The sequence below is a fragment of the Bidens hawaiensis genome, unplaced genomic scaffold (genome assembly GCF_021521415.1).
Source record: "Bidens hawaiensis isolate Kalapana, Puna unplaced genomic scaffold, B.hawaiensis_p1.1 tig00029807_1, whole genome shotgun sequence".
In the NCBI taxonomy this organism is placed as follows: domain Eukaryota; kingdom Viridiplantae; phylum Streptophyta; class Magnoliopsida; order Asterales; family Asteraceae; genus Bidens; species Bidens hawaiensis.
Window position 1 is genome coordinate 1203 of NW_027494945.1, and position 72089 is coordinate 73291.

Genomic DNA, 72089 nt, shown 5'->3' on the forward strand with positions numbered 1-72089 from the left:
GATTATTAATTGTATTGACTGGACCAGTTTTGAATTTCAAAAAATCGTCTCACACGGGCTCGGGTTTTCGGAGTTGCACTCGTGTCCGCGGGACATGCGGGCACGCACGAGTTCGATGAATTTCTAGTCCAGAAACCCAAATTTGCACCCCCCCCTGCGCGCACGTAGAACTTGTGGTAAAACATGTCACAAAGAATTCAAATGGGTGTAAGGGCTCCACCTTATAAACCATTCATTATTTTGTTCCCAAACCGATGTGGGACAAACCTTTACCACTTCCTTCATTCACACTTAAAACTTCCAACAATGTCTTCAGATTTAACCTTCACAGTTTCACTAGCAAGGATATCCTCAATTCCAACTTGTTATAATCTTCTGTTTTGTTTTATTTTATCTCTTTTTGTTCAAGCCTTGGACTTTCTTTGTTTGTTGTTATACAAGACCTGATTGTTAAGACCCTGAACTTCTGCTTTATTTTAATATTTCTAGATAGAGACAAGTGTCCAAAATGTCAATAAGCGTACTGTGATCAAATAAGAAATGTTTAAGTCAAGTTGAGGTGACATGTGAAAGCAAAATAAGCCCGAGGTATGATGGAGTCTGTAATCTGTCGGATTAACCACACGAGCACTGTGCCTGATTCATACCTTTACATATTACGTTGACATCAAAATATTTGTTAAGTTTAAAGTGGACAAAACATATCTACAATCGACTTTGGGTTCTTGGCATAATTCTTGGCATAATAATATCCAAATAGAAATGTGATCTAGGACGTTATCGATCAATGTGATTCCGTTTTGTGATCTTTATAAAAAAAAATTATATATTAAAGTCATTAGAAAATTTTGTAAATATTATTGTTATATAATATTAATTTCATCTTTACTCCTATATTTTATTTCTTATTTTCTTCTATTTTATATTATGTTTCAACTTCAATATCATGCATATATATTCGTAATATTATAATATTGAATATTCCCAAAAGATTTTAAGTTTTTATTATGTTTGTACACATTTGGTTAAATCTTTGTTTAATTCAAAATCACGTGTTTCGTTGTCAAGGTCGTTCATACAAAGTTCGTTGGAAACGTGTGACTTAAACAGATCATTTACAAGCTGAGGGACTGAAATTGGTATTTTATGAAAAGTCAAGATAAAATAAAAAATCAGAGTTATTTAGCAAATACTTCAAACAAATGGCGTGTTTTGAAAAAGAAAATTCTTCTTTGACTCTCAAGAGGGTCTGTGAACAAATCTTATTCACTCTAAGTTTTGTGCAGCTGTACATGAACATGTAAATCAATATTAAGTCTCATGCTGGCTGCAAAGAAGGACTAAGCAAAGAAATCGGTCGGCCCAAGAAAGAAACCGGTCAGCCAAAGAAAGTCAACAAAAGAAAATTAGATATCGAGCCTCTCGCATGTGGTGTCTCTAAAATTTGCCGTTGCCGATCCTTCCCATAAAATAAGATTGAAGTTCAAGTCATCAAGAATGAAAATAAAAAAATTGTCCAAGATCCAATCTCGTTCAAGCTCTTGGATTAAGACAAGTACTAAATTTCAAGAAGAAATACGTAGCAAAGAAATTGATGAAGGTTCATCGATATACTTAATCATAGAGGGAGATTGTAGGGCTAATATTCTATATTGTTATTAGGATTATGTATGTCTTTCTATTTGCTATTAGTCGGTGTATTACGTACCACAAACGAAAATACTAGAGAACAACAACAACAATAATTAATAATAACAATGATAACTAATAACCATACCTTCACAAAAATTGTGAATACTATCTTGGAACGTTTTTTTCTGACATATTCAAATACTTGTTTCATAAATCTTGTGCAGTTTCATACGCTAGTTGATGGATTGCGAAAGTACATTTTTGAGTAGGACTAAATACTAGCTTATGTCTAGTGTCTTCCTTTAGTTGGAAATATTGAAACTCACGCTCTAAACCACCGACGATTCGTAAAAATAATCGGCGGCTCATACAAAAATGACGTTGGAATGTAACATAATCATGGGAAGATTTTCCCATAAAATAATCTTGCACCAATCGGTTATGAGCCTTTACATGATCTCATTCTAGTGGTGGTCATTGTCTAAGTTGCTCCTCTATGTTATGTTTGGCCGAGCTCAACTAAAAGTTTTATCCCCACTCAAACAATTTCAATTATCATCACTTCATCCACCTCTCAAGAAGATAAGTCATTGAGTAGTTAAAAGAAGTATGAAATAAATAGAGAGTGAATTATGAGAGAGTATGGTTAAAATTAATACATGAAGGTTTATATATATTATAAATTTTCTCTTTAATTTAATAGAGTCAAGTTATTTTACAAAGGGTAACAAAAATGAAAAGGATGAGAAGCCATAAATAACTGACATGTGTCAAGTGAGGACCAAAAGAAAAAGAGTATAAAGGTAATTGTACACATTTTTTCTCTCCACATGCAATGTATATGTTAATACCTCCATCATTTTAGAACGTTTATAACTTTTTCGTATGATATTTTTTTTAAAAAAAATCATCATAATAACAAGCGTTTTTTTATCTTTAATATGAGTATGATTTTTGTTATATAAAATTTAAAACAAAAATCACGTCATTGTGTCTTTTCGCACACCATTGTGCCTTTTCGCACACAATTGTGTCTTTTTTCATCATTATGTCTTTTCGCACACCATTGTGTCTTTTTTCGTCATTGTGTCTTTTCGCATACCACTGTGTTTTTTTGCTTATCATTGTGTTTTTTTTCGTAATTGTGTCTTTTCGCTTATCGATGTGTCTTTTTTCGTCATTGTGTTTTTTCGTCATTGTGTCTTTTAACTCATCATTATGTTTTTTTAAATACTAATAACACCGTTGTGTAATAATAATATGTAAAAGTAATGATAAAATAACAATAAATTATCTAATACATAAAACACAATGATTAATACATGTTACACAATAACTTGAAACGTAAAACACAATGGTGAATACGTATAACACAATGACCTAAAACGTAAGACACAATGGTGAATACGTATAACACAATGACCTAAAACGTAAGACACAATGGTGAATATATATAACACAATGACTTGAAACGTAAGACACAATGGAAACAACATATTACACAATGACTTGGACATAATATACAATGAACGCAATACTATTTTTCTCAAATTAAATGAATTTGTCATATGTCAATCCGAATAAAGACAATGAACGTATTACACAATGACTAAAAGTTAACGACGAACAAAACTACACAATGACGTATCTTTGTTTTAATTTTTGTCTTTAATATGAGTACCAATTGAAAAATATAATAATCAAAATCTATAATACAATTCATATGAAAACTCAATTAAAAGACACAATGAACAACAAAAATACACAATTAATAAAACCCATTAATTTTTTTTATTTTTATATAACAATATGATACTCATATTAAAGATAAAAAAAACGCTTCTTATTATGGTGATTTTTTTTTTAAAAATTATGTTGTATTAAAAAGTAATAAACATTTTAAAATGATGAGAGAATTGACATGTGCCTTGCATGTGGAGAAAGAAAGTCAACAAATGTGAGTTATTACCTTCATGCCATTTTCATCAATTTTTATTTATTAAATTAATATCAGCCATTCAAATATAAGATCAATGAACTGAATTATTTATCATTTTTGTTGTCCTTTGTATTTTAAGGTTACCCTAATTTAATATACAGGCAAAACCTTTTTCATCTAATGAATTTGCATTCAGGATGATGCACATGGAATCTCCAACGTTCATTAATGATTAATTATCCGAATTAGGAAAAATAAAAAAGTTCTTAAAATTAGTAAGGTTAACGGAATCAAAGCCGCGACCTCCAATTTACAAAGATTAGAACTTACCAACTAAACTAGCGCATGTTTTTGTATTTACGATGGTTCCTTCCTAATTTATAAGGTGGTTCACTCTAATAATTTCTATATATCGATACACTATTATTTCGAAACTCGGATACACTTGTATACCAGATTCGCCCCTGCGAGTGTTGTTAGTGATTTCCGCTAACTAATAACACGGATTGATCCGCGTAAGGTTGTTAGATCCATCTAAAGCGGACCTACACATTTAAAACTCATAACTACTTAAAGATTTGCAAGTTTAGTAAACGCTCCTACTACGCAAGTATTAAACCCGAGCCATACACCAGAACGTGGAACAAGTTAGATGAATACAAGTATGTAAAACCGAAACGTTATCAAATACCGCTTTATAAAGTGAAGCAAGACACCAAGTCAAATGAAGATAGGAGGTTACACTTGATTGAAAATTGATTGAAAAGTACCTTGAAGGTTTTGTACGACATTGTCATAATATACAAACCCCGTGAACTTGAATTCATGATTGTCACACCCCGACTAAAGGCGGCGGAATATGCCGGGGTGCAACGTGATTGGACAAATACATAAGACACTATTTAAAGTGACAATATTTATTCAACTCATTTTAGTTCAACAAATCAATAAACAACACATCTCATTCACACAACCAAGTTAAATACAAGTAGCAAATATATCGTTCGTTTTACTAATATCCTAATAGTCTTGGTAACGTTTTCGTCAAGTCCTCAAGTCAACAATAGTCAAACCTGTAACATTTCATAAAATAAAGTTTGTCAACACAAAGGTTGGTGAGCAATTCATAAGTTTGAGCAACAATAGTATATAGTATGAAAAGCCACAAAACTAGTATACAAAACAATAAATAAGAGCTATAAACCTGGATAAAATAGTTATCGCTAAACAAGTTAGCGACACCTAGCTATTGGCAATTAGTCTAGGATTTTATTGACAATTGCTAGTAAGCTTACATTAGCACCACCTAGCTACAAGGGGTGCCAAGTAGTCTAGGATTTTACAATTATCGTTAATTGCATTACGTTAACGACACCTTGCCATTGCCAAATGGTATAGGATTTATAGTTCCACCATCCAAAAGCTGTAAACACATAGGCAAATAAGCATAGAACACCAAATCGAGCAATTATTCAAGTCAAGTATACAATCACGTTTGTGGGTTTAAGACTCAAGTAAATAAAGCATTTAGTTTGATAAGTATGAAATGTCACCCCAAAACGAAAGATGGAAAAAGGGGTATGAAAGTACTCACCTTGCAATAATAAAGTTAACGAGAAATTTAAGGATGCGGTTAAGCGAGCTGACTGGTCAGAAAATAAATAAACCTGAAACTTTGAGGGAATAATATACAATTAAAAGCGAGAACGTAGCCGCTGGAGTCAGGTCTAACAGATGTCTAGAATTTGAGTTATGAAATAAACAATGTTTAAGCGAGCTGGTACTGTTTAGAATCCGAACTGCGAGTCTGAAGCGGGCTCTGACCACTACACTCAAAATATTATGACGAACAGAAAAGTCTTATGGTCCGAAAGCTAGTTCTAACCAGAAGATAGAGTATTCGAATTATTCCAAAATTGACTAAAATGCCCCTTAACGGGCCGGGATCGATTTGACCACCGAAAGCTCCAAATTTACAGATTTTGATTTAAGGATTACGTTTATCATGCGAAAATGTACATCTTTTATAAAAAAAACTTTACCCAGAAGATGGTGTCGGGTTTAAATAAGTTAGAGTTCGTTATTTATATATTTTCGATATATACATACATACATATATATATAGATATATATACATACATAAACACGAAAACCTTGAAACGAGATCGACATAAAAGTGTCGGTTTTTATAAGTTTATTAGAAACTATTTTTAATATTTATTATGATTTTTAGTTAATTAAAACGTATTTATTAAACATTGTATAAATATATATTTATACATATATATACATACATATACATATATATATATATATATATATAGATAAAATTAGTTTAACGAGTCGAGCCAAGAAAACAGGTTATAATGATGTTCGGTTTTAATACGAAAAAGTTTATTTGAATTTAATATAAATTTCTATATGTTTTATAAACTTTAAAATACTTAAAAAAAATAGTCGGATAGCTCGAAACCATAACAAACGAACTCCGATTAAGGCAAATAAGATATCCCCGCATTCGTCTCATTGAACTCCACTATTTATACCTGTTTTCGTCACTGGAAATCACCTTCACCATCGCCGGAAAACCAAACAATCAGCTGGAGATACGAACCGTCAGCCGGAATACGAACCCTTTCTTGTTTTGCTCATAACTTGGCCATACGAGATCGAAATCAAGAAAATAACATATCCACGCGACCGCGTCGCTGAGAGCTACCGCCCTGAACCAGCGCCGCCGTCTGCTGCCACCGGAACTGTTGCCAGTGATGCAAACAGTGGCCGGATTTTTTGTCGAAAATTAAAGGGGGAGTAGCGATCGGTTGATGGAGAGGGAGAGCACGGCTCGGTTTTTCCGGTCGCCAGAAAAACGAGTGAAAGGGTGTGGTGGTGTCGGGTTGAGGGGGGCTGAGATGGTGGTGATGCAGTGCGAGGTGGTGGCCGGAGGTGTTTGGCGTCGCCGGATTCTCGCCGGAATCGAAAGAGAGGAAGAGGGTGCTGGCTGGTGTGATGGCTGCGGTGGAGGTGTCGGCTGGTGTTGGCTGGAGATGGTGGCCGGAGATTCGCCGGAAAACGGCGGCCGACATGGTGGCGGCTGTGATGATAAATATGTTAGGTTTAGGTTATTTTAAGTTTTATATATATATATATACATATTTACAGAAACACCCCCCTAAGTTTCAATCAATGTTTAAAACGAGTTTAAAGGTTCTAAAAGCTTATAATAACTTAACGAAAATTAGTTTGAACCACTTGTGTTGTTCTTAACGAATCTATAATATGACAAACATCGATTTATTGGTGATCGAGATATATAATAATATTATAATAAATAAATGAAGAAACAAAAAAAAAAGATGTTGAGTCGGGTTTGTATAATAAAGGTTTACAACACGAATACAAATCGAGATCCAAATTTTGACGAATGTCACAATGATTATCCACAGATATCATCTAAATGCACTTTTCCAGGACATTTAATTTGCTTTTTGAGGCATTTATCTCTTTCAATTGATTTAACGGGATAACCACCTGTAATAAACAAATTGTGTTAAAATTGACATGTTTAACCTGTTTAATTAAATGAGACGTGTTCGGGTAGACATGTTTAAGCCGTTGAATCAATCATGTCAACCTGTTTACAACTCTTTGACTCTATCATGTTTAACCCGTTGAATCAATCATGTTTAACCTGTTGAATTAATTAATTGAATTGGTTGAAATGGTCGTGCTTGTGTTACATGAACCTAAAAATTTGAAACTAACCTAAAACTTGTGTCAAAACACATAAACCCAAGCATGACACAAACATTCACAAGTTGACACAAACATGAGCCGTGTAAAAATAACAATTACGTTTGAGTTATAAAAATAACAAGCTCAGAGCCTGGGAGAAGTTTTTGGATTGTCCCCCGACAGAAGGCGGTTATTGAATGCTTACAAGGTCCTCATGCCCAAGATTTTCTGACCGTTATCCCGATTGATGGATTGGGCCAAAGCATGTCTGCGGTCGAGTATATGGCCATTCTTAAGTACCGTTTGATGGTCCCAATGTACCCAGAAGACGAAACATGTCCGATCTGCCGTAAGGCTTGCCTGGATAAATTCAAAGAGCATGCGGTTCATTGCAAGGAGATGCCTGGGTTCAAATACCGACATGATTGGGTGCGGGGCGTTCTTTGGGACATCTTAAGGCGAGCTGGGATATCAGCTAAAAAGGAAGCCCCCGTAAACTTCCTTACAGACCCCACGGAAGGGAGATCCACTCTACGACCGGCAGATTTGCTCGTCTTTGGTTGGGCCGGGGGAAAACACACTTGTGTTGACCTCACAGGGGTATCTCTTTTAGCTGGTTTGAGGGATAATGGGTTTGTAGCTGGGCAAGCAATGAAAAGGGCTGAAACGAAGAAGGTGGAGAAACATGCTAAAGCCTGCGAAGAGAACCAACATGTTTTTGTCCCTCTTGCTTTTGATACCTTTGGCTCATTGGCACCGGAAGCTATCCGTTTCCTAACCAGGGTCCAACGGGTTGTGCATGGCAATGTGTCGACTCCAAAGGGGCAGGGGTATGTCTTTAGCAGGTTAGGGTTTGTAATTCAGAAAGGGGTGGCGGCGCAGCTTGTTGCCCGCCTACCTGCTATGTTGATGTAATATCTATGTTTCTATATAATGAGAAAATAATAATTGGCTGATTTTGGCAAAAAAAAGAAAAACATAACCACTTTTAGTTATTACATAAAAAAACACATTTAAAAAAAGTAAAATTAGACGGATCAATCCAAACCCAACCTGTTTATCTAAATGTATTTGCTAGAGCTAACTATTTCCAACACGACTCGACACAAAGTTAAGGGTTTTCATTAAACGGACTCAAGCCGACACTATTGTCTAAACGGGTTTGACACACCTAATCCCTTTATGACACAATTAACTTTATTTTTCTTCTAGACAACTAGATTTTTTGTACTTTATGGGGTTTGAACCCATGATCTCCTATTTCTTAGGTTAACCATATTACCATCCCATCATAGTGGGAATGACACAAGATTAACTTGTTTAACTTTTTGTATTAGATGCGTGTCATGTTTTCATATTGTGTCATAAATTCACAATTTCACATCCTCAAAAGGGCTGGAACTAAAATAAAACATATAAGGTACCAAAAAGCAAGTGTGAAATGACAGATAACCTTATCATAACTCCAATGCGTCTCTTCACCAACTTTGTATGAATGTGGATTGTCACTACAAAATGCAAGTTTTGCAGTTGAGAGGTAGAGAATTCCCATAACAGGACCCGCAGAAGTGGAAAGGCAACACGCATAATACGTCACTAGCTTCTCATCAGGAACCGCCTTGAATGTCATTTCAAAGATATTGTCATAACCGCCTTCAGTTAGAGCTTTAATTCCGTTAGAAATTCTCCGAACAGCAACAGTAGTGATACTCGGTCCAGTTTTCACTGAATCAAATTAAAATGTCAACTAATATATAAGAATCCAGTATATGGCGTGTGAATTTAATCCATAGAAATATTTTCAAGCATCTTTATTAACATTTATAGGTACAAGGTTAGTGGTCAATAAATATTTTTATGGAATAGAAAAATATACCAGAGTTGACTTCAGGTGAGATCAAGGGCCATTTAATCATTCTACCAATTGACAATAAGCCTGCAGCTGGCGTTTCAGGGCTGTCAAACTTTTTTTGTAATGTCAGAGAAAGCTCAAGTGCGACCACAATCTCAACCATTTTAGGACGGTTCTCTGACTCACTACTCAGACAACGATACGCAATCTGCACAAATTCCTTCAAACACTTTGGAGAGATCTGACTCTTGATCTTAAGATCAATGATGTCATGCACTTTCTTTTTCTTAACAGATTCAACAACCCACTTTACCAAACTGATCTCATGAGTATCGTCATGACGGTTATCCAGTACTGCTACCCTCCCGCACAACAACTCGAATAATACCACTCCGAAGGCAAACACGTCTGATTTTCTTGTCAATCGTCCCGTAAAAGTATACTCTGGATCAAGATAGCCAAACGTACCCCTCACGCGGGTTTCGACAAAGGCACCTGATGTGTCTGTCGGGCCAAATTTGGCTAATCTGAAATCTGAAATCTTAGCAACATAGTCTTCATCCAACAAAATATTTGTGCTTTTAACGTCACGATGTATTACCCCATACTTGGTGCCTGTTCCGGTATGAAGGTACTCCAACCCTCTTGCTGCACCTATGCTTATTTTTAGTCGTTGGACCCAACTCAGATTAGTACCCTTTCTGTGCAAATGATCATCAAGGGTTCCGTTTGACATAAACTCGTAGACTAGGATCATCTCTGAGTTGTCGTTACAATAACCGATCAAAGAAACAAGATTACAGTGCCTCAACTTGGTAAGCATCTCGATTTCAGCCAAAAACTCAGTTGCACCTTGGCTGGAATCGAAATTCAATCGCTTGATGGCAACAATAGAAGTTTCTGCTTTTTCAATAGTGACGGTAGCTTTATACACCTTACCAAAACCCCCCTTTCCTACAACCAGTGCGTCATTGAAATTCCGGGTGGCTGATTGAATCTCATCAACCGAGAATAGGCGGCATGATTGGGCCCAAGGGATTGATGAGATAGGAGTTTCCATTCCACAAACACAATGGTTGCTATATTTTTGAGAGTTTTTTCTGTCACTATGAAATTGAAACCATTAAATTAAAAAACTACCTAGCTAGGTTCTGACTTTGCAATAACTACCCAAACATATAACATACACAGTCTGTTTAACATTATTACCAACATTTAACCTATGTATTGTTTAATTCAACAATATTACCTGTTAGCAAAACCAAGGTTATAATATTCAAGGAACCAAGCTGCTTTTTAATTCCCAGCTCATAAAAAGTTATGATTAACAATAAATACCGGCAAATATCCCATAAGTAACTGAATCCTTTGTATTGGTTAACCCGATCTATACTTGTTGAAATAACAAACAAAACACTATAACCAGATTTGCAAAAATCTATTACTCAAGTAACTGCTGCAAATTGAAAGCAACAAATTAATTCTAACATAATAAACTTGAGAAAATGAAATATATAACTCAAGAATCACCTGATCGATGGAGGAAGCAGCAACTTTTTTGGAACAGGGGATATTTTTTTGTTTCAGATTTTATCGTTAAGAGAATCGTCGTCCCACGTTCACATAGAAATCTAAACATGCAAGCAGGGGAGGCTCGGAGGGTGTGCGAGCCGCACCATCGTCCGGGGCACATAAGTTTCGGACTTTCGGGGGCACAAACTTTTTTATACATGTTACATATATATGTTTTTTAGTGTTAAAAATAAGGTTATTTGCAATGGTTTACAAGATAATTACATGCTTAGAATGATTTATGCTTATAATAAATCGGTCGATAAAAGTTTTATCCATGTACATCAGCGAATAAAAAAGTTTCGTTAAGGCCTACGGGCCTTTTTATTTTGACACGACCGAGGTATTTAAATTTTCAGAGACGGCCCTGCATGCAAGAATAGAATTAATATCTGGTTTGACTTTGACCAATTAGAAGGAACCCAGTTCTTTCCAGCCAGTCACTATCACTATCAGGGTGTAAAGGACGTTATTTAAATTCATTGGCCTTTTACGGATATCAATTCAAAATTTGAATAAACATTTGGTAAATAGGGTCTCAATTATTTGAATTGGACTTTAATAGCCCAAATTCAAATCCAACTGATCGAATTCTTATCGAATTAAGTTTTTGGGTTGGTCTAGTGAGTTTTGAATACAATTGCGAATTGAATCTAGGTATTCGAAAAAACCTAATTCAATTTATATATTATATAACATGCTTATTACATAATTAGGCTTCAAAATAATATGTTTTGTTAAGTTCTTTATGGGCTAAAAAATATAACTCCACTTGAAACCTAAATTAATTTCATTTAACGGCAAACTCTTACACATTTTTAAACTCACTCCTAAAATTACATCATTCCCGTCAAACTAGAATATGAACCCGCACCATTTGAAAGGAACAACACCTTAGTACCATTGGGTTACAGGGCCTTTGTTACTTAAATCAATATATCAATCGGTTGTTTACCACTTTATATTAATGTTTAACAAATTGATCGGTTTAACATAGCCTCTAAATTGCTGATCTTATCATTATTACTAGGCGAGAGGTGACTTCTTCTTTTAATCACTTGTCGTTTTACGTTTAATTGATCAATCCTCTGTTTTCATTACAAGACCTTATATTTTCATCACTTATCGGTACCACCTGTATTATTATATTATTATGTATGATTTAGATATTCCTTTATATAGGGTTTCTTGATAATTTTGAACTTTCAAAATTATTTCATTTTTTGTAATTGAGTAGATTCTAATTTGAATAAGCTTATTCAAATCGATTAATTTAAATTTTATACAAATGATATCAAATTCGAAGTCAGCTTCAAAGTTCTCAAAATAAAATAATTTTAATAATAAGTTGTATCCTAAATAAATATAAAGTAGTAAAATAAAAAACTAAAAACATTACTTACTATTCACACACCACCGCGTGATGTATTATACATAGTTATAAGACCTCCATGTTACGTTAAAAAACTTATACATGCTTGTATGAAAATAAAATATGGTTTTACACAAACTCGTATGATATGTGAAAAAGATTATACGAAACAATTTTAAGATGCTTTACAAAATTCGTACCTCCCGGATGATCTAATGTGACCCTTATAACCTAATACTTCTAGTATAACTTTACTAAAGTTGAATGATACGACAATGAACTGTAACGTTCATACTACTTGTGTAATATCTCGAAAGAAATCCGTATGATAAGTGGGAGCGGTGTACCGTGTATGTATTCTAAAACAATGTATAGTATTTCTTTACACATGTGATACGAAAATGGCCATTGGAAAATATATTTTTCAATTTTCATCACCAAACAAAGATCAAAATTCCATATAGATGTTAACTTAATAAAAAATAATGTAATTTTAAACCGAATACCATATTAATTTTTATTTTTATTTAGCAACAAAAGTACATATTAAAAACAGTTCTAATTACAATAAAGAGGCAGGTAAGCGGCCAACAAGCTGCGCCGCCACCCCCTTTTGAATGACAAAACTGATCCTACTGAAAACAAAGTTATCGTTCTTCGGCGTCGATGAGTTACTGTGCACGACCCGCTGAACTCTTTTTAGAAACGCAACAACATCGGGGGCAAGAGACCCAAATGTGTCAAAAGCAAAAGGAATGAATGCGTGTTGATTCTCCACACACGCATTCTCGTGCTTAGCAATTTTTCCTGCTTCTGCCTTTAGCACGGCATGCCTAGCAACAAACCCGGTGTCCCTAAACTCGACAATAGGGGACACCCCAGTAAGGTCTACACAAACATGCTTCCCCCGCCCATCCAAACACAAGAATGTCCGCTGGTCGATATTAATTAAAACTACAACAATCATTAGCCAAAAAAGAACACTAATCACGCCTTTAGCGATACGAATCAATAATTAATCATTGGTTACGAGGACGGATCATGCATTGCGACATGAAGCTAGAATGAAGAGATGACGTGTCTGTGTCCGACACAGTCCCCGACATGGCCGGATGTTGCCACTCGCTGCCACTGCTTTGTTGAATTTGACGGTTCATTTTCGCTTCACCGTTGTCACATTTGGGAAACGAAGTAGGCGAGGGTACGAGAGGAGATAATAACGGAATAACGGTTTTCGACACATCATGCGGTTTGTTGTTAGGGGCCTGATTAAGGTGAAGAGATGTTGGAGCTTGTTTCTGGAGCCGTGTCGGAGGCTTTTGCTTGGGGACACCATGGTTCGTTACTGCTTCGGGGTTCATTGTTGTTTCAAACAATTAGGGACGGAGAGTTTATGGTTTAAGAGAGGTGAAGAGTCATGCTTTAAAGGGTGGTTAGAGGTGTAACGGTCTATATGATTTTGGTTTGATTCACATGTTTATCATTTGCTTATAACATATGCATGTCGTGTGGGGGCAATTTCGGCGTTTCCTATGTGTTTAATGGTCTTTTCATTTCATAATTGGTATAGGTAATCATTACTATCATGATTTAGTTTTTCTTTTTTAACAACTTACACAATAACCCTACTCGTAAATTAAATTGTTTTTAATAACCATAAGACTCGAACATAAACCAACCGAAAAGACACATTTAAGGCAAAACTCACTAGATACTTTAATTCTCACCAATCATACAATAACATTTCAAGTTTACCATCTACTACCCTAGCTGTGTTTAAACAATAGGTAACACTCCTTTTAACAAATTTGATAAATTTAATAAGAATAAATAATGTTTTCAGATCTGGCTCGGACGTTGACCCGGACATCTTATCGGGTCAAAAGTTGGACCGATCCGGGAGGACGGACCGATGTTTGACCCGGATGACGTCATAAATTAATATCTAACTATCTATATAATTGTCTACCATAAAATCCTAGGTGTCGCTCTTAGGTTGTTCCCCCCATTCTCTATATACACCAGATTGCTTGATTTATACATGGAGGTTTCCCATGCATTTGACCCGAATTCACGGGTATGGGTCTCACCAAACCCAGATAGTCTTTAAATGAGTTATAACATCTCATTTAATTGTAAAACTACTTCATAAACAAACAATAATTTTCATGGGTCATGGGTCTCAATAAACCCGGATAACCCTTAAACGGGTTATAACATCTCATTTATTTGTGAAATAACCCCTTAATTATCAAAGAATAATTTCCACGGGTTATGTGTCTTACCAAAATCTAATAGCTCTCAAATGGGTTATAAGATCTCATTTATTGATAAACAATTTCATTATAAAACCCTAATTTAATTTATTTGCTTTACATGTTCTTCGTTGCCGGTCTATCATCTCCGTCGACGGTTAACTTCCAATACTATCCACCATCGTCAACTAAATCAACGCCTCTTTTTTCATTAGACAAATATTTGTGGTCATGTTTATACATTTAAAAAAATCAACATGCTCGTGTTCGTTTATGTTTGTTCGTTAAAAATCTAAAAAACCAAAACATCTCAACTGATAAAACCCAAACGTTGAAAAATTATAATAACAAACTAATATTTATGTATTAAATTAAAACAAAACTGCGTTAAAAATAAAATAATCATAAAATAACGAAACGATCAAAAACAAAACTTTAAATAAACTCTCGTAACACAGGAGGATCAAACTAGTATATATATATATATAAGGTGTAGTATAATTATATAAACTTCCATATAATAGTAAAGAATGTAATAAATTTAGAATTAAATAAGCTACATCAACCGATTTTATTAAAAGTTAGAAAATTATTAAAAGTTAGAAAATGAAAAATTAGATATATCATTATAATATAATAGATTAATAAAGAAAAGAAAATAAAATAAATGAAAAGAAAAGAAGAATATAAATAAGAAAAGGTTTAAAGTCAAATTATGATAAAAACTTAGGATCAAATTGTAAATTAGGTAAAAAATAATCTGAATACAAGAATACAAGAGGGTTGTGTTTCAGTCATTCAGTGATAAACCCTAAGGCTGAGGGGTGTGGGGGGCGTGAGAGGGGGCGTGAGTGGGGGCGCGAGCCAATAATATTGTGACGTGTGGCAGAGAGAGAAACTTGATAAGATGAGTGTTGGTAGTGGTGATAGCGCCCCGGGCCATGGTGTGGAGGGGCGCGAGAGGGGGCGCGAGCGGTTTATTTTTTTATTTTTTTATAAATGTATTAAAAAAACGTATTATTAAAAAAACAAGAAATTATTTAAAAAAACACACATTAATTAAAAAAAACACATTAATATATAAAAAAAAATTAAAGTACTAAAGAAAAACATTATTCTTATTCTTATTCTTCGGCTTCGTCTTCTTCGATCAACCTCTTCCGGATACGTTCCTTTTGTTTTTCCATCAGCATTTGGTCGACCGGATTTAGGTGGCTGAAGTCTCTTGCAAGGAAGTCCAAATCTCTCATTCTTTTTTTTTCCTTTTTGTCAATAGAGACCACCTCCATGGTTTTGTTGAATTTATTGAGGGATTCAACAAGATCGTTGTTTTTTCCCCCTGGCGTCCCTTCCCAATGGCCGCCTCCTCGGCGGTGAAGACGTTTCCTCCCCCGCAACGTTTAGGTCGAATCCAACCCGGCAATCCGACCCGGCGGAAGTGCTGTACGCTCCAGACGAACTAGTTTTAGTCCGTTTCGGCCCTACTTCCGCATCAAGGTCCGGCGCCACCAGCTCAACCCACTTGGAACACCTTCTCAACCTCTCCCACACCTTTACACCGTCCCACGTCTTCACCGTCCCATACCTCCGCAGGCACTCCTGCCTCCACTCTTCGACAGTGAAATTATAGACCGCCAAATCGTCACTGCCACTTGGTCTCATACGACCGGCGTTCCTGTTGAACAGATTAGTAAACAAGCCGACAAATTTTCTGATTTCGGTCCACCGACCCGAAATCATATCGGGGTTCCGCTCTGTACTCCCAACGAGCGAATAGAACGTCTCCCTAACCTTTGTCCAAAAGACCTTGCTCTTTTGGTAGTCGGCTGCAAAATGCATAAATAAATTTGTAAGTCATTTAACTTTTTTATTTAACTTTTTTTTAAAATCATTTTTAAAAACGTTAAAACAATTACCGCAACGCCGATCCTCAGAAATGGCTATCCAAGCCCGACACAGGGCTTCCTTCTCATCCGATGACCACGGAGTGATTTTCCGTTTCGCCCTTCCGGTCGAAGCCGAACCCGACCCGTCCGTTGCAACTTGTTTTTTCCGGTGGACGCGTCTTCTTTGTCCCGCAGCTTCACCTTCTGGTTCTGGTTCTTGTGTCTCCGGAACTACAAAGTTAGGAGACGGTTGTATGTTGGATGGTTGAAAGCCGGATGGTTGTTGCGACCCCGAATAAAACATCGGTTGGTCCGGTGCCGACCATAAATCGTCGTAACTGTAATCTGATTCTAGGTTTGGGTACCAATTTCCAGCCATGTTTTTAAAAAAAGGTTTGGAAGATGGGGTGATTTTGGGTTTTGGGTGTGGTATGTGATATTGGTATGTGATATTGGTGTTTGTTTGGGTTTGATATAGGTTGAAAATCGAGTTTGATTTTGTGTTCCGGATGGTATGTTAATATATAGGGTTTGAAAATTTTTTTTTTTATTAACAAAACCCACCCAACGGCTCTTTTTCACGCATCCCAAGCCACATTCACGCCCCCCCCCAGCCGCTAGCCCACCCGCGCCTGCCTCTTTTTCCGCGCTCGCGCCCCTCTCGCGCCCCTATAGCGCCTCGGTGGTGTGGTCCTCGCGCCCCGGGGCGCGACCGCCTCGCCACTTGCGCCCTTTCTCGCGCTCCGCACCCCTCAGCCTAACATATTTACTTCTTCAACATAACCCACTTCTTCTCAATCTCCATCTCTCTATAGATATGTCAATTTCAAGAGTTCAACTTCTCAATCAGACAAGAAGCATGCATAGCGCCTGTAGAATCCAAGTCTGCCGCGATACTTGCCGGAATTTTTTTTTCCGATTCACCTTTTATTTTTAAAAAAGAGTTTTACCGGATCAACCGGTGGCTCATAGGTTCCGGCTGAACAGCGAACCGCCAAACCCGTCCGGGTTTTTAGAAAACGGTTATATGGTGCGAACTGACCCGGAAAGCTTAGCGGTCCCGGTCGAACCGGTCCGACCAGCCGGTCCGGGTTTCAAAACGTTGATGATAACAGTAATAGTAATTGGTTCTTTGTTTGTTATTCACTCTTTCAAATCTAAGTTGTAACAGCAACTATCAACAAAACTCTTTTAGACAATCTAACGCCTCGTGATAAAATGTCGATGATGTGGGTGGTCAACGATAAACCTCACCCGGATGCTAAGATTACCATCAATTAGGAATGGACATTCTTATCCCACGAGTTGAAACAAAGACCTCTTAAAGATATTTGTGCACAATAATACCTCTTCTCGCTCGAGATCAAAATGCCTACTCCCGGTGTAAATGGGAGCATGCTTCTTTGAAGACAACATGGCCTCAATGCCATACTTAATAATAACTCAAGAACTAATTTTTCTCATCACATAGAGGCGTAAAAGCGGCTGAGAACCGAACAAACTCGGCCCGTCAAGGAAGAGCATTGCGGAAACTAAACTCATCGGGAGTGATCTCAAGGAAGATACGCATGACTTAAAACAGGAAGCCACTTGGTATTATCAACAGCCAATAAAACATGGAGAAGTTCTGATACGGTTATCGAAGTCAACTCACCAGTGTACATATATCTAACGACTTCTTCAAATGGGCCTTCATCTGTTCCATAAGAGTTAAAATAAGAATATGCAGATTTTTTTCATTTATAAACAATTAAAAGTAGAGGTGTACGCGGTGCAGTTTTGGGCTAGAAACGAACCGAAAGCCAACTTCTTGGTTATTCAAAACTGTTGGGCTTTATTTCTTTTGGTTTTGGATTCGGTTTTGCTAACCGAGCAAAAATGTGAAATTGGGACTACTACTTCTTTCTTTTTAACGTTAATGATTAACAAAAGTTGAACATTTTTTTATTTGGGCTCGGAACTTCAGTTTTGTGGACACCCTTTTATTAATAGTTAACAAAGAAACAATGAAAAAAATCACTATTTACCAGAAGAGTTGAAATAATAATATTCAGAATTATAATATATAAAAAAGTAAGGGTGTGCACTGTGCAGTTTTGGGCTAAAAACGAACCGAAAACCAACCTTTTGGTTTTTCAAAACCATTGGGTTTCTATTATTTTTATTTTTTTGGTTTTGGACCCGGTTTTGCTGACCGGACCCAAAATTTGAAAGCAGAACTAATAGATAAACCAATGTTTATCTATTTGCTATTCATTCTTATGTTTGAATCACGTGTACTTACAAGAAAACAATTGAAATTGTTACAATAAAAAAACTCTTTTTGAAAGAAATAAATCAATTTCTGGGATAAGATGTCGACGTGAGAAACCAAAGTCATAGGTTGTGATCTCACACTAGACACGCAGTATTTAACACAGGTCTCCACTTGATACTTATCACCCATCATTATAACCCGTAGAAGTTGGGGTTCGGTGGTAGATGTTAGGATATTGGTGTCCATAAATCTAATGAATTCTACAAAGAGGCCTTCATCAGATACATAAGACTTGTAAAGATTAAACATACCATCACGAAAGGAGATAATAATGAAATAATAGTTTTGACGTATTTTGAGTTTTGTTGTTAGGGATCTACCTAATGAAGGTGAAGAGTTGTTTGAGCTTGTTTATGGAAGCTTTCATTTGGAGACACAATGGGTTGCTACGGCTTCCGGTTTCACAGTGGTTTCAAACAATAAGGTACGAAAAGTGTGGGCGTATAGAGTGATGAAGAGTCGTGTTTCAAAGGGTGGTTGTAACGATCTATGTCTTGGTTTAATTCACATGTTTATCATTTACTTTTTTAACCAATGCATCGCGTGTAGTGCAATTTTAGCTTTTCCAACCGTTACTCATATGTTCAATGGGTTTTTTCATTTTTGATTTTGTATGAGTATTTATCATTTTAATAATACAAGTACAAATATAGAAATAAAGAGAAGATGAAGAAAATAAAGCTTTTAAGAATTTAATATTAAAGAAGCGTGTATCCAATTAGGGTTGGGTCGAGATGTATGTTCTCTGATTTTGGGCACGACCGAAGTCACACCTTGTCTTCTCCGGTAGGAATAGGATCGGCAATGCATAAAAAGCATGGTGGAAATATATATAGTGGTGTGGTTAGCAGGGAAGTCGTCATCATCACATGGTGGTCTCTGATATGGTGAATACAAGTATGTATGTAAAGCACTAGAGAGTATAGGTTTTGAGAGAGGGAAGCAATGTGGTGGAGAATGAATCATCTTCTTCTATTTATAGGTGAAGAATAGTGAAGCCCTAGTGGGCCTTTCCTAACTTGGGTCTGCCAGTTTTGTTTTAGCTTGGACTAGGTTGTCTTCTTATGTGTTAGGCTTTTTGAGAGGTAATCTCCACAAATATATAAAAACTTACATAGTTGCGTTTAGATACTTAATTTTATACATATTTGAGACCAGAAAAGGCTCAAGCAAACAAATAGTTTTCGAAAAAACAGAAATAAATAATGTTTGGGTAATAATTAGCTATATATTTATTTTTAACGACAACTCATCCACTCTATAATACTAATTCTTAGTTACAATTTTTCTTTAACAATCATGATACCTTAATCCATACTTTTGAACAAATAAAGTCTTATCTAACCATTTAATACCATTAAAGCCAAAAGTTATGTTAATAACCATTTAGTCAAGTGGAACTAAATTGTAACTAGAACGCGAGGGGCACCTGCGGAACTATACATTTGAAGTGTAAAGTAATTATATTGGTGGCAGTTGTAATGCAAATCATTAGATTTTTATTGCCATGCCATATGACCACATTATTCATACATTAACACACTGCATTATCAAGCTACGTTAGCTAGACATTAGTTTCATTGTCATGACACATGACCCTAATATGCATACATTACTTGCATCATATAATGGGAATGAAACTCTTCTTTCAATTCCAAGGCTTTATAAGAATGTCATCGGATGATGACAATAATATGGAAGGGTAAGGTGGGACTGTAGACTGCTACACACTGGATATAATCTGCAAGCCAGCAATGATCCACTGTTTGCGCGCTATGAACTTTGGTGACCTGACTGCATTTCAATCAAATTATCATTAAGTACATCAGGGAACAATATGAAAATACGCATTAGAGAAACGAAATAAAGGTCACTAACCCGACAGCTCAGTAATTTGGGTTGAAACAGGTTGACCTCAAAAGTAGCCATGTTTATGGAACCAAACAGTAAGCATTGGAAATATATTTGCGGTTAATGAGTTTGTGTTAAAAAAAAATATGTAAATTTGTTAGTAATAAAATGTAGATGATCTCAATTGTGTCAACTGAAAATAGTTCGAAACGAAAACGGATCAAGTGGGTCAAAGAGGTTAAACTCGGCAGATGAACTTTTTAAATACGTAAAATCTCTTATGATATAATTTTATAATCCGGCACTTAGTTGATAAAAATAAATAAATTTTGAGCCTAGAACAGATTTGAATCAATCAAACTCAACCTAATTTGTATGAAAGACTTACTGTTTTTAGCCTGAAAGTGTTATTATCCTTATGGCTCAAGTAATGTGTTATAAACTGCCAACCCTGGATCTGCAATCAACCAAATAAGGGTTAAACATTACTAAATCCACTACAACAAAACGCCATAAATATACTATTTTAACATTATATATAAGGACTTTTAATAACAATTACCAAAATGTCTCGTTTCATAAATTTTCTGTCCATTGCTACAAAGGAATTACTGTACATGCTTTTTTTAAAAAAAAATCTTATTGGCCCAATTGTCTTATATAATTACAGATATCTTAGCTTTCCTTTATAAGTGTGGAGATTTGGCATTCTTTTGTAAATTAGAGTGTTTGAATGTGTGTTTATATTGATATCTTCAACTTCAAATAGCAATTTTCAATCTGGAACTTTGGTAAAAAGTTATCATGATTATGATGTTTTTATTTAAGACAAAAAGTAATCGCATTTCAAGAGGTATGTGGTAAGTAGCTGTAAGAAAATTGATTATTGAGACTACTATAAAAATTAGCTAACAATCCTTAATTTTTCTGTTCAATTTGTCGCATGATTTTATTCTTCATGTCATTTTGAAAAAGTACATCCAAACACCACAACATTACAGCCGGAAGATCAGAAAACAACATAACTCATCAAAACAAATATAATCAAGAGTGTAAACAAAGAGATGGAAGTGAAATTGAACCTCACCTGCTTGCTGTCAATTTCAATTTCAACGGCTTATAATTCAAATCGGAGGGTTTCATAGACAATAGTGGAGCGGCGCTGGCCTCTTTCTCTCTCTGAATTTCTGTATGTAAAGGAAGATCCTAATAAGATTTTGAAAGTGGTGGATAAGAGACATGGAGATGACGCGTGGCTCACTTTCATGAGGAAGCCAAATACAAACCGAGAAGCACAGTTTACAATACCTCCCAAGATGAAAGGACGAGTGTACCAAACAAAAAGCAGAGTGTACAACAATCATTACGTACAAACCTTTGCAAATGTAATATACTAGTTAGCGGACCCGTCGCGTTACGGCGGAGTTTAGACAACCATTAAGAAATGCAGTACATGTGTGGCTTGCAATCTTGCATAATTTATGTTTTCACATAATACGCTACGCCAACTCTACAATATCTACGAAGACTAATGCATTATTGAACATAACACGGGAAAATCTTTACACAAAGCCATTCATCACTTAAATACTTCTATTGGCTCCCACAATTTAAGCCAACCCTTGTAATCCAGACACACCTTAATTTGCTCCATCTTCATTCTTAACTTTCAAAAATGTCTTGATTGACCAAAGTATCAAAATTCATACACGTGCGTGTTTGAATCAAGAACACTTTACTAAACATAATAAAAGCCATTATTAGCTCCCTAAAACTCCAAACAAATCAAAGGAATGCCCAAATAAAGTTAGACCATCAAGCCACACCAATAAGCAGCTAATTCTACACATGTTATAATTGATGGCAAGTCTTCCTTAAGCAAGAAAACTTAATTGAATATCATAAAGCCACTAACAACAACCTATTAACATGTCAAAAACATCAAGAAATACTTAAATAAAGTTGGGACCAATAAGCAACTCATTTTGCAGACTTTCTTCTATGAGTGGTCTAAATATCCCAAAATATTAGTAAAAATTAATTGGTGCAGTACTACTTACTATTTTATTCGGCCAAAACAAAACATATGCCATCTAATAATATGTTTAGTTGTTCTATTTCTTGAGGTCATGCAACTGAATTTTGGTATGTGACAGAGTTGTAGAGAATATGCACAATAACTTGGGTAGAAAAAGAAGACAAATACCATAGGCTGAAGTCAAAGACATCATATTCGTATAACGCATCCAAAATGTAAAACAAAATGGTAGCACATAGTGAATGACCATTTGTATAGCAGACATGCAGCTAAAATCTAAAACGACAAATAAAAGAAATTACCTTTGGAAAGTACAAGCACGCTGAGCAGCCGCACCTTCAAAGAAGAAACACACAACTGGTTAGCAAGTTAAAATGGAGATAGTAAAACATATAAAAATCTAGGACTCCAAAACTTAGAACTGAAACAAACATGCATTATGATTTCTAAAAACCACAATTTGCAATAAAAGTCATCAACAATTTGCCCTAGAAACAAATCTAAGTTAGCAAAGTTTTGTAAATTGAACAAACCAACATGATAAAAACATCAATAAATTGCCCTAGATATTCGCCTATTAGCACAGTAACACACACTTAAATCAAATTGATCAAATAGATTATGAACATGTAGATCTGAATAAAATCAAATCGAAAGAAACACAACAATCAAAGGTTGTTAAAACAGAATCACAAATAGGCTCTGTTATGTGACCATCATAGCCTTTACCAACCAAACTGACTCACAATCGTTGTCCACTGCCGCCATAGACGGCAGTATAGCCACCAGCAACATCAGGTCGGGAAACGTTTTGAGTAGCTACAATCATGAACCACAATAAACCATCATCATCGCTATTGTCTTCCAAAACCACCACCACCCCCCTAGCATACACCACCCACACCACACCACCGCCGCCAAGGGTTCGAAAATCGAATCCGACAACAGTCTGGAATAAAAAGGGGAGACGATGGTAACCCGGACGCACGGAACCCGCCAACAACAAACAAAAATAGGCCACAACCATAAACCCTGCTGTTGTATCAACCACTGTAACCATCGACACCGTTCGCGCCACTACTCCTAAGAGTCCCTAATCAAACCCGGCAACAGTGACTACGGTGAGGTAGACGGAGCGCGGTGGGAACACGGTTTTTGAAAACCAACATCACTTTCATCTTCTTTTTTTTTTGTGTGTCATTACTTTCTGCAACATAAAACAAAGCCCCTTTCAACAATGTGCAATCACATAACTTCAAAGTAAAACAGAATGTACAATGATCATAAACAACTTATAGAAAAACTGTAACTATTTATTACATGTAGTGCCTAAAGCAATAGCTCCATCCTCCAAGTGCATTGAGAACAGCCCCAGTTAAACCTCTAACTATAACTATTTATTACTGCAATGCAACACTTGAATATACACTCAGTTATACCTATGAAAATCAATTCTAATGAAATTAAAAAAATGATGACTTACCTAACTATATTTATGAAGGCAACTAACTGTATACCAGAATCCTAGTTTGGTATACAATTCTAACTTATAGTGATTTCTGCTTGTAGTCATGTAGGATGGGTACATAAGGGGCTAGAATACTTTGAGTTGATGAAAAATGATATTGATCTTGAACCGTTAAAAGCAGAACACTGTGCGTGTATTATTGATCTTTATGCTAGAGCGGGTTATTTAAATGAAGCAGAAGAGTTTATTGACATTATGCCGATAGAAGTGGGACCTGCGGTGTATAGAGCTCTCTTAAGTGGTTGTAGGGTTTATGAAAATAGGGAAATTGGTGACCGTTTGGCAAGAAAATTTGTGGGTTGTTTTCCTGATGATCCTGCAGGTTATTTGCAGTTATCATATCTTTTGGCCACCGATGGTTACTGGGATGATTCTGCTGGAGTGCATGATATCATGTGTGGTAAAGGGATTAAGAAAAAACAAGGCTATAGTTGGATATAACTCGTGTGTTGTAGTTTGAAAAATTGTTAAGCGCAAATATGTTTGTAACTTTGTAAGTCCTTTTCTTTTTCCAAAATGAATATAGCAATAACTAACTTTTGTTGAAATTGAAATTCTTTTATTTATGATTGAATAATTGATGTTTATGTCTCGCATAAGTTATTCTGCCAATGCGTATTTCCACAGTTGTCGTTTGTAATTTAGTCATAGTGTTAGAAAATGTACATTGTTATCATATGACATTGAAGTAAAATTGGAGCTGGAAAATAAATATTGCATATGGGTCAAAAAAAATTTAATCATAGTATAGGTGTGAAACATATACTTTTGTATGTATCAATGTAGGGTTAAAACAATAATATAAAACTATTGAGATTGATGTGAATATGGGTGAGAGAAAACTTGCTTCATGAAGATGGAAGGGAGTGAGTGTGCGCATTGTGACTTTTGTTTGTTTGTTTTTTTTTTAATTTGGTAACCATGAGAACCTGTTATTGGAAAATCTACACCAATAGCCCGCTAACCAATAGGAACGGATAAATTGCAGCTAGTAGCTACAGCTGGGCATGTGACCTTCAAGAGGTTATGTAGGAAACCAGTGGAAATAAGTTTTGAACATGAGACCTCTCCCCTTTAAAAGTTAACTTTTAGGGATTTGAATTATTGTTTGGTGAGGTTGTGGTTCAGTTTCAAGATAAACTTGAAAAATGTATTTGAGGGGGTCACTCAAATGCACCTGTAAAAAGAGGAATGCCAAAACAGGTAGCACTCGTAATTGTTAACTGTTCATTTTCGATATCATTTTGTAATTTGTTTCGTTTTATCATTGAGAGTGATAAGAATCATTTGATTCTTCTGATCATTCCTTTTCTTTGAGTGTGTTTGTAACAATAAACGACAAGATCAGCTAATTTCACTGCCTCTTTCAGAATATCAGTCTAAAGCTGGTTACTTATTCATATCACGTATTCACGTTTTATGATATGTTTAAAGTTGTCTTAATACTTTCAATGCTGAGTTCAGAGTATAATGTTGATCATCAATACATTTGAATGCAACACTAGCTAATTTAAACACCTTACTGATAGTAGTGTCATCTACATTGGACAGGCGCGGATCCAGTGCTCTCCTCAAGCCTTCTTGCCTACGTTTTCCTTTCCAATTCTTCACGTGTACTCGAAGATTGTCAATATTAATTTCGCTAAGACGTTCACCAGCTAGTATCTGAAGCAATAATTTTCCAAATGCACTTATCCTGTCTTTATATTCCATCCCTAATTTTATGTCACTGAAAATAGGAATACTAATAGAAAGTTAGGAGAGATTGAAGGAACTTACCCGTTTCTGGTGGATAGCAGTAATATAATGGATCCTCGTTTAGCTTGTATGGATCTACCTTTCCAAGTGTTTCAAGCTCAGCATCCGAAACCTTTGCATTGAAATCCTACATTTCAAACCAAGAAATAAAATACCTGTCGTCAAAGTTGCATCACATGAAAATTTACCTTGTCCAACAATATCTGATGTAGCTTAATAGTGTGATTATAATCCCAAGTCAGTCTTCTGTCTAGAAATGCAAAAGCTTCAGTTACTCCTAATGCTATTTGAAATCTTGTATGCCATGGAAGTGGTGTCATGTTATCTGAAAAGGATGCGGAAGTTACATTCTACATCTGTCTACAATGTTTAGTTTTTAATTAAGGCTCTACTTACTATTGAGCAAGTGATTATCCAAAGATCCATTCTCCATGAATTCATAAATAAGGAACGGCTGTACACACTCAAAACAGTAGCCTATAATCTTAACAAGGTTTGGATGATTAAATTCACTTAAGAATGTCATATCACCCAACTGCAACCATATATGATCATTAGGTCCACAAGCTACTTACCAATATTCCATAGCAAAAGATCAAGTTAGTTACCTGCATTTTGTTGTTATATTGAAACTGGAAGCTTTTAAGCATCTTAATGGCAATCTTTAATGGACCATCAATGACAGATAGGGAAGAAGTGTTGCTATCTATCAAACCTTTAAATACATACCCGTAATCTCCTTGACCAATCACCATGTCAAGCCTGAAATTTCTCGTGGCCTTTTTCAAATCATCGAAAGAAAACTTTTTCAAATCACAATGTTCTTTTGAAGAGGAGGCATGACTAATGTTGTCCTTTTCAAGAGGCTTGGTTTGAGCTGTTACATGGAAAATTTTAAGGATCATAATTAGTGGTAAATAAATAGTTTTATGGAATACATAAATATACCTGAGTTGACTTCAGATGAGATGAAGGGCCATTTAATCATTCTACCAATTGATAATAGGCCTACAGCTGGCGTTTCAGGGCTGTCAAACTTTTTTTGTAATGTCAGAGAAAGCTCAAGTGCGACCACAATCTCAACCATTTTAGGACGGTTCTCTGACTCACTACTCAGACAACGATATGCAATCTGCACAAATTCCTACAAACACTTTGGAGAGATCTGACTCTTGATCTTAAGATCAATGATGTCATACACTTTCTTTTTCTTAACAGATTCAACAACCCACTTTACCAAACTGATCTCATGAGTATCGTCATGACTGTTATCCAGTACTGCTACCCTCCCGCACAACAACTCGAATAATACCACTCCGAAGGCAAACACGTCTGATTTTCTTGTCAATCGTCCCGTAAAAGTATACTCTGGATCAAGATAGCCAAACGTACCCCTAATGCGGGTTTCGACAAAGGCACCTGATGTGTCTGTCGGGCCAAATTTGGCTAATCCGAAATCCGATATCTTAGCAGCATAGTCTTCATCCAACAAAATATTTGTGCTTTTAACGTCACGATGTATTACTCCATACTTGGTGCCTGTTCCGGTATGAAGGTACTCCAACCCTCTTGCTGCACCTATGCTTATCTTTAGTCGTTGGACCCAACTCAAATTAGTACCCTTTCTGTGTAAATGATCATCAAGGGTTCCATTTGGCATAAACTCGTAGACTAGGATCATCTCTGAGTTGTCGTTACAATAACCGATCAAAGAAACAAGATTACAGTGCCTCAACTTGGTAAGCATCTCGATTTCAGCCAAAAACTCAGTTGCACCTTGGTTGGAATCGAAATTCAATCGCTTGATGGCAACAATAGAAGTTTTTGCGTTTTCAATAGTGATGGTAGCTTTATACACCTTACCAAAACCACCCTTTCCTATGACCAGTGAGTCATCGAAATTCCGAGTGGCTGATTGAATCTCATCAACTGAGAATAGGCAGCATGATTGGGCGCAAGGGATTGATGAGATAGGAGTTTCCATTCCACAAACACAATTGTTGCTATAGTTTTGAGAGTTCTTTCTGTCATCATGAAGTTGAAGCCAATAAAAAACCTACCCATGTATTGACTTTGCAATAATTGTCCAAACATATACATGGTTTGTTTAACATTATTACCAATAGTTAACTGTTAACCTATGTATTGATTAATTTAATCAATATTACCTAGTGGCGATTTTGATGTGTAACACCGGGCCCTGACGATTTTTGGGCGATAAGTGTGTGTGTCCTAAAATGAAAATAGTCATTCTGCTGACGTGGTGCCATGTGTCAAACCCCCCCCCCCCCCCACACACACACACACCACCACCACCACCATTTTGTACCCTCCACTACACATAGCCTAAAAAAACTGCCTAGCTAGGTTCTGACTTTGCAATAATTGTTCAAACATATACACATACACAGTTTATTTCACATTATTACTACCAGCTAATTAACCTATTGGTCAATTTAGCCAATAATATTACCTAGCTTCAGAACAAGAACAACTTTCAATGTACAGAGCATACAATACAAGAGGTGGCAATATATATACGGGGAAAGTTAATGTACAAATGAAATTAACATGTTAATTGTGAGAATCAAGTAGAATAATTATATATCAGTAATTACATAAATGCTCTATGATGTAATTACATAATTACTTTACTTGATTCTCACAATTAAGCACGTTAATTTCATTTGTATTTGATCCAAACCCAATATATATGTCAGTTGGATAAGGGGTCAACGCTGTGTTCTGACCGGGATAAAAAATTCAAGGAATCAAACTGCTTTTCATTTCTCAGATCATAAAAAAGTTAAACTGAAAATATCACGTAACTGAATCCTTTGTATTGGTTAATATGATATATATTACTTAACTAACTGCTGCAAATTGAAATAACAAACAAAACAGCAATAAATTCGAACACAAAAAAAGGCTTAATTGAAAAATATTCACCTGATTGATGAAGGAATGAAGACGAGTAGCTGGCTGACCGACCGACCGACAGACAGACAGGCAACAGCGACTTGTTTTTAAAAGATATTGCCCATTAAGAAGGAACCCAGTTCCTTCCTGCCAGTGCCAATCACTATCAACGTGTAAATACAATTTGGTCGTTATTTAAATTCGTTGCCTTTTTTCTAACTAAATAAATGAACCCAACCTAATCTTTTTTGTTTAGCAAAACTCAACAAACCAAATTACTTTTTTAATAAATGTAAACTTCAGGTCGAGAGAGTTTTGGTTAAAACGCATTTTGGGTCGGAAGTGGTTCATGTCACTGAGAGAACGATGGTGGTGGTGGTTCAGTTCTTTATTATTGTTAAAAAAAGTGGTTTGGTTCATTTAGTTTTCTTAAAAAAGTGGTTCAGTTCGTTTATTCTTGTGAAAAAAAAATTTCTTCGTTGATTTTCGTTAAAAAAAAGGTGCATATGTTCATTTATTGTTGTTAAAAAGGTAGTTCGGTTCTTTTATTTTTGTTAAAAAAAGTGGTTCGGTTTGTTTATATTTGTCAGAAAAGTAGTTTGGTTTGTTTATTTAAAAAAAAAATTATTTTGGTTAAAAAAGTAGTTCGATTCAGTTCGCTTATTTTTGTTTTAAAAAATGGTATGGTTTGTTTATTTTGGTTAGAAAAAGTTAATTTTAATTTAAAAATAGTTTTTTACCACATAAGTAGTCCACGTCACTAGTTTTGCTACATCATCGTGTACGTCATAAAAAACTAACGGAATCTAACCCCGTTAGTGAAAAGCTCGTTGGTGGCCAATAGATCGAAACTTGAGACTATATGATACATTTTTAAAGTTTGACTTAGCGCCGACTAATGAGACAATGTTTGAATTATTAAAATCCATATCCCTATTACATAACATATTAACATGCTTATTACATAATTGGGCTTCGAAGTAATATGTTTTGTTAGGTTCTTTATGGGCTAAAAAATATAACTTCACTAGAAACATTAAATTAATTTCATTTAAACGACAAACTCTTACACATCTTTAAACTCACTTATAAAAGTACATCACTTCCGTCAAACTGGAATATGAACCCGCACCATTTGAGAGGAACAACATCTTAGTACCATTCGATTACAGGGCCTTCAGTACATAAATTAATTCATCGATCGGTTGTTTACCACTTTATATTAATGTTTAACAAACTGATCGAATTAATATAGCCTCTAAATAGCTGATCTTATCATTATTACTAATTTACTAGGCGAGAGGTGACTTCTTTTGATCACTTTATATTTTCATCACTTATAGGTATCACATGTAATATTATATTATCATGGATGATTTACTGATTTAGATATAACTTTATGGAGGGTTTCTTGATAATTTTGAACTTTCAGTTCTTTTTCATTTTTTGTAATTGAGTAGATTTGAAGAGGTAGGTCCCCGCAAAGCCCAGTTGGACTCGCAAGACTCACCTTGAAGAGGTACGTCTGCGCAAAGACCAACTGGATCCGCAGGACCCACCATGCTCAGAGAGATGAAGACCTTACACGCAGTAAGCCAGCTGTCCCCGCAGGAAAGCCTCCCTTGGTACAGTACCCTGCCTGTCCCCGCAGCTGTGGGTACAAGCCAAGAAGGAAGGCTACCCGCACTAACAGTAAGGCTACACGCATATGGCACTAACTCTTATACTTCAGCAATGTCACCTGAAGAAGGAATGATATTCCCGCCCAAAAGAGCCAGTCCGTACGCTTCTAGAAGATCTTTTGTACTATACCTACCAAGGTATGGACAAATAGACAAGATCTGACAAAAGCAACCCATGAACCAATCACAGGGTGACAGCTCACTGACAATAGTACGAGGAGGAGCACGCTCCAGTACAAAATGTCACTATCAGCTGCTGCCTACCCACCAACTCCCATCGTGGCACGAACGTAGCCCATAGTTGGTGGAAAAGGAATATTATATACAGCTGGCCGTACCTGCTTGGAAACCTACCTTCGGCTATAAATACTCCAACACCCTGGAACGGTATCATCTTCTTCTCTCTAGCTATTTCTCTCTATATACACTTATATTCAGAGCAACCTAGTCTGATTCTCACGCCGGAGGGTGGTCACAAGGAGGAACCCCCCCCCCCTTCTCAGTGACGAGCTTACGGTGTCTGTTTTGCAGGTTGAGAAGAATAACCATCTTTGCCGGACCTAACCCTCGTGGGAAACATCTACTTAACCCTAAGATTATCCTTAATCTGTCGGGGTCACTTAGTGTTTCTTCATTGGAGTCATCCGTGCATTAAGCTAGAACTCTTTCTCAGTTTTTTCAAACTTCTGGAAAGATGGTTAAGGTTACTCCGATGCCAAAGCCACCGGGTAACCAAGAAACTCCGGTAACCACAACCCCAGCTACTGGGGGGAACACCGGTGAATACACGATTGTTACGAACACTACCCCGGTTACCCAAGCCGGGGAAAGTGCAGTAAACAATCCTCTCCTGGGATTCATTGATACCCAGTTGGGGAGACAACAGACGAGACTTCCCCGACAAACACCAGAACAAGTTAAAGCTTGGGCGGAAGCACGTCAGAAAGAATTCCAAGCCGAGTTGGACGAACGTTTACGTTCACTCCAACAGGCCAATGACCAATTCGGAAGCACTCGACAACAGCTCAACATGAGCAATGATTGCGAGTATGTGGATGAAGATTGGGAAGAATCTGACAGTGACGCAAACCCACGTCATAAGGCGAAAGGGAAGCGTAAAGAAGCAGACTTCCATTCGAGAAGAAATTTCGGAGAAACTTTCAAACCAAAGAACACGGGGGGAAACCCACGTGACTTCTCCAAAACTTTCAGACCAACTGTTGCGAATGCGGGAACGTCCAAATTTGCAAGGGACATTGCGGAAGCAATCGCTCCAAAGAGTGCCAAACAGATGTCCAACATAGGCACTTATGATGGCATATCTGACCCGGACGATCACATGAACAGATTTATAGCGGGGGCAACCGTCAGTAATTGGACGGAACCCACATGGTGTTACATGTTCCAAATGACGTTCGTCGGGGCAGCCAGAGCGTGGTTTGATCGTCTACCGGTCTACCACATCTACGATTGGGCAGACTTCCAGCACAAATTCAGCCAGCACTTCAGTCAACAAAGAAAATACACTGAAGAGCAATGGACGATCCTCAACTGCATCCGGGAAGAAGACGAATCTTTGCTAGACTTCATCACTCGCTTCAACTCAAAGAAACTAAGTCTGGGCACTATTAGCGAAGATCTTGTTCGCGCCGCTTTCATCCAGGGCGCTGAGTATCCAGAGCTCATCCGCACGTTGACAGGTAAAGACGGCATTCCATCCACGTGGGATGCCATCATGACGGCAGCTAAACGCTTTGCCGAAACGGAGAAGCAACTGGGTAGAAGTCTTCCTCAGAGCACAAACCTCTACACCCAGAGAACAAGAGAAAATAACGTCCGTACCGCCCGACAAAACAAAAAGAGGAAGCTTGGTATTTGGCAGTCAAGGGTAAACTTTGACACCTCATCCAGCTCTCGACCTCTCTTAGGCGGAAGGGACAACATGCAGTCGTCGAACCGGAATCCCAGATGGATGCCACTCACCAAAAGCGTCACCGAGATATTTGCCACCGAGAAACTCCCATGGCCAAAGGCTCCAATAATCCGACAGCGTCAAAACGCTGATCAGAGCAAATACTGTGACTTCCACGGGACAAAAGGCCACACCACGGAGGAATGCACATCCTTGAAGGATGTTGTCGAAACATTCGTCAAAGATGGGAAACTCACACACCTCGTGGCTTCAATCAAGAACGGAGGGAGGAAAGACAATCGGTACAAGGGCAATGGACGGAAGCCCATCGACATCAGCATTCACATGGTTCACGGCAACATCAGAGAAAGAAAACGACGAACAACAGAGCCAAGTGCGTGGAAGGAAGCAGAAGTGCGCTTCCCGCGTGTGCCAGGGGGCCCCAACAAAGAAGGCCCCATAGTCATCAAAAGCCAGCTGGGGCACTACATCACCTCCCGCACCCTTGCTGATAATGGCGCTTCATCAACGGTCATGTATAGGCAGTTCTTCGACAAGCTAGACGACGAAGACAAAGAACGCCTAGAAACAGTTTACGCCTCGATGGAAGGGTTCGATGGCAGCACAAACACCCCCTTGGGAATCCTATATTTCCCCGTCACTCTCACGGACGGGAAGTACTCCCGCACAGAAGACGTGGACTTCGTTGTAATGAGGAAGCCACACCACACATACGACATTCTCTTCGGGAGAGATGGGATGGCAAGATTTAATGTCGTGGTGTCTTCGGTCCATGGTATGATGGGATGGCCAACAGCCGAGAGCGTCGCTATGATCACGGGCATTCCCCAGGTATGCATCGCATCTGTCTCATCTAAACTCAAACCAAAAATGGCTAAACCAACCACCTTTGAGCCAGAAGAATGGACCTTCAATGGCAAATACCCTGACCAGGCCGTTACCATTGGCCCAACGATCACTAATCCCACACGCACCTTACTCAAACGCTTGTTGCAAAAAAATGCCGACATCTTCGCGTGGACACCAGCTGACATGACTGGTGTACCTCGAAGTAAGGCTGAGCATAAGCTCGAGTGTGACCCGGTGTTTGCGCCGGTCATACAAAAGCGTCGCGTAATGGGTGTTGAGCAGGCTAACGCGTGTAGAACCCAAGTCAAGGAACTCCTTGACGCAGGCATCGTACGCGTTAGTAAATATCAAACATGGGTTGCAAATCCCGTCATGGTACCAAAATCCGACAAACAATGGCGCATGTGCATAGATTTTAAAGACCTAAACAAAGCATGCCCCAATGATTGTTACCCGTTACCCGAAATTGACCTTAAGGTAGATTCATTAGCACCGTTTCGCCTTAAATGTTTCCTTGATGCGTATAAAGGGTACCATCAAATCCACATGGCTGTTGACGATCAGGATAAAACCGCATTTCGGACGCCCGATGGCACATTTTGTTACCAAATGATGCCATTCGGACTAAAGAATGCCGGATCCACATACCAACGCCTGATGGACAAAGAGTTTCATGCCCAAATCGGGAGGAACTTGGAGGTTTACATGGATGACTTGGTCATCAAAAGCCTCGAACCAGAGGCGATGTTGAAAGACATCGAAGAAACTTTCAACACGCTCAGAAAGATAAACATGAAGCTCAACCCGAGCAAGTGTTCCTTTGGGATGGAAGATGGGAAGTTCTTAGGAGTCATCGTTACCAAATATGGCTTCAGAGCGAACCCTGAAAAGGTTGAAGCCATTATGAAAATGGAATCACCTACTACCATCAAACAGGCTCAGACACTGAATGGACGACTAGTCGCACTTAACCGCTTTTTGGCAAACCATGCGGATAGGTCGTTTCCATTCGTGTCAACATTGAGAAATTGTTTAAAGAAAACGCACTTCCGCTGGACACCAGAAGCGGAAGCAGCTTTTCAAGAGATTCGGTCACGCTTGATCGAACTCCCAACACTCACAGCACCAGAAGTGGGGGGGGGGAATTAATTCTCTACCTCTCCACCACAGACAGAGCAACTGGGGCAGTCTTACTAGTAGAACGAAAGGGCATCCAGATGCCCATCTACTATGTAAGCCGCGTCTTAACAGACGTGGAAACCCGGTACTCCACCCTGGAAAAATTAGTCTTAGCGCTTGTACAGGCTTCACGCAGGCTAAGACGATATTTCCAAGGCCACCCAATCACCATTTTCACCAACTTCAAACTTGCAAACGTCCTAGGCAAACCCGAGTTGTCAGGGCGCCTAGCCAAATGGGCAATTGAGTTGGGAGAATACGCGATAAAGTACAAGCCAAGACCAGCCATAAAAGGCCAGGTCTTGGCCGACTTTATTGCAGAAGTCCCCGCTTCGCGGGAAAAAGAGTGCCAGGAAGAGGCTCAACCCTCTCCAGCACAAGACATTAACGATGTCTGGCGACTCTATACTGATGGAGCAGCCAACAACGAAGGTTCAGGCGCAGGGTTGAAACTAACTAACCCATCAGGCCAAGAATACACTTACGCTATTCGGCTGGATTTCCCAAGTACGAATAACGAAGCGGAGTACGAAGCATTCTTGGCCGGATTAAGAATTGCGCGTAAGATGGGGGTGAAAAACTTGGAAGCCCACGTGGATTCCATGCTAGTAGCCAACCAGATAAACGGGACGTACACGGCCGTGAACGACACAATGGCCCTGTACCTCGCACAAGCAAAAACCCTTATGCGCGATTTCAACGATTGCAAAGTTGTGCAAATCAAGCGAAGCGAAAACAAATCTGCGGATGCGCTAAGCAAGCTTGCATCGTTAGCCTTCACCCACTTGGGAAAGGACATCCGCGTTGAACTTCTTGGAGCACCATGACACCAATCATAAATTACCTTGCGACGGGTGTACTACCAGAGTCAAAGACACATGCAAGAAAGATACGCTGTAAATCACTAAACTATCAACTTGTTGATGACATACTTTACAGGCGTAATTTTCTTGGCCCACTCCTTAGATGCGTTGACGACCAAGATGCCGACTACCTCTTAAGGGAAGTACACGAAGGCATCTGTGGAGTACACGCAGGTCCACGCGCAGTTGTAGCTAAGCTAAACAACGCGGGATACTTTTGGCCGGGGATGCACACGGATGCGCTGGCCTACATCAGAAAATGTAGGTCCTGCCAGCTCTACGCACCCAACACGCATCGCCCGAAGAACGAACTTGTTCCAGTTACTTCTTCATGGCCATTCCAGAAGTGGGCCATCGATGTTACAGGCCCATTTCCCACAGCAGCAGGGAACGTTCAGTTCCTAGTGGTAGCCATCGACTACTTCACCAAGTGGATAGAAGCAAAACTCCTAGCTCAAACAACCGCAAAACATATCAAAAAATTTATTTGGGAATTTATTATTTGTCGTTTTAGACTTCCACAGAATTTGGTGAACGATAACGGCACCAACTTTGCTGACCAGAAGCTACAAAAGTGGCTGAAAGAGCTTCAAATCACCCACACCTTTACCTCAGTGGCACACCCGCAGGGTAATGGTGAGGTGGAAAGAGCAAACAAGAGCATCGTCGACGGCATAAAGAAAAGACTCTTGGAGCATAGATCCGGCTGGGTGGACGAAGTTCCACATGTCCTTTGGGCAAACAGAGCGCTGAAAAAAGCAAGCACGGGCGAAACCCCATTCAGCCTCACCTATGGCACTGAAGCCATGGTTCCAATCGAGATTGGTCTACCCTCACCAAGAGTCATAACTCAACCAGAAGACAATGATGCGGAAAGACGGTTAGACCTTATGCTAACCGAAGAGCGCAGAGACTTAGCCGTAGCGCGTGAAGAGAACTACAAGCGACAAATGCAAAAGTACTACAACACGCGGGTGAAACTCTGCAACTTCAATGTTGGAGACTACATACTGCGTAACAACGAGGCTTCGAACCAGGAGCGCCCAGGAAAGCTGGCCTCGGTCTGGGAAGGGCCATACATTATTAAGGAAGTTCTGGGAAAGGGCGCATACCGGCTCGAAAGGCTCGATGGCACCCCCATCCCAAGAACATGGAATGGAGCTCAATTACGCAGATGCTACATGTAGATCAATTCCAAACTTGTAACGAACAGGCCTAGAGCCACTTCTAATGGAAATGATTCTCCTTATCACATTGATGCTGATAGCCTTACCTTTATACTTATGAACTGACCACACTGATATGCCGGTATTCACCGCATAAATAAGTGAGGGAGGAAGTAAGTCGTTGCGTGTGGAAAGCAGCACAACCCGCATAAACACAAATAAACGGTAAAAATTTATAAGGAAAAGATGAGGAAAACCTTCACGCAGGTCAGACATAGATAAAGTTCGGTCATCCTACTAAGTGAAAGTGACGGTCCTACCCGCACAATCATGATAGAGGAAACAGAACATTAACCTATTATCTGACACGCGTCGAAAGGTTAACTTATTCAAAACACTTAGAAAATTGCTAAGTTAAACAAAAATATGCATGAGTAAATCATATAATGTTTATAAGGCAAGGCATTAACAAGACATTTATATTCACGATAAAAGCTGTTCAAACATTACAAAATGGTTAGGTATCTACCCGCCTACAAAAAGTGCAAATCTATCCTAACGGCTGGGAGGAATCTCAGGATTCAGGCTTCGGGACCACTCCCTCCAAACCCGCTTGAACCCGCACCATCAGTTGGCTGCGGCTGTTCAAGGAAAGATTTGAGAACAACTAGCCCGTCATCAGCAGCAGCAACTTCATTAACCTTTTCCACGACCGGATGAGAGAAAGCAGCATACTGGTTCACAACTTGGTCATAGGCAGCCTCAGTATCAACATCGTGTAGAGGAAATTTGGAAGGCGAGATGCCTTTCTCTGCAAATCCTAGACCAAGTAAGAAACCAGCTTTCTCTCCATCCTCATGAGAAGCGTTGAGGGCTGCGCTCATGGCATCATCATAGGATGTGTTCGCGAAAATCCGATGCACAACCTACAAAAAAAAAACTTTTCTAAGTATAAAGAAAAAAAAAAGCAAAAAGCAAAGAATAATTGAGCTATGCATACCTGCGGCAACGCTTCTCGTAGAAGCCAATCGTTATTGGACAAGGACTCTTGAAGGGTAGCTTGAGCTTGATCGCGTGCGCGTTCGGCCTCATTCTTATTAAGGTTGGCAAGCAACACTTCCTTGGCAGCAGCCTCCTCAACGCCTTTAAGCTTACGCTCAGTGTGATCAAGGACACCCTTCTGATCCAAGAGCTCCTGTAGCTTCTTGGCGTCCTCCAGAGCCAAAGCCTCATGAGCCTAATGAAGCTTCTCCAGTTTAGCTTTCAGTTCTTCATTTTCAGCGCGTAGAGGCTCAGCAACAGCTTCAGCTTTCGAGGCCCTTTCAGTCGCATTGCGCGCGGTTTCCTTGGCCAACCTAAGCTGTTCGTTAACAGCTTGAGTAGCCTTGGAACGGGCCTCATGCCTAGCTTGCATTTCGGCCTCAAGGTCCTTGAAGGCCTTTTCCCTCTCAGCAGCGGTGGCGGCAAGCTTCTTGTTTTCTTCCCTCAGCGATCGCACCTGAGCCCCCTCCAAGCTACGCGCAGTCCTTAACTTATCGTTTTCACGACAAAGTAATTCGACACGCGGCTGCATCCGGGCGAGTAGAATTCGGAGCTCGGTGGACAACCGGCCTTCCTGGTAACTAACCATGGCCTCCCCCAATGCACCACTTGGAACGGCATGGCGCGTCCAGTCGACGCAGTCTGCAGCCGTCCTGAGAGTTGTCCCTCGGCGGATATTCCACCTCGGGGCATAGACCTCATTGGAATCTGAAACTGCAAAAAAAAAAACAGTTAAGAAAAAATGACCAAGGATGGATAACAGGCCAAAGTAACCCCACGCACCTGTAGGGTCGATAACAGGCCGATAGCCGCTAAACCCATCACCCGAACCTAAAGGATATCCATCCAAGAGGTCAAGGAGATGGGAAGGAGGCAAAAATCGGACCCCCTCATCAACAGAGGTAAGTCTAGAGGTCCCAACTCTAAACATACCTGAAGAACTGGCCAAGGACGAAGTAGTCGTTGACACCGTAGAGACCATTGGAGATGAACTCATAACCATTGCAGTCGCCGCAGATGAGCTCATCCCAGATGAGCTCATGGAGAAAGTCACCGCCGGTCCGGTGAATGAAGTGGTAAATATGGCACTGATGGCTGGCGAAGAAGTTGAACTGCTCAACGCAGCAACGAAAGTGGACGCCATCGTCGGCACAGCAGCCATGACAGACGACGTCATAACCGAAACAGTTGCTTCAACAGTAGAAGCAACAGAACCAGTACCAGAAACAGGCGCAGCCGCCTGGGTCATCGCCTCGGATAGGTTGACCAAACCTATCGTTGTGGGTCCTGAACCAACTCCACCCGCACCACTCCCCTCAAAAGCAGATAAGTCTACTTCTGCACGAAGAAAAACTTTAAGATATCAAAAACAAAGGCGGAAGGAGATGCGGAAAAGGTACACAAAAAGTACACTTACTGGTTTTCTTGATCTTGAAAGCCCTGATAAGCGGAGATGGACCCGATGAAGATGGCCTCTTCACGCCAGTTACCTTCGCAATGCTTGGCGACTTGGAAGTGACAGTCGTTGTCTCAACCTCTGAGACAATAGTCTCGTCACCACCACCAAGGTTCCTCGCCGCCTCCTCACTTTCAGTCTCGGAATCAGACTGATTCCCCAAGTCAACGAAGGTAGCAACCTTCGTTTTGCCCTTCACGCTGGCCGCCTTCTTTTCCTTACAATAAAAGGCCCATCTGCGGATCCCTCATCAGAAGATGACAAGATCAGAGGAATTCCAGCAGAAGTGTGAGCATGAAGAGGATGAGGATTTAAGAACTCATTACCTAGCCGAGTGACGCTTAAAATCTCATGGCCTGGCGGGTAGACCTCTGCGAATCTATCCGCAGTTTTCTCCAAAACGGGCAACTCGTTCTCATCAAGATCACGAGTACCCAACCACGCGGGACCACCAGTCTCCCGCGGGTGCAAAAGCGACTGTAAGTCGTTCCCCTCTGAAATAAAAATGATAACAATGTTAGAAGGACAACCCTAAACAAACACAAAAGACGGGGCATACCATAAGGAATATAGTTCAAACCGTATTCAAGAACGATGGGTATTTGCGGCGTCCCAGACCCAGCATCCTTCCACACGCGACTCATCCCAAGCATGACCATCCCAGACTCCGCGAAGCGATAAACAGGAGTCTGAATCTGGGAAATCTTGGTGAACCACTCCGTCTCCTGGTAGTTGGAAGCCGGAAGATTAGGAAGTGCCCTCCCATTCTTGAACGTCATCGCAATGGGAACAACAAGAGCGGAAATATAGAAAAATTCCCGCTTCCAAGAACGAAGACTACGCTCAGTAGTACAGATCTTCAAACCCTTGATCCGAGTGATAAGGGTATACCAACCCTGGACGCACCTCCAAGTATAGAAAGGTCATCAGGCGGTCGACTCGAGGCTCGATATCCAAAATACGGCACACCCATTCGAAATTGCGAACTTTAGCAATTGCCATTGTGTGCACCTCTTTCAAATGAACACCGTGTTTCTCCAAAACACGGTATACAAACTTCGTTAAGGGGAACCTCAGATTCCCATATAGGAAGAGACGAAGCGTAAACCCCTATCATGCCCTTAGGGGCGTCGTATACCGTCTGGTTGGCCTCCGGCAACTCCGGCTCATAGGACTCCAGCATGAATTTCTTGACGATGTAATTGTATACATCGACAGAAAGAGTACACTGACACTCGCCAGCAGTACTCTTATCGTCCTTGTCGGACGTTGACGCCGGGTTCTCGGGGTAAACGTCGGACTCCTCGACATTAACCTCTGGGTCATGAGAAGACATTTTTTAATGTTAAGGAGGAAAGAAAGCGGTTTCAGGAGAATGCTCGCCGGAAAAGATGAGTATTCGCCGGAAATCGCTTAAAAGGAGAAGAAGAGTGAAGTGAAGATAATGGACGAAATACACCCTCTCCACCTTATATACTCATCGCAATGAATGCGATGAATTTAATGCGGATGAGAGAGAAGGCGCAGGAGCAATGACACGGCGACACGTGTGGATAAAGCAAGCTGGCAACAGGTGTCAAAAGAGCGCGTGCCATAAAACTCGCGCCCACGCGCCTGAAAAAGCGTTCAGATTGACCACATGCTGTCACCTCGTCATAACTTCCTACATCCTGAAACCGTCAGAAGACGCCAACGTCCTCTCAGCCGTTTGGACTGTCCTTATCCTTTCACCAACCTTCCGAATTTCAAAAAGATTCAAAAATAAGAGGGAATATACCCCCTTACCTTGGAAAACAAGAAACCATAAGACAAGTGCGGGTACAGTGTCAAGGCGAAACCCTTCACATACTTAGCACTTGCAGGGAATTGAAGCCAAGAAGATCGATCTTATGGGCCATGCTTGCGGAAAGAGAAATAACATCCCCGCATGGCGGGAACGTTGAGAACTAGATTGTTTGAAGCTTCAAGGTGGAATTGGTTGTTTAACATAACAGATCACTATGTCTAAAACTACCAAAACCTCGTGGAGAATCTACACAAGTGAAACTCAACGCTCCCAACTTGCGAAGAGGTTACACACCTACCCGCAGCATACCCAAAGATCAGGCAGAAAAGTCGGGAATTTTCTGCAAGTGACATTAGGAAAACCGCGGGAAGAATCCCCACGGAGAACCTTAAAAAACGAAAACCCCTCTTTAAAGCCCCTTGCTTAAAGTCCAAAAGTTCCCCTCACTTATTAACAATTCATGAGAAGAACAATGGACTGGGGGGACTTGAAGAGGTAGGTCCCCGCAAAGTCCAGTTAGACCCGCAAGACTCACCTTGAAGAGGTACGTCTGCGCAAAGACCAACTGGATCCGCAGAACCCACCATGCTCAGAGAGATGAAGACCTTACACGCAGTAAGCCAGCTGTCCCCGCAAGAAAGCCTCCCTTGGTACAATACCCTGCCTGTCCCCGCAGCTGTGGGTACAACCCAAGAAAGAAGGCTACCCGCACTAACAGTAAGGCTACACGCATAAGGCACTAACTTTTATACTTCAGCAATGTCACCTGAAGAAGGAATGAGCAGGGCGGGAATATTCCCGCCCAAAAGAGCCAGTCCGTACGCTTCTAGAAGATCTTTTGTACTATACCTACCAAGGTATGGACAAATAGACAAGATCTGACAAAAGCAACCCATGAACCAATCACAGGGTGACAGCTCACTGACAATATTACGAGGAGGAGCACGCTCCAGTACGAAATGTCACTATCAGCCGCTGCCTACCCACCAACTCTCATCGTGGCACGAACGTAGCCCATAGTTGGTGGAAAAGGAATATTATATACAGCTGGTCGTACCTGCTTGGAAACCTACCTTCGGCTATAAATACTCCAACACCCTGGAACGGTATCATCTTCCTCTCTCTAGCTATTTCTCTCTATATACACTTATATTCAGAGCAACCTAGTCTGATTCTCACGCCGGAGGGTGGTCACAAGGAGGAACCCCCCCCTTCTCAGTGACGAGCTTACGGTGTCTGTTTTGCAGGTTGAGAAGAATAACCATCTTTGCCGGACCTAACCCTCGTGGGAAACATCTACTTAACCCTAAGATTATCCTTAATCTGTCAGGGTCATTTTTAAAAATTCTTTCAAATTCTATTCCCTGTGTTTGATTTCTTTTGAGAACCACTTTGAGTTTTAAGAACTCGAAAGAACTCAACGTAACAAATTTTTTTTTGAAATTTTTTTACACACATGTAATACATAAGTGTAAGTAACGTAAAAAAAATTTTGTTTTTTTTTACACACCGAATCGACTTATTAGACATATGTAACTAACATTTAAATTTGTGTAATCATCAAAAATACTTAGGGTCTGTTTGGTATGAGGTAATGGAATGAACGAGGGAATGGAATGAGCAAATGAATGGAATGAACAAATGAATGAAATGAATCATTCTTATACAGTTGTCTTGTTTGATTACTACATAGAAATAAAATGAATCATCACTTCATTATTATTTTTTGATTAAATAGTTAACTATACAATCATAATATTTTTTTTTGTCAATTAAAACGGTAATAAGATAATGTGATATAGTAATAAAAATATAATAACAATTATAATTTAATAATATTTATACTATAATAAAATAATAATGATGATGATAAAATAACAATAAGAACAGTAGGAGTAATAATATTATTATTATTATATTATTATTATTATTTTTATTATTATTATTGTTGATAATTTTTCATTCAATTCTTAGAAGGAATGAAAGAAAAACCATATTTTACTAAGGAATAAAAAATGTTATATATGGAAGGAATTGCATTCCTTAAGAATGATTCATTCCATTGATGAATGACAACCAAACATACTTTATTTCATTTATTTGGAATGATTCATTTCGTTCCATCTATTGTTATTTCATACCAAACACTACTTTATTATCTCTCTTGATTCATTTTTTCATCAGATTTATTCTCAGCCACATATTCCATACTCATTTAATTAAATATGTGGTCCATATTGAGTTCTTAAAGTTCTTACAACTTAACAAGGTTCTCAAAATAACCACCCCCCTATTCCCTATTCATATCTATAAATTAATTCTTTATTATTTTTCTCTTTTGTCTTATTATATAGTAAATGGTGATTGGTAGATAGGTGATATATTATAAGGTATGGATCGAAAGTGAGTCCCTATATTTAGTTTTTTACTTTAGCTGTCATATAACTCATCCATATAATAGGGAATGGATTAGAAAGGTGATTTTGATGGGTTTCTTAAAATTTACCCTAAATTATGTGGGTTAGACAACTCTAGAGAATGAGTTGAGAATGCTCTTACAAAATAACTCTACTCGTAAATTATTATTATTTTTAGAAACATCGAACTCGAACACAAACCCAAACCCAAACCCATTGAAAAGTCACTTTTAAGGCAAAAGGGGTGGTCACTTTAGATACCTTAATTCTCACCAATCATATAATGGAATGTCAAGTTTACCATCTACTACCCTAAACGTGTTAAAACAATAGGCAACACTCCTTTTAACAAAGTTGATAAATTTAATAATAATAATAATAACAATAGTAATTGGTTCTCTATTTGTTATTCAATCTCTTTCAAATCTAACTTGTAACAACAACTATCAACAAAACTCTTTCAAATAATCTAACGCCTCATGATAAAACGTCAATGATGCGGGTGGTCAACGATAAACCTCACCCGGATGCTATGATTACCGTCGATTAGGAACGGACTTTCTTATCCCACGAGTTGAAACAAAGACCCCTTAAACACATTTGTGCACAATAATGCCTCTTTTCTCTCGGGATCAAAACGCCTACTCCCGGTGTAAATGAGAGCATACTTCTTTGAAGACAGAATGGCATCAATGCCATACTTAACGGTAATAACTCAAGAACTAATCTTCCTCGTCTTCAAATTGAGGTCCGGTGCAGAGTAGAACGCCCCCGGACCACGCCCAGGTATTCGTCAAGACCAGCCCACAAAAATAATATTTTCCCCAAACTTAAAACTCTCGGATCTGACCTGAACCCCTTTAAGCAGAGTAAGCAATTGATCCCGAGTGATGTTTATGTATGCGTCCCAACAATCATTAGGTAAGCCAAGCTCAACCACCAACATGGGTTTGCGGGTGTAAGCCCATTCATCAAATCGGTGGTATTGGTGTGTGCGTGTTCAGGCCAATGGGTTGGCTTGAAAGTTGAGTGCATCTTGCACCAACTGTTGTGCAAATAGAGGGTCTACCAGCTCACATGTTATAATTTTTTTTAGCACAGGCTTTCTGAGGTAGGGGAACCGGATGAGGTTTGCAAGCCCGATGACAATGACCCTTCGTTCATCTAGATCCGGATAGTGGTGAGTATACCACTTCACAAACAGATCGCGAACGACCTCTTCAGATTTTACCTTCACAATAACACTAGAAATGATGACCTCAATTGCAACCAAAGGCAAGTCAATAATATTCTCAAGTTCTGACCTGTAATACACCATTTCTTTTATAGTAAATACCAAATAAACAAAAATTTTAATAACGAGAAAGAAAGTGAATGAAAAAATTTTAATACACCATTTCTTTTTGTTTTATGATAATTTATTTTATTTTTAACGTAGTTTGTTTTAATTTAATACATATATATATTAGTTTGTTATTATATTTTTTTGCGTTTTGGGTATTTTCAATTGAGATGTGTAGGTTTTTTAAATTTTTAACGAACAAAAATACACGAACATGTTGATTTTCTTAAATGAATAAACATGACCACAAATATTTGTCTAATGAAAAAAGGGATATTGATGAAGTTGACGATGACAGGTAGTATCAGAAATTAACTGGCGATGGAGATGATAGACTAGCAATGGAGAACATATAAAGAAGATAAATTAAATTAGGGTTTGAGGATGAAAGTATTTACCAATAAATAATATCTTATAACCCATTTAAGAGCTATTAGGGTTTGGTAAGACACATAACCCGTAGAAATTATTCTTTGATGATTAAGGAGTTATTTCACAAATAAATGAGATATAATCCGTTTAAGGGTTATCCGGATTTGGTGAGACTCATGACCTGCGAAAATTATTGTTTGATTATGAAAAAATTTCACAAATAAATGAGATGTTATAACCCATTTAAAGACTATCTGGGTTTGATAAGACTCATACCCGTGATTTCGGGTCAAATGCATGAGAATACTCCATTTATAAATTAAGCAATCTGGTGGCTCTAGAGAATGTCGGAACAACCTAAAAGCGACACGTAGGATTTTATGGTATGCAATTATATAAATACTAGGGTTTGGTAAGACCCATAAACCGTGAAAATTATTCTTTTATGATTAAGGGGTTATTTCACAAATAAATGAGATGTTATAACCCATTTAGGAGTTATCAGGGTTTGGTGAGACCCATGACCCGTAAAAATTATTGTTTGATTATGAAAGAGTTTCATAAATAAATGAGATGTTATAACCCATTTAAAGACTATTCGGGTTTGGTGTGACCCATATCTGCGAATTCGGGTCAAATGCATGAGAAGCCTCCGTTTAAAAATCAAGCAATCTGGTGGCTCTAGAGAATGGAAGGAACAACCTGAGAGCGACACATAAGATTTTATGGTATGCAATTATATAGATAGTTAGATAGTTAGATAGATTCCACTCTAAAATCCGGTGTGACGTGTCTATTTGACATATCACCGTATATATTATTATTTAAACAATTAAGTAATACTGATATACAACAAATAACAATGCCGCTTAGTGTCATGCAAGTCCACATAAGTGGTCAACATTAATGTCGGTACATGTGTTGGTCGTGTGCATAACCTGACTTGTTAATCCTTAATTTTGTACAGAGTTGGTCTCCACGGTATACACTATCTTAATTATTGATATTATTCAATATTATAATTTTGCTTAATATTTTGTCAGGTTAAGGTATTGAGTTTTTACTCCACGTATTAAACTAAAAATGTTATATCGACGACTTGTACGCCTTATGTGTTCGTTTATAGTTTAGTATAATTGCTTTAACTTATTAAAATAATCCTCATAACTGAAGAGTTGGTTCTAACGCGATAGGAGATTTAAACGCTAGTAATCGAAGGGTATACACCGCAACCTTTATATACACAACCACAACCTAGTTATGTTCATCCGCCACAATATTTTACACACCTACAAGGCCATTTTCTAGTTGCACCTGGTCGATATGAATACTTTTGTGATCTTTAGACTTATTCTTAAATAAAAAAAACTATTCGTACTTTTTTTAACTTATCTTGTTTTGATGTTTTATAGTTCAGTTAATGTAATGTTTAATTTTAATGAAATTGTAGTTTTATATTTATTTCATATTTTTTTAGTTAAAGAAACAATGTGAAAATGGTTTAATGGTGGTACTAGAGAGGAATTTGTGATTAAAGTGTTTTAAGATAGTGTGATGGTTGAAATAGCATGACAATATGTACGAGATTGGTATAAGTTAAGATTATATTTACAAAATGTGTGAGTTATCCTTTTAAACAAAATAGATAAGTAAATAAATAGGAATTGTGGCTAGAGTGGGAAAACGAGACTCTCCAAATTTAGGAAGTACGGTGGCCTAACACACAAGAAAGTCGTCATTCTAAAAAAAACAAATAAAGAGGCCGTTCTTCATCAACTTTATGAAATCCACAATTTCATAGCCCAACAAGGATGCATATTATCATGAATCTTCTTTGATAGAATAGCACAACTAGTCTTTTATGTGTGCATGCCTTTTCAATGGTTGTCATTTAGCAAACTTAATGATATAAAACATCCTTTATGTTTAAAAACTCAATCACGTTATGTCATTTAGCATTAACCCAGTTAATTTTCTTCGTTAAATCTGGTCGCACATAGGATTGAAACATATATATTTTTATGTATCAATGTAGGGTTAAAATGACAATAAAAAACTATTGAAATTGATGTGAATATGCGTGAGAAAGAAAACTTGCTACATGAAGATGGGAGTGATTTTAGAACAATATTAGGTGAGGTTCTTGAAGAGGACTAGTGACCTTGCGCATTGTGACTTTCGTTTTTTTTTTAAATTTGTTAACCAAGAGTACCTGGTATTGGAAAATCTACAGGACCCACCAATAGCCAGCTAATCAACAGGAACAAGTAATTATAGCAACTGCCCTTGCATGGGGCCTTCAAGAGGTTACCATAGAAAACATGTTGAAATAATAAGATTTGAACTTGAGATCTCTCCCCTTTAAAGTCAACTTTTGGGAGCGTAAATAATTGTGTGAGGTGATCACTCAGATTGTACCTGTAAAGTGAGGAATGCCAAAACAGGTAACACTTGTCATTATTTGTGGATTATGATTGTTTTGTAGGTGTCGTTAGGATTCTTGCTTGTATCAGTTAACTATCTAAACAAGTATTTGAAGGACAAAGAATTTGCTTATATTGTATGCTGGCTGTGCTTGTTATAGTGCTAGAATCATAAAAACTTATTCAACACATACAGTTTTCCTAGAGAATTTGGTAGTATATGTGGTTCTTTATGTCATAATTTGTATGTTTTCAACTTTTAAAGCAGGGAAACAAACTTTGTGGAAATATTAATTGTTGTTGAGATTTAGCAAAAAAATGGCAGATTAAAACCAGCTGAAGTCAAGTTGACTCGTTACAGGATTAACTTTCAATATTTTTCCTATATTCTCAAATTTAATCTGCATTTGCAGATAAATAATTGATCATCAAATTACAACATTATAAGATCTGAATATTCTCACTTTGTATAAAAAATAATCACAACCCTAATTCTCTTTTCAATTGAGCAAGTGCAGCTTCAATTTCATCTATGTTATCTTCAATACTGCTTCCCTTACTACCGTCACTTCTACTCTTACCAGAAGTTGCAGGTTCTTCGTATCTTCTATTTGTTTCATCTTCATCGTCACTAATATTCAGCTCTTTTTCAAGAAACTCCACAAACTCTTCCCCAATTTCCTATCAATTGCAATAAATTTAGTAACTTTTATGAAAACCGTTATTCGTTACATCAGTTTAAATAAAATCTTACAGCTAATTCCTCCCATAAGCTCTTCGGTTTTGCTTGTGAAGGTGCACTTGCCTCCCAGTTTCTATATTCTTCTTGCAGGTCTTTAATAAAGTCCCCTGCAACAAACAAATTCAAATTTCAAGAACATAAATAACATATATTTCATTTTAAAGACAAACTTTGTTTTGCCTAAAATGGTAAATTTATAGCATTTTACTATATTTGTGAAAAAAGATGTGTCTACCTACTGATATTTGAACATCCCTCAAAAAATTGCCTGCATTTCAAAGTGGTTCAAGTATGAGGATATGAAACTTGAAGCTTGATTCTATCAAAGTTAAGGTTCCACTCAGTTACAAGTGGGACCAACAAAATGAAAATGTCGGATGACCAAAATGTATTGGACTAAGATTTCGTAGATGAGGTCATGGTGAACTAATATGTTTAAGAAAAATAAGAATAATGACAATTAAGCTTTAAATAATTTACCAAAACCGTAAAACTCTTCAGCTTCGGCAGGCTTGGAGTTGTATGTTTCAGATGCACGTTTCCCAGAGTCGTACTTTTTCCTTGAATCGGAGTTAAGAACCGTGTTGTATGCGTGTTTTATCCTCAAAAATTTCTCTTGAGCATCAGCCTGTGTTCCCAGAGTTTAAAGATTTGTCAAACAACTGTAACTTCGTGATATATCTGTATTTTGTTTTCATAAAGCATGCGGTTCTTTGAACACCCACAATGAGTGAGCATTGAGCGTTTTTAGCCACACCCCCCCCCCCCCCAAAAAAAACGCCACATCATCCAGTTTTACTATTGTACGGCTTGTTTTTGGCACCCAGTTTTACCATCATACAGCTCGTTTTCCACACTTTTGGTATATAAAATATATACACGTGGAGAGATGAGTGATTAAAAAACAAAAAAAGTGGTGATGCTGTGACAATGTTTTCTTGGTGTTTTTGGGTGTTTTTCAAGAATGAGTATTTTCTGATACAGCGGTTGACTCATCACGTTTATAGGTGTTTTTGGTCCTTATTGTGGATGCTCTGCAACTATTGTAATTGTTATAAATCACATTCACAAAATGCTAATTATGAGGATTATGACATCAGCACAACCCCCCCCCCCCTTTTTTTTCTATTTCTTCCTAAGCAATCAATCATATACATAAATGATAAATATTTGTTTGATTTGTTCAATTAATTCAAAACAAAACCCTAAATGCACTAAAGAATCAAAACACCCACAATAAATCTCATCAATTACTTATACACAACCAGATTAACAACAGGTAAATAAAGCAAAATCATCGATTTAATGACCAAAAGCTTAACTAATTAAATAACCTTACTGATACATACCTCTTTGTTAACATCAGGATGATACTTCAAAGCAAGTTTCCTGTAAGCCCTTTTGATCTCAGCAGGAGTAGCAGAAGGAGAAACACCCAAAACCTGATAAGGAGACTCTCTGTTGCTACTAGCCCTCACAAGGGTTTTATAGTAATTTCCACCTCTTCGTTTTCTTGGATTCAGGTTTCTGCAGATGGGTAAAGATGGGAAATCAAGAAAGTTTGAAGTGATTCGGCCGCCATAGCCAAACCTGCAAATGGGTATGGAAAAAGATGATTGGTTTTGCAAGAAAGTCAAGGGCTTGAGATTTGGGGTTAAAGATAGAGTTAAAAAGACTGCATTGGTATTCATCAAGTCATAACCTTGTTCAGATCACCACCGGATAATATGGAGGGATTTGTGGATCAGCCGATGGATATTATTCGTCAAGCAAGTAAGGTATTGATTTGAGACCATAAAGTGATAAAACCTTTATTTAAGTTTTTTTTTTCTTCTAATGTATAAAACCTTTATAAGTAAAAGATCACATGATCAAAATAGCCAAGTTGACCCAAAATTTCAAAAACTAGGCATTTTGTTAGACTAATTAATATAGACATTACTAATCAAATTAAGCCACTTAAACACATTGGGCTCTACTAGACGTAACAATGATTGAGCATCTCGGGCACCATTTTAGCCTAGGCAGTGTCAGGCACCTCTGGAGCCCAACTTCTTGGGCAACTTTTCGGCTTAGAGGTAAAGGTCATTCACTAAATGAGCCTAACCATTTAGGCATCAAATAAGCCTTGGTGATTGATGTCCGACACTAGCATAGCCTAATTGGTCATCCAACTTCATAGTCCAAAGTCCAAACAACTTTGTCAGGCACTTGCATAGCCAAGTAGTTAGCCGACTAGATATTTGGCTTGCTTAGGCTAGAAGGGTGCCTACGAAGCACCTCTGGAGCCGTGACAAATAAGAAAATATACTAGCCTTGTTATTCAACGTTTGGGTGAAACCGGTTTTATTGTCAAACAGATTCGGTTCGGTTTGCATAGAACCAGTCCCAACCCGTTTTTTTTTACACTTCAACTCTTAGGGGGTGTTTGGTAGAGAGATTTGATTGGGGAGAAATGGAATTAGAAATATTTCTTTTGTTTGTTTTCCACTTTTCATTTCTATTTCTCTTTCTATTTCTCTAAAACTAGAGAATTCCATTTCTCTTTAAAACAAAGAGAAATCCATTTCTCAGCAGCCTCCTCATAGCATGTCACCACCTCGTCTCCGGCCACCACCTCGTCTCCGGCCACCACCCCGTCTCCGGCCACCACCTCGTCTCCGGCCGCCACCTCGTCTCCAAGTCTGCAACCGCCACCTCGTCTCCAAGTCTGCAACCGCCACCCCGTCTCCGCCGTTCGCAGTGGTGAACACAGAGATGGTAACCGGTTGTAGGTTGCAGGTGGTACGGGTGAACGGAGATTAGGGTTTCAAGTGGTGGTTCGTGGTAGGTTAGGGTTTTCAGATGGTCGGGTGATTGTGGTCGCAGGTGGGTGATAGTGGTGGTGGAAATCGGCGGTGGTCGCAGGTGGCTTCTGATTATCATCATCATCATCGCCGCCACAACCACTACCACAAAATCTCCAAAGAGGCAGTGATGACAGATCTGAGCCTCCTTTTTCTATATCTTATGTTCCAAAAATTTGAATCTTTTTAATTTCTTGTGTACTTTGGTTGAAGAAGGGGATTTGGTGGCGGCAGCCGGTGGTGGTGGGCTGTGGTTGAAGAAAGGGCTGTGGTGGTGGTGCTGGTGGTGTGGGGCTGTGGTGGTGGGGCTGGTGGGGCTGTGGTGGTGGTGCTGTGGTGGTGGTGCTGGTGGTGGTGGGGCTGTGGTGGTGGGGCTGCGGTGGTGAGTGGTGTCAGGTTGGGTGGAGGTGGGGTTGGGTATGGTAGAGTTCTCTGTTTATTTTCTCGTGTACCAAACAAGAGAAATGATTCTCATTCTCCATACCAATTCTCTTTCTCTACAATTCCATTTCCATTTCTATTTTCTCTCCTTTTCCATTCTCTGTACCAAACACCCCGTTAGGTTGTGCCAGCTCAATTCCTAAAGGGCTCTTTTAGTCCTAGTGAACCCCAATGAACTTATGTGGCTTAATGTGATTGATGTTGCATTGATGCCTATATTAGTCGGTAAAAAGGAAAAAAAGATGGTTAGTTTGTGAATTTTTGGGTGACGATTTTGCTAAATTTGATCATATTAAGATACTTCTATGCATTGTTTTCGTTCTTTTCAATCAGCTTCCAATGCATACATAAACATCATCAAAAACTACACTCTCAATCGAGCATTAGAACCCGGAAAACGCTTACACGCCCATCTAATCATCAACGGCTTATCTCATTCCACACCCATCGCCTCAAAGCTCATTGATTTCTACACCCAATGCCGTCAAATTATTAATGCCCGCCAAGTGTTCGGCGAAATTCCCAAAACAAACACTCGCCGTTGGATTGTTTTAATAGGCGCATACGCGCGACATGGGTTTCACCAGGAAGCAATGGGTGTGTTTTGTGAGATGGTAGCAGAAGGATTGGTGATCAATAAGTTCGTTTTACCGAGTGTTTTAAAGGCGTGTGGGCACTTGTTGGATGTACAAACAGGGGTGAAGTTGCATGCTGTTGTTGTAAGACGAGATTTACGATGTGATGTGTTTGTTAGTACCGCGTTGATTGATATGTATAATAAATGTGGGAGAGTCGAGAGTGCGAGAAAGGTGTTTGATTTGATGGTGGGAATTGATTTGATGGCTATGAACACCATGGTTGCAGGGTATGTTCAACACGGTCTGGTCAACGAGGCCTTGATGTTGGTCAAAGAAACCCGATCCACGGGACTAATACCGGATTTAGTAACATGGAATACACTTATTGCGGGTTTTTCTCAAGTCAACAACGAGCCAACCGTCACTAAACTTTTCCAGTTAATGCAAGAACACGGGTTTGATCCCGATGTCGTTTCTTGGACTTCGATTATTTCGGGGTTCGTTCAAAACTTACAAAATCACAAAGCTTTTGATTGGTTCAAGAAAATGTTGGCTAGTGGGACCCATCCAAGTTCAGCTACAATCAGCTCTGTATTACCCGCGTGTGCAAATCTTGCAGATTCGGTTCACGGGAAAGAGATTCATGGATATGCGACTACAACTGGAGTCGAGAAAGATGTGTTTGTAAGCAGTGCACTTATTGACATGTATGCTAAATGTGGGTTCATACACGAAGCTAAAATGCTCTTTAACAACATGCCTGAAAGAGACGTAATCACATGGAACTCGATGATTTTTGGATATGCGAATCATGGGTATTGCAAAGAAGCAATTTCGTTGTTTAATCAAATGGTTGATGAAAAAGTTCAGCTTGATCATTTAACATTTACCGCGGTTTTAACTGCTTGTAGCCAGTGTGGAATGGTTGATCATGGTAAAAATGTTTTCTTGATTATGCAAAAGGAATTCAAGATTGAACCAAGATTAGAGCATTATGCGTGTATGGTCCATTTGTTGGGTCAAGAAGGGAAATTAACCGAGGCTCATGAGTTGATTAAAGAAATGCCGATTGAACCTGATTTGTTTGTGTGGGGTGCATTTTTGGGTGCTTGTAGGCTTCATGGAGACGTGGGTCTAGCTCGAATGGCTGCTAAACGTGTGGCTGAGCTAGAGCCTGAGAGTGCGGGAAGTAGTTTGTTGTTGTCTAGTTTGTATGCTGATGTTGGTAGTTGGGGATATTCGGCTCGAGTTAAACATAAAATGAAGAAAATGAAGTTGAAAAAACTTCAAGGAAGCAGTTGGGTTAGAAATGCATAATCAGTATGTCTAGATTAACTTATATTAACCGACCCTAGATCGAATTGAGCGATTGTTATGTTTTATTATTAGTTGATTAAACATTGTACAGATGCGGTTGTCTGTTGGTATTTTCAGCCCAAATTAAAGATATGTTTCGGTCCTACGATATTTAGCCCGGCCCGAGAAACCTGTCCCAGAACCGAGGTATCCTCTGATGGGTCTGTCCTGTGGTTCCATCTTCAGCGTTTATCAGTTTCGGTCCAATTCCCAACGGGCTAAACACCTTTGGCCTAACAAGGATATGAATATATGTCATCCATGACACTCATCAATCCAAAAACAATGTATCGTGGCAATTTATCGATCATTCCTTTGCTATCAACATCTCATTGAAAATGATGAATGGATTGATATGATATGATGTTCAGTAGTCATTCATGTTTCTTGATCCGAATTTAAAAGGAATAGAAATTTATATCAAACAATTCAACTTGATTTGAGTAGTCACATGCATTTTTATCAGTTTATATCATCACATGAAAGATTTGAAAAAGATATGGATACATCATTTTCTACAATTATTTTCTCTTGTATGCCATTTTCATTATTAAGCAAGTTTGAATTTCTTATTTTGCGTGAATGGCCCCCTAAGTTCATGCGACACAAATAACTTTAGCAGTTAGCACATAAACATTTATTCAATATCTAAAGCAAGTTCAGAATTAGTAGTTTTTGTGGTACATGAAGGAATCTTTAGAACTTTTTGGACAAAAGTTTTAGTTTTATTCTCTAAAAGTTTTTAAAAAAAAAATCAATTCTTTACTCCCAGGTTCAACTATTAGCATGATTTTATATGAATTTTATAAAACAATACTAGTTACATATGCTCCCTTTTTATAAACAGTTTGTCTGTTATCATTCTATAGTATACAAGTTTTTAACATAAAACCAGCAAATTCTATTACTAGCATTCATCATTCAATGTTTATATAAACATAATTTTGGCCTTCAATAAAGCATACAGTAAGGCTATATATAAATAAAGGTTAAATAACGTAACGATAACTTTAAACATCTGTTGCAGTGTAACATGTGAGAAGATGTGGTTATCAAGTTATGTTATGGGCAGTGGTGGCCCAAGGTTTTAAGAGGCCTCAAGCTAACTAGCTAGTTGGGGGCCTTCTCAATTTTTTTTAACATATAAACTCTCCTCCTTTACTTGTTTAGCGAATGACAACTATAAACTAACACGTTATAGTTGACAAATGTGGTTTTTTTTTACAAAACTAGGGCCTTTTTGAGACTTTTGACCACTTGTGGGGTTTAGTTTTCTTCTAATCACAAGTGGGGTTGTCGACATTAGTAGTGACGATTAAGTTAGCATGTAGGTGTGTAAGGACGATGGCAACTCCTCTTGGGGCTATTACCGACTACTAATGTAGACAATCCCTCTTGTGATAAAAAAAGTAAACTAAACCGGCCATGTGATTAAAAGTCTCAAAAAGACCCTAGTTTTAAAAAAATTATATCTTGCGAGTGTGAACGATGTTTACACAAAATTTATTTTTTTAGCTTTCGATTTGGCATTTAATTGTTTTTAATAATATTTAAGTATTCGACTAAGATGTGTACAACTAAGATTTTAAGAAACAATTAACAAGCTAATAGATTATAATTTGGTCCAGTAAATAGTAATTACTAATTAGGGCAAGTTTTGACGTTAAAATTAGCAAATAGCATAATATTAAAAAGTGATTAAAGTAATTACCAACTCAAAAGTCAATACAGTTGAATCGAGTAACTGAGTGTGAGTCCACTTAAATTTCGCTCCCTGCCCTCTCAAAATGTCCCAACATGGCTGATTGAAAAACATTAAACATTTTTTATATAAAAATTAGAGGCCTTTATATTTATGGGGTCTCAAGCCCTTGCTTGGCCCAACAACACACTTGGGCCGGCCCTGGTTATGGGTTAAGAATTCAATAATCTTACGTAAGTTGGTGTAACGTGTGAGAACGAGGCTCCACATATTTAAACGTTACGCTTAAATTCAAGACTCCATAATAAAGTTTTGCTGAGGTTAGTAATGTGTAAAAACGAGACACTACATGTTACGCTGATGCAAGAAAGACATTACATGAGTAGCAGCATGTGAAGCATGACCTACACCTTCCACTAGTTATATGATACTTAAGGTTCATGTATTTTTCTTTATTTCACTCAAAAGTTTGTTATAAGGATTCATGAACATATGCGTTTAATATACAAACTCCCATCATTCAGAAAGTGTTTGATTTGATATCTATTTTTTCTATATTTTTCATTATAGTAAATACACAATTCGTGATAATTTCATGTTGAAAAGTTAGTAATCACTTAACTTTAACACAATCGTTCAAACAACCATATCAGCTAAAAACAAACTCACACATGCTTAAGTCATTGAGAATTCGTTCATTTTAACATGTTGAATCTGGTCAAGTAAGCTTTCTTTCACGTTTAGGGAGACGGGACACCGCATGGCAAACTTTGAACCCATGTGGTAACACCACCGCCACCTATGTGGGTATGCATGGCTTCAAACCCATGTGGTAAACCTTTACCATTTAATCAACCTATATTTATATTATGTTTAATCTAATTTAAATTAAAAAAACAACAAAAAGTTTTAAAGTACTTATGGTTAAGTGTCGTCAGTGACTTTATACTTGTGGATACCTAAGGATAAAAATAAGATGACAATGTATAATTGGTTGGTACATGAATGGTGGTAATGAATGACCAAAGTAGTAAATAGGTTGAAGTGTTAAATATACCATCCATAATTGCTATAACTTAGTATTTAAATAATTATAAAAAAGTTTACAATTTGATTCATGTATCCATAATCCACAACCTAACTCGAGCATGACTTAAGTTTGGGTGAATATTGACAATAAATTATCTGAGAGCCAAGTCTTATGAGGTTGTCAGTTCGAATCCTAATAATTCTACCTTTTTAGTGGCACGACGGTAGGCAGTCGGTGATATGGTTTCCTGGAGAACGTCCAAGGCAAACATTGAATCCATCGTGGACCCGATTAAAACAACTTGATCTTACCACAGTAAGACAACAAGATTCTCAAATTAAAAAATACAATAACCTAACACACAAAGTCAGCCATTCTAATAAAAAAAAAGTTATCCATGCATACTTGATCAGTTGATGATCGGAATATTAAACGAATATTCATATAATAAACTTTATATTTATTTTCATAAAAGCACCCAAAATAAAAAGAATATTATTACAAAAGTGACGTGGACCGTAAGGGGGTGTTTGGTACAGAGAATGGAATTGTAGAGAAATGGAATAGAGAAATGGAATTGCAGAGAAAGGGAATTGGTCTGGAGAATGAGAATTGACTGTTCTGTTTGGTAGTACAGAGATTTCAGTAGAGAAATATAGCTGAGAATCATTTCTCTTGTTTGGTACATAGAAAATAAACAGAGAATTATATCAACTTTATCATTAGCACAAGTATTTTTTTCATAACAAATATTTATTAAAAAATAAAAAACATATAAAAAGATGCATAAATTCCAACCAAATTATGCATTGATCAAACCAATTCACATACAAAACATAGTTTTTAAGCAAAAAACATCAACCATAGTTAAAACCAATTCACATACAAAACATACTTCAACCATACACAACTATCCCATTGAACCATCGGTATACAACTCGACCATCTCAATTTTCTCTTCTATTGTCAACGCAAGAAAAGAACGTCCTAGATCCACATCTTTACCAATCAAATGAGCTGCTTTGAACCGTTTTTTCGTAGTGATACCTGGTAAAGCTTTCAACTCATCACTAACATTTTCATAGATTTCACGAGCCTCCATACCTTCTTTGCTAAGTTGTTCACCCACCATCTCCCCAAATCGAAGCAAAACTTTCTTGATATCTTTACAAGACTCTCGATATATCTCATCTGCATCCGTGCTTCTACCTCTTTTGCGCTTGCTTGTTACACTTCCTGTTTGTCCTTCAGATCTATCAACATTTGGAACGGCTTCATCAACAAAATCAAAGTCTTCAATATCAACAGGTGAGCTTTTTTGCGTCTCTTGAACAACATCTTCTTCTCCAAGGTCAACTGCTTTACTACCAGTAGCTCTATCCTTACCGAATATGGTACATAATTTGTCATAGAAAGGAAATGACTTGTCACGAAAATTCACAGCACCTTTGTGAGACTACAAGACAATTACAAATAAATTAGACTAAAATTTTAAAATCTAAAAAACATATTTTTTAGAATATACCTTCACGTATTCATTCCAAACACTATCATCGGCAATAATACAACATTTTTGTTCATCCCAACCAAACCCACTTGTATGCACCATATCATATACAATGCTAAAGTGTGTCTTCCATGTCTTCATCCTAGACTTTATATGTGGTTCTGCTTTGAGGCCAGAGTTAGGAAGACTTACATCTAGCAATTGTTGAACACCATTTAAATAACCTGGTTTGAATCCATTGTCAGCACCAGCATACTTTCCGGATGCATGTATCTCCATTAATGCATCAATTAGCTTTGCATCTTCATCATTTGTCCAGGTATGCTTGCTCCGAGTAACTCCTCTCACTATATTTGAATCTGCCATGTCTACGTACAAATGCATAATTATACAATTAAAAATCATAATTCATGTAACTACAAATACAAATATAACAAGAAACATTAATAAGAAACAAATAAAGTGCATAAATAAACATTAATAAGAAACATCCTTGGTTCTACAAATAAAAAGTACATAATTGTCAAACATAATTAAGAAACATTGTTAGCACGCTGCGCACGCATCGCAGTCCAACTATTAAACATTTCATTAGCAAGAAGGTCTCTACGATCGGTCCATTCTTGTGAGGGCTCGATCATAGAAATAACATTGTCATGGTCATTTGCAGGTTGTGTGTGATTTACTGGGATTTCGTTATCAAGAGGGTCTTCACTCATTGTTGTTCGTATGAAATTGTGCAATAAACAACAAGCAATGATGATACGTGGCATGGACTCTATGGGATGATATGAGTTATCACGCAAAATAGCCCATCTATCTTTAATCATTCCGAAACATCTTTCTATAACATTCCTGGCCGATAAATGTCTCATATTAAAGAACTCCTTAGCATTCGTAGGAGGACGAGACCAATCGTTAAGATGATAACGTTGACCTCTATATGGAGTTAAAAATCCTTCACCATTTGTATAACCGGCATCACAAAGGTAGTATGTTCCTACAATTAACCATAAACTCTATGTTAATTATCATACTTAAATCTATGTATATTCTTTGAAAATTGCCTATCACATACCCGGAGTTATTTTAAGACCATTGGGTCTACTGATTGCATCACGCAAAACTCTACTATCAGCTGCAGAACCCTCCCATCCCGCTAAGACATACGTAAATAAAAGGTCTCTCGTACATACTCCGAGTACGTTAGTACAAATCTGCCCTTTTCTTGTCCTATATGGTTTTCTATCAATAGCAGAGACTTTAACTTTAATGTATGTTCCATCTAATGCTCCTAAGCAACCCTGAGTTAAAAGAAATCATTACTTACTAATGTATGTTAGCAAAAAATATCTTTAATAAAAAATGTGTTTGACTAACCTTAAACCATTTCCATCTTTCATCAGTTTCATCATCTGGCACTGGCACGGGTGACTTGTAGAGTTCTTTGTGTAATCGACATATAGCATTTAAGACTAACTTGAAATACCGACTTACAGTTTCCCCGGACCGATGAAATCTGTTGACTAGTATCCTATTCTTTGCATTATGAGCAAGGGTATGTAAAAACATAGCAACTTGCTCATCGACTAGCATGTTTTTACTATTCTTTAGTCCCCCTCTAGTTTCTAGCATATCACAAAGTGTTGTAAATGCATGTATATTCATTCTTATGTTAACAACACTCGTAACATCACTTTCATAAACCATCCTCACCATGTTTTCACGCCTATTATGGTAACTCATTAAATATTTTTTACGTAAAGTCATTGACTCAATCGACCGACGCAAATGATAAGTACACAACATCCACCAACGAATCGTAACATAAATGACATAAAATGCACCTATGGCAACTATTCTTTGTCTGGAAGGTGATCTTGCCATCTACACATAAAAATATAAGAAAATTCAAGAAAAACAAACTAGACCTCATATATATAACAAATCAAAAGAGTTCATAGTTCCTATTATACACTAAACTAGACCTCACGAGAGATTGCAGGTAAATTAATGCAAAAACGCAGCCAAAGTGAAAGAAAAGAAACTACATAGAACTCAAAATTGAGCTAAAGCTAAAGTGCAAAATTTTGACATCATATGCTATTTTTTTCCTTTTAAGTCAGAAGGGGTTCCAAAACAAATGAATTCGGATCAAAACAGGTTCGGGTTATAGGTCAGAAGGGTTGACTCACAGGTTGGAAGTACTTGTGAAGATTCTTTTTCCATTGGATCTTATGCAGACAACGAACAGGCCCGTTGGAACTAAGGGATGCTTTTAAAACTTTAAAAATTCATCATATAGTTATTAATATGATGGTGCCTTCTAAACTAATGTACCAATATTAGTTGTCAATTTCAGTGGCTTGTAATACAAGTTGTGCAGCTAGTCAAACAAGAACAATAATTCCCATGTGCAGTTTTGAGAACTAAAATAGCTGGAATGATATAAAAAAACATGGAAAGCTGACACATGAATCATGATACACATTACACATACAGTATAATGAATATTAAAGATAGAAGACAGTAGTCACATATATTTCAGTGAAACTGACCTGATACTATCATATTCTGACAGGTTAAAATACCTTATATTAAGGGCTGATTAGTTGAAATCGCAACGGAAGCCCATCGGTTAGCGATAAATTGGTGCCTTCTAGAATCGATTTTTACAACCATGCACCTAATATTTGTCTATATAATGATCATATGCACTTGTAATGTTCTAACACCTCATAATAAGAATATCCTAGCTACAACCTGTGACCAGACGGAACTACGATGCTAGTGTTCATTTATTAGCCTTCATGCGTAGGCCTGTAAACGAACCGAACGAACGCATACCAGGGCATGTTCATTTGTTTGTGTCTGTTCATTTAACTTTAAGCAAACACCAACACGAACAGTTAACCGGAAAAATATACGTGTTCATGCTCGTTCGTTTAAAAAAATGAACATGTTCGCGTTCGTTTATATTTGTTCGTTTAAAATCTTAACGAACTGTTGACATAAATGAAAATATTTGAACAAACACAAAGGAACATATATAAATAAAGGTAAACAGACACAAACAAACAAACAATATTTAATTAGACATTAGGCATTAGGGTGATATAATTTGTAAAATACAAATAACATTTAATTATTTTTATAAATATGTAAACAAGCATAAATAAGTGATTCAGTGAACGACCGAAACACACGTTTTTGTTTGTTCGTTTAAAATCTTAACGAACTGTTGACAAACATAAATGGAAATATTTGAACAAACACAAAAGAACGTATGTGAACAAACGTAAACAAACACAAATAAACGTAAACGGACACAAACAAACAATATTTAATTAGATATTAGGATGATATAATTTATAAAATACAAATAACATTTAATTATTTTTATCACTATGTAAACGAGCATAAATAAGTGAACGATGAACGACCGAAACACGCGTTTTTGTTTGTTTGTTTAATTAATGAACACAAATTTAAGTTTATGTCAAATAAACGAACTTCCCGTCAAACAATTCACGAACAATTCTATCGGTTCGGTGCGCGTGCAACCCCTAACACAAAACCCTAGAAATTAAGCACTGTAATCTCAATAACAATTACAAAATTCATCAAAATTAGGGCAAAACTCAACCCAATTGAAATTAACAATACATAATCCAGTCTGCAACATGTGAATCAAACAATCAATTGATTACTGTGACGAATCAGAAGGTTTCTTAATAGAACACGAAGACTAGAAGTCGGGAAACAGAAAATCTACGAGGATAGGGAATAGGAATAGGGAAACAAAAATCATACCTGGTTCGGGCAGAAATCAAGCGAGGATGGTGGTGGTGTGCGTGGGTGGGTAGTTAGATAGAGATTAGAGGATGGTGATAGAAGTGAAAAGGAAGAGAATGGAAGTGAGAAATGAAACCATTTCTCCGCTTTTTTTAGAGAAAAGAAATCAGGGAAATGGAAATGGTTTATTTCCATTTCTCACCTCTTTCTTTCGTAAACAAACAAGAGAATTGTTTCCATTTCCATTTCTCACCCCCCAATTCTCTGTACCAAACACCCCCTAAGAGATATTTTCGGAAGAATCGAGAGAGAGGAATGTGGGGGTAAACGTTCCACGGTGGCATCTGGAATCAGATCCTGCACTTTTGCCTACATTTTTATTGTTAAATAAATCGCACTTTTCCCATTATTATTATTCTCATTTCCATTTTAACCCACCCGAAATATCTTTCCTTCTTCATTCCTTATGTTCTTCACTCCAAAACAAATCCAATATTATTAATATCATTATTATTATTATTTTATAAACAAAATATAGTAATCTGAGATCGATCCATTCCGATGGGTGAAGAAGTGAGAATCACCGACTACGATGACCGAGTATCCGAGTGGGAGGTTGGCTTACCCACCGTCGACGATCTCATGCCGTTGTCTCAGTCGCTTGTTCCCGCAGAACTCGCCTCAGCCTTCAGCATCACGCCCGAGCCTCACCGGAGCATCACTGACGTCAACCGCGCCTCACAAAACACTCTCTCCAATCTCAAAAATCACTCCCTTATTAATAAACAATTTAATAAAGGTCATAACCGTTATAACGGTTTTAACAGTTTTAACGGATTTAAGTCTTTTGATGATGATAATAATAATAATAATAAAATAATGAACGATGAGATGGTTATGGAAGGTGAGGAAACCGTTGATCTGACAATGGACGGTTCAGATTCAAGGAAATTGAGGAGAGTGGATAGTGGTGGTGGTGTGGGTGGAGAGGAGGCTGATTCGGCTCGAGCCGATGACTCGTCGGCTCGGACGTCGAAACGGCCGCGTTTGGTGTGGACTCCACAGTTGCATAAACGGTTTGTTGATGTGGTGGCGCATTTAGGTGTGAAGAACGCGGTCCCGAAGACGATTATGCAGTTGATGAATGTGGAAGGATTGACTAGAGAGAATGTTGCTAGTCATTTACAGAAGTATCGGCTCTATTTGAAGCGGATGCAAGGGTTGTCGAATGAGGGTCCGTCGTCTTCGGATCACTTGTTTGCGTCCACTCCGGTTCCTCAGAGTTTGCAGGAGTCGAGTGGCGGTGGTAATAATGGGAATGGGAATGGGGCGGTGGCGATACCAATGCCGTATACGCCACAGATGGTGCCTATGCCGTACCCGCCTGCGCCTCAGATGGTGGTGGGTCATAGTGGAGCTGGTGGTAGTGGGTATCATCATCATGGGTTTGAGGCGCATTCGCATCCGTTTAATATGATGATGCAACAGAGAGACTGGTCTGGGAATAAGTTTGCTTATCAGCATCGTATGACTAATGATAAATAGAGAATATTTGGATTAAATGGATGTTTATCCAACCAAAAAGAGAGGTAAATTGAAATCACTTGTTTTAATCTTTTGTAGATGATATATTGATATATGCAGTGCTGCAATTTGTTATAGTTTGTTTGTTAAATGTTAAGTAGTTCAGTTCAAAGTTTTAATTTTTATCAACATTTCTTGTTACTTGAATGATGCTAGTATAGTCCTCCATGCTGCTGCTTAATTATTCCATTATATTAGTTGTCTAGTTATTGTTTTATGGAGCATATATTCACATAATGTTGTAGTATCATCATCATCATCATCGTACTCAGTATATCCCACCAATAGCAAATCTTTGGTAGGGTCTGAGGAGAGTAAGATGTAGACAACCTTACCTCTACCCCATAAGGATACAGATGCTGCTTCTGGTGAGACCCCCAGCTTGATAGTAGTTTTGCATCAAGTCTTGGGCATAAGGCACATAGCACTCAATCATCGGGACACCGTCTGATTGGTGCATATACCCTTGTCTTTTGGCTATCAACGCCACCACATGCCTAATTAACCTTCCCCCACTTTTAGCGTTATTTCACGAGATTAATAAAATAACGTCAAAATTAGTGCAATTTCACTTTTGCCCACCCGACGGTTCACACATATATACATTATATGTGCGCACCGCAAGCAAGGCATATAATGTTGTAGTATCATATCATATATATTCACATACTTTTATGGAGCATCTTAGTGGTACCATGACACTATTTACTTTCCTCATGTCCCTTTTGGATGAGTAATTGTGTTAAATAATGAAACTTTGCATAAGTCTCTTCATTGATTGTGTTTACTTTTTGAGAATATTTGCTTATGTGACATTATTCACTTTCATCATGTGCCTTTTGGAAGAGTAATTGTTTTAAATAATGGAACTTTGAATAAGTCTTTTTATTGATTGTGTTCACTTTTTGAGAATATATGGTAATGTGCTATATCTATTTTGTTACCAAAGATTTTAATATTATCACTCTTTAACAGGTATTGTGGTCCATAAGGTAGTATGGAGCCCCCCAGTAATAGTATAAGGTTACCAGACATCAGCAACCAACTTCTTGCAGATCAACGGTTTGATTTGCTAAAGTCACCTTGATCTGTCTCTTTTTTTCAATTCAGACGCTCAAATCAAAACGGAATTGTTCAGGTGTTACAAACTGGTAAGATGACGTGTGCTCTTATGAATGCCTGGTGGTAGACAAGAGTTGAAGTTGAAGTGAACCTCAGGTTCTCAAATTCCAACTGCTGAGTCGAGAAAAGAGTAACTGAAATTGCATAAAGGGTGGAGGCAAAATAAAGTGTGCTCCTAATTTTAAATGGGAAAATAGATGTAAGCTTATTATATCTGATTGTTTCAGAGTTGTTAATGTGAAATAGAAGGTTCTTCCTGCTTTTTATGATCCTTCTATCCATTTTTGTCTTCTGGGAAATAAAGTATAAATATAGTATTTTTTATTTTTTATTTTACTTGCTATTTAGCATTGAGGAAAGTAGTTAGTAGTTAATATCAATATCGGGTTGTTGGTAGATTGGTATTATTTCAGGTGAAAGGAGAAGATCAGAAACTTTAAAGCATTGAGGTAAACTGGTAAAGTATGCTGTCATATTAGTTTTTTAATACGACGAGAAATTAATTGATTTTCGTTTTTCCTTTTGGATTTGCAGTGAAACAATAGTTAGCGCCTGGCGGATACTTTAATGCTTGTTTGACCTGAAATTGTTAGGTATGTAATATGTTCAATAAGTGTTGGTTAAATGGTTATATGGACATATCTGCTTCTTAACCTATGAATATTTTGTTTCCTATTATTTCATATTTGACATCATTACCTTGAGTTATTACTGTCTGTTTTTGAAATGTTCTGTGAATCAATTTAACTTGACTGCCAAATACATAAACAATACATGAAAAACGAGCATTGATATAATATAACTTTGAATAATTCGCATGACATCGATGTTTAGTAGGTGGGTCTGCCTCTGCTTGTGGGTAATAGAAGTAGACAAGGGTAGGGAACTTGCCATTAATTTGTAATCTTATTAAGCGGCCTAAAGTGTAATGCAGGTTCTCTGGTCACTCTCTCCACTTGGCTCGGGTTTGAAAATGTTAATAGGAGTTCTATAAATTTAATGTTTTCAGATCTTATTGAATCAAGAGTTGCAGTTTGTTTAGTATAAAAAGGTTTATTGTTTTTATATCTTATTGGATGATGTTGAGAAAATCATTCATTGTTCCCATTTCTGTGATGCTAATTGTAGTAGGTTATGTTATTGTTTTGCAGTTAGGTAGTCAACTGCCATGGAGTTTGTCAAAAAGTCAACAACTAAAAAAGCCAAACTGAATTTATAGATTTGTTTTTAGTTAGTAATTTATAAAAATTAAATAGTGTAATTAATAAAAAGATTTTGGCCCAAATTGATTACTTTTGGGCCGAATTCTTTTTCAGCCCAAACATATTAACCCGAATAGCAACCACCCCCCCCCCACACCACCAAAAAAAAGAAGAAAAAAAAAAGAAGAAGAAGAAAGGAGACCAGCCGAGTCTAAACCAAAAACACCAATACCAAACAGTTTTCAAAATCTAGAAAAACCAAAGTTTTGATAATTTGGTTCGGTTTGAGCTTAAAACCAGATCAAACCGGCAAATGCACATCTCTACAAAGATGTGGCATATGTGCAAACGGATGCGGCTATTTGCTTATTTTTAAAGAAGGGGATTTAATGAAGTTTTAATTTACATAGGACTGTAATATTTTGCATAGTTCGTTATGCCCATTGATATAATGTTAAAAACAATTTCATATGCAATTATGCATATTCATGAGTTAATGAATAATATGTAAAGTTGTGTATATATTTTTCGGGTGTATCATTTCTTATTCTCACAAATGTAAATATACCATGAATTCAATGTAAATCAAAATTTAACATATTTAAATATCAAGGTAAAATAAGCTAAATAAATTTAATTATGGAATATCCAGTTTGATACCGGCTGCGACTACTACCTCTTCATTTGCTTCTGGTAAATTAAAGGTAACTATTCTCACTCGGCTAGTACATGAATTAAAAAACTAAAAACCCTAAAGATCGACGCCACTAATTTGTCTCAAAAACTATATTTTAACTAGGCTTCAAGTATATTGATTCGTTTGGAAAAGCTCTAGAATCACGTGTCTTAAGTATAAATTTGTTTTTTTATCTATATAAACAGTGAAGGAACACTTGAACTTAGAATCAAAGCACAACAAAAACATGGAGATGTAAGTGAAGAATGCGAGCCAACCAAAACGGTGAAAAGAAAAGGTAAAGAAGAACGAGCTTTTACAATAAAACCAATCTTTTCGTATTTTACAACATTACACAACTTTCAAATAAAAAATAAATATTGAGTGAGCTTTTACAATTCGTTTTACTTTTCGTCTTTTAAAACATTACACAACTTAGATTCATGTGTCATTGAAGAGGTAGGTCCCAGCAGGGCCCAGTTGGACCCGCAAGACTCACCTTGAAGAGGGACGTCTGCGCAAATACCAACTGGTTCCGCAGGACCCACCATGCTCAGAGAGATGAAGACCTTACGCGCAGTACGCCAGCTGTTCCCGCAGGAAAAGCCTCCCAATGGTGAAGTACCCCGCCTGTTCCCGCAGCTGCGGATACAAGCCATCAGGGAAGGCTACCCGCACTAATAGCAAGGCTACACGCACAAGGCACTAACTCTCAATAATTCAGTAATGTCACCTGAAGAAAGAATGAGCAAGGCGGGAATACTCCCGCCCAAATGAGCCAGTCCGTACGCTTCTGGAGGATCTTTTGTACTATACCTGCCAAGGTATGGACAAAATAGACAAGATCTGACCAAAGCAGCCCATGAACCAATCACATGGTGACAGCTCACTGACAACAGTACGACGAGGAGCACGCTCTAGTACAAAATGTCGCTATCAGCCGCTGCCTACTCACCAACCCTTGTCGTGGCACGTACATAGCCTGCAGTTGGTGGAAAAGGAATAGTACACAGCCGGCCATGTCACTATCAGCCGCTGCCTACCCACCAACCACCAGCATGGCACGTGCGTAGCCCACAGTTGGTAGAAAAGGAATATTATACAGCTGGCTGTACCTGCTTGGAAACCTACATTCGGCTATAAATACTCCAACACCTTGGAACGGTATGATATACTATCATATACCATCATATATCTTATCTGCTCTAGCTATTTCTCTTAATATACATTTATATTCAGAGCAATCTAGTCTGATTCTCATGCCGGAGGGTGGTCACAAGGAGGTACCCCCCCCTTCTCAGTGACGAGCTCACGGTGTCTGCTTTGCAGGTCATCAGAAGAATAACCATCTTTGCCGGACCTAACCCTCGTGGGAAACATCTACTTGACCCTAAGATTATCCGTAATCTGCCGGGGTCACTTAGTGTTTCTTCATTGGCGCCATCCGTGCATAAAAGCTAGAACTAATTCTCAGTTTTTTCAAAACCTCTGGAAAGATGGTTAAGGTTACTCCGGTGCCAAGGCCAGCGAGTGACCAAGAAACCCCGGTAACCAAAACCCCGGCTACTGGGAACACCGGCGAGTACACAAATTTTACGAACACTACCCCGGTTACCCAAGCCGGGGCAAGTGCAGTAAACAATCCTCCCCTGGGATTCATTGATAACCAGTTGGAGAAACAACAAACGAGGCTCCCCCTCCAAACACTTGATCAAGTTAAAGCGTGGGCAGAAGCACGTCAGAAAGAATTCCAAGCTGAGTTGGATGAACGTTTACGTTCACTCCAACAGGCTAATGACGAGTTCGGGAACACTCAACAGCTCAACATGAGCAACGAGTGCGAGTACTTGGACGATGATTGGGAGGAGTCCGACAGTGACGCAAACCCTCGTCATAGGGCGAAAGGGAAGCGCAAGGAAACGGACTTCCAACCGAAAAGGAATTTTGGAGAAACTTTCAAACCAAGGAACGCGGGGAGAAACCCACGTGACTTCTCTAAAACCTTTAGACCAACTGTTGCAAATGCGGGAACGTCCAAGTTTGCAAGGGACATTGCGGAAGCAATCGCCAGATGATCACTTGAACAGATTCATAGCGGGGGCAACCGTCAGCAACTGGACGGAACCCATGTGGTGTTATATGTTCCAGATGACGCTGGTTGGAGCGGCCAGGGCGTGGTTTGATCGTTTACCGGTCCACCACATCTATGATTGGGCGGACTTCCAACATAAGTTCAGCCAGCACTTCAGCCAACAAAGGAAATATACTGAAGAGCAGTGGACGATCCTCAACTGCGTTAGAGAAGAAGATGAATCTTTACTAGACTTCATCACTCGCTTCAACTCGAAGAAGCTGAGTCTGGGCACCATAAGCGAAGATCTTGTTCGCGCCGCTTTCATCCAGGGCGCCGAATACCCAGAGCTTATCCGCACGTTGACGGGTAAAGACGGCATGCCATCCACATGGGATGCCATCATGACGGCGGCCAAGCGCTTTGCCGAAACGGAGAAGCAACTGGGTAGGGATCTTCCCCAGAGTACAAATCTCTACACGCAGAGGACTAGAGAAAACAACGTCCGGACCGCCCGGCAAAACAAAAAGAGGAAGCTAGGTATTTGGCAGTCAAGGGTAAACTTTGACACCTCATCCAGCTCTCGCCCTCTAGTAGGCGGAAGGGATAACACGCACCCATCAAGCCGAAACCCCCGGTGGACGCCACTCACCAAAAGCGTCACGGAGATATTTGCCACCGAAAAACTCCCATGGCCAAAAGCTCCAATGGTCCGGCAGCGGCATAACGCGGATCAGAGCAAATCCTGTGACTTCCACGGGACAAAGGGTCACACCACTGAGGAGTGTATATCCTTGAGGGATATTGTTGAAACATTCGTCAAGGATGGAAAACTTACACACCTTGTGGCATCAATCAAGAATGGAGGGAAGAATGATAACCGATACAAAAGCAACGGACGAAAGACTGTTGACATCAGCATCCACATGGTTCATAGTAACGTCAGAGGAAGAAAAAGACGAACGACAAAACCATGCGCGTGGAAGGAAGCTGAGGTGCGCTTCCCGCGAGTGCCAGGAGGACCCAGCAAAGAAGGCCCTATCGTCATCAAAAGCCAGCTGGGGCACTACATCACTTCCCGCACTCTTGCTGACAACGGCGCCTCGTCAACGGTTATGTACAGGCAGTTCTTCGACAAGCTAGACGACGAAGACAAGGAACGCCTGGAAACGGTCTACGCCTCGATGGAAGGGTTCGACGGCAGCACAAACACCCCCCTGGGCATCCTATCTTTCCCCGTCATTCTCACAGACGGGAAACACTCCCGCACAGAAGACGTTGACTTTGTCGTAATGAGGAAGCCACACCACACATACGACATTCTCTTCGGGAGAGACGGGATGGCAAGATTCAATGCCGTGGTATCTTCAGTCCACGGCATGATGGGATGGCCAACAGCTGAGGGTGTAGCGATGATCACCGGTATTCCCCAGGTATGCATCGCATCTGTCTCATCAAAACCCAAACCAAAGATGGCTAAACCAACAATCACCGAACCAGAAGAATGGGCCTTCAATGGCAAATACCCTGACCAGGCTGTTACCATTGGCTCAACAGTCACTGATCCTACGCGCACCTTACTCAAACGCTTACTACAGAAAAACGCTGACATCTTCGCGTGGACACCAGCTGACATGACTGGTGTACCTCGAAGTAAGGCAGAGCATAAGCTCAAGTGTGACCCGGCTTTTACGCCAGTCATACAAAAGCGCAGAGTAATGGGGGCGGAACAAGCTAACGCGTGTAGAACCCAAGTCAAGGAACTCCTTGACGTGGGCATCGTACGCGTTAGCAGATATCAGACATGGGTTGCAAATCCCGTCATGGTACCGAAGTCTAACAAACAATGGCGCATGTGCATAAATTTCAAAGACTTAAACAAAGCATGCCCCAAAGATTGTTACCCATTACCCGAAATTGATCTTAAGGTAGATTCGTTAGCACCGTTTCGCCTTAAATGCTTCCTTGATTCGTATAAGGGGTACCATCAAATCCACATGGCCGTTGACGATCAGGACAAAACCGCATTTCGGACGCCCGATGGCACATTTTGTTATCAAATGATGTCATTCGGACTTAAGAATGCCGGGTCCACATACCAACGCTTGATGGACAAAGAGTTTCATGCCCAAATTGGGAGGAACTTGGAAGTCTACATGGATGACTTGGTCATCAAAAGCCCTGACCCAGAAACGATGTTGAAAGACATCGAAGAAACTTTCAACACGCTCAGAAAGATAAACATGAAGCTCAACCTGAGCAAGTGTTCCTTTGGGATGGAAGAAGGAAAGTTCTTAGGAGTCATTGTTACTAAAGATGGCTTCAGAGCGAACCCTGAAAAGGTCGAAGCCATTATCAAAATGGAATCACCTACTACCATCAAGCAAGCTCAGACACTGAATGGACGCCTAGTCGCACTTAACCGCTTTTTGGCAAACCATGCGGATAGGTCGTTCCCATTCGTGTCAACATTGAGAAACTGTTTAAAGAAAACGCACTTCCGCTGGACACCAGAAGCGGAAGCAGCTTTTCAGGAAATTCGGTCACGCTTGATCGAACTCCCAACGCTCACAGCACCAGAGGCGGGGGAGGAATTAATCCTATACCTTTCCGCCACAGATAGAGCAACCGGGGCCATCCTGCTAGTAGAACGAAAAGGCATCCAGATGCCAATCTACTATGTTAGCCGTGTCCTAACAGACGTAGAAACCCGGTACTCTACCCTGGAAAAATTAGTCTTAGCACTTGTACAGGCTTCACGCAGGCTAAGACGATATTCCAAGGTCACCCAATCACCATTCTCACCAACTTCAAACTCGCAAACGTTCTAGGCAAACCCGAATTGTCAGGACGCCTAGCCAAATGGGCAATAGAATTGGGAGAATACGCGATAAAGTATAAGCCGAGGCCAGCCATAAAAGGCCAGGTCTTGGCCGACTTTATTGCAGAAGTCCCCGCTTCGCAGAAGAAAGAGTGCCAGGAGGAGGCTCAACCCTCTCCAGCACAGGACATCGATGATGTCTGGCGACTCTACACTGATGGAGCAGCCAGCAACGAGGGCTCAGGCGCAGGGTTGAAACTAACCAACCCAGCAGGCCAAGAATACACTTACGCTATTCGACTGGATTTTCCAAGTACAAATAACGAAGCAGAGTATGAAGCATTCTTGGCCGGGCTGAGAATTGCGCGTAAGATGGGAGTGAAAAACTTGGAATCCCACGTGGATTCCATGTTAATTGCCAACCAAATAAACGGGACGTACACGGCCGTGAACGACACAATGGCCCTGTACCTCGCACAAGCAAAAACCCTTATGCGCGACTTTAACGATTGTAAGGTCATACACGTCAAGCGTAGCGAAAACAAATCTGCGGATGCGTTAAGCAAGCTTGCATCATTAGCCTTCACCCACTTGGGAAAGGACATCCGCATTGAACTCCTTGGAGCACCATCAGTCCCGCACAAGGAAATCTGTGTCATCCAAACCGGCACAGAAATGTGGATGACACTAATAATAAATTACCTTGCGGCGGGTATACTACCAGAGTCAAAAACACAGGCAAGAAAAATACGCTGTAAAGCACTGAACTATCAACTCATCGATGACATCCTTTACAGGCGTAATTTTCTTGGCCCACTCCTAAGATGCGTGGACAACCAAGATGCTGGCTACCTCCTAAGGGAAGTGCACGAGGGCATCTGTGGAGTACACGCAGGTCCACGCGCTGTTGTAGCTAAGCTAAATAACGCGGGATACTTTTGGCCGGGGATGCATACAGATGCGCTGGCATACATCAGAAAGTGTAGGTCTTGCCAACTCTACGCACCCAACACGCATCGCCCGAAGAATGAACTTGTTCCAGTCACCTCTTCATGACCATTTCAGAAGTGGGCCATCGATGTGACAGGCCCATTTCCCACAGCAGCAGGGAACGTTCAGTTTCTGGTGGTAGCCATCGACTACTTCACCAAGTGGATAGAAGCAAAACCCTTAGCCCAAACAACCGCAAAACATATCAAAAAATTTATTTGGGAATTTATTATTTGTCGTTTTGGACTTCCCCAGAATTTGGTGAGCGATAACGGCACCAACTTTGCTGACAAGAAGCTACAAAAGTGGCTGGAAGAACTTCAAATCACCCACACCTTTACCTCAGTGGTGCACCCGCAGGGTAATGGTGAGGTGGAAAGAGCAAATAAGAGCATCGTCGACGGCATAAAGAAAAGACTCTTGGAACACAGATCCGGCTGGGTGGACGAAGTTCCACACGTCC

At 38.7% G+C, this 72089-nt stretch overlaps 3 protein-coding genes, 1 long non-coding RNA gene and 3 pseudogenes across 8 annotated transcripts; 2 read left to right on the plus strand and 5 right to left on the minus strand.

The window, feature by feature from the left end:
- Nucleotides 1-4238: 4238 nt before the first annotated feature.
- Nucleotides 4239-9321, minus strand: LOC143579451 (GEM-like protein 1; annotated as a pseudogene). Its single transcript, XR_013143458.1, has 4 exons — nucleotides 9183-9321; nucleotides 8760-9031; nucleotides 7016-7102; nucleotides 4239-4414 (listed from the first exon to the last, which is right to left on the minus strand). The product of XR_013143458.1 is annotated as a GEM-like protein 1 (transcript).
- A 10715-nt stretch (nucleotides 9322-20036) lies between these two features.
- LOC143579461 (uncharacterized) lies at nucleotides 20037-20788 on the minus strand. The gene is made up of 2 exons (XR_013143464.1): nucleotides 20439-20788; nucleotides 20037-20354 (listed from the first exon to the last, which is right to left on the minus strand). It is a non-coding gene; the product is annotated as an uncharacterized LOC143579461 (long non-coding RNA).
- Nucleotides 20789-25714: 4926 nt separating this feature from the next.
- On the minus strand, nucleotides 25715-28714 carry LOC143579462 (putative serine/threonine-protein kinase PBL3). Its single transcript, XM_077062764.1, has 6 exons — nucleotides 28685-28714; nucleotides 26684-27759; nucleotides 26344-26612; nucleotides 26132-26270; nucleotides 25924-26060; nucleotides 25715-25862 (listed from the first exon to the last, which is right to left on the minus strand). Exons 2-6 carry the CDS (start codon nucleotides 26820-26822, stop codon nucleotides 25722-25724), a joined length of 825 nt encoding a protein of 274 aa, XP_076918879.1. The 5' UTR covers nucleotides 26823-27759; nucleotides 28685-28714; the 3' UTR covers nucleotides 25715-25721.
- Nucleotides 26880-27719, minus strand: LOC143579459 (putative receptor-like protein kinase At5g39000 pseudogene; annotated as a pseudogene).
- Nucleotides 28715-47488: 18774 nt separating the features above from the next.
- On the minus strand, nucleotides 47489-49644 carry LOC143579463 (uncharacterized). Of its 2 annotated transcripts, XM_077062765.1 has the most exons (5): nucleotides 49255-49644; nucleotides 48386-48533; nucleotides 48141-48173; nucleotides 47918-48012; nucleotides 47489-47844 (listed from the first exon to the last, which is right to left on the minus strand). In XM_077062765.1, the coding sequence occupies exons 1-5, from the start codon at nucleotides 49594-49596 to the stop codon at nucleotides 47644-47646; spliced, it is 819 nt and encodes a 272-aa protein (XP_076918880.1). In that variant the 5' UTR covers nucleotides 49597-49644; the 3' UTR covers nucleotides 47489-47643. The 2 variants fall into 2 exon arrangements, with proteins under 2 accessions (XP_076918880.1, XP_076918881.1); XM_077062766.1 differs by lacking the exon at nucleotides 48141-48173.
- Nucleotides 49645-51497: 1853 nt separating this feature from the next.
- LOC143579464 (pentatricopeptide repeat-containing protein At5g59600 pseudogene) lies at nucleotides 51498-53177 on the plus strand (annotated as a pseudogene). Its single transcript, XR_013143465.1, has 2 exons — nucleotides 51498-53090; nucleotides 53126-53177. The product of XR_013143465.1 is annotated as a pentatricopeptide repeat-containing protein At5g59600 pseudogene (transcript).
- An 8481-nt stretch (nucleotides 53178-61658) lies between these two features.
- LOC143579452 (transcription factor PCL1-like) lies at nucleotides 61659-64526 on the plus strand. 2 transcript variants are annotated; one of them, XR_013143459.1, is made up of 3 exons: nucleotides 61659-62749; nucleotides 63720-63806; nucleotides 63883-64526. XR_013143459.1 is itself a non-coding variant. In XM_077062760.1 (2 exons), exon 1 carries the CDS (start codon nucleotides 61722-61724, stop codon nucleotides 62703-62705), a length of 984 nt encoding a protein of 327 aa, XP_076918875.1. In that variant the 5' UTR covers nucleotides 61659-61721; the 3' UTR covers nucleotides 62706-62749; nucleotides 63720-64494. The 2 variants fall into 2 exon arrangements, 1 of the variants encoding a protein (XP_076918875.1); XM_077062760.1 differs by having other exon boundaries at nucleotides 63720-64494.
- The last annotated feature ends 7563 nt before the right edge of the window (nucleotides 64527-72089 follow it).

Excerpts from the sequence above, each read along its gene's own strand:
- LOC143579463 (XM_077062765.1), bottom strand. The coding sequence starts at position 49,596 with ATGAATACCAATGCAGTCTTTTTAACTCTATCTTTAACCCCAAATCTC. Across the intron at positions 48,174-48,385 it reads TGAAGAGTTTTACGGTTTTG|GCAATTTTTTGAGGGATGTT; the intron begins GTAAATTATTTA and ends TTTGAAATGCAG. Across the intron at positions 47,845-47,917 it reads GCTTATGGGAGGAATTAGCT|GAAATTGGGGAAGAGTTTGT; the intron begins GTAAGATTTTAT and ends TGCAATTGATAG.
- LOC143579462 (XM_077062764.1), bottom strand. The coding sequence starts at position 26,822 with ATGGTTGAGATTGTGGTCGCACTTGAGCTTTCTCTGACATTACAAAAA. Across the intron at positions 26,271-26,343 it reads AATATAACAACAAAATGCAG|TTGGGTGATATGACATTCTT; the intron begins GTAACTAACTTG and ends ATATGGTTGCAG. Across the intron at positions 25,863-25,923 it reads ATCAGATATTGTTGGACAAG|GATTTCAATGCAAAGGTTTC; the intron begins GTAAATTTTCAT and ends TTTGAAATGTAG.
- LOC143579452 (XM_077062760.1), top strand. The coding sequence starts at position 61,722 with ATGGGTGAAGAAGTGAGAATCACCGACTACGATGACCGAGTATCCGAG.